Raw genomic sequence first — 72089 nt, 5'->3', positions numbered from 1 at the left:
TTCTAAGGAAAGTTTTAAAGCTGAATAAAAATCAACCAAATAGATGATCAATCTTTATAAGAACATGATTGCAGAAAAGTCTGTAAGGATATGCAACAGAAGAACTAAGATTTTGGATCTCATTTTAAACTTATGTTATCTTTTGACCTTACTCCCACGACATGTGTCAAAATCAAGAAGGTAGCTACTGTCAGGACAGTTAAACCCATACTATAAAAACACAGCTGGAATCAGGCTCAGTGTCTTGATGTCTCACACATTCAGTGCACTCCTATTTAAAAACAAACAAAAAAATCCTACTGTGGATGGAAAGCTTTGCCAAGGGTTCCAGAGGAATACCATGAGAGTAACACTAGAAAAGGGATATCAAAATCCAGTTGTGTCTTTAAGAGGAGCTGTGAACAATATTGGTAGAATACCTGGTAAATAAAAACAGTGAGCCATCTGAGCAACTGCCCCTTGTATGCACTACACCAAGAAATACAATGCAAATAAATAGCTACTATACAGCCCTCAATACAGCATGGAGCCTTTGAAATGAAGCCTTATTCTCCAGTAAAATCAGTCTAACAACACTGAAAGCCCTGCAGCCAAGTCTGTTTGTACTAGTTCAAGAACAGCTGAGTGTCAACCTTGATTTTATTAATAAATCAATCCTAAACACTAGTGAAATTTCTGTTGAAGACTCTCTCAACTTGGCTCTCAAACATTTACCTTAAGGATTTTTCTCTTTTCTAAATCCCTCTGCACTTTATCCTGGCAGTCCTCCCTGCCTCCTTGCTTCAAACCTGTTTTAGTGAAGAGTGCCTTGGGTCACCCCACCTGCCTAGAAAAGGTGATCATAAATCATATCCTATGACTACATCACACAGAAATGTGAAGACCAGAAGAGATGAATGAATACTTGCCCTGTGCTGTCACTATAAGGTATCTAGTGCAAAGACAGGTGCCCAAATCAGATTCTGACAAGATGGTTTGGCTTGTATGCCAAACACTTTCTCCAAGGAGGTTGTAATTATATTTTTCACTATGTCTCTCGTCTTGAAGCTTTTTCTAAAGTCTCTTTGTTTGCCATTCTTTGGAAACCTGAAGGGGAAGCCTCCAGCTGAAGTCAACTTCAGTAAGACATGCTGTGGGATTCTGTTACTGACAGGATCATGTGGAAACAGCTGAGCAACAAAATTAATTAGAATACGAGGACCATAATGTAAAAAACTATGCAAGATGAGCTAACGTACCAAAACCTACATTTAAGGATGACAAATTTTGGAAGAATTAGTACAAAGTTAGAGCAGTAGCTTTTAAGATGGCAAAAGCTCAACTGGACAGATTTATTTCACTGTTTTAACACGGTTTTTGTAGATAGGATAACCTTTCCCTGTGAAGAGCTTGTTTATGATGGGTGCCAAGCTGAAACTTGGATAGCGCAGTACTGGTTTTGTTTGGACATCTGCTGCTACTGCTCCTATTTACATGTTTTGGTGAACATTTGACTTGCTTGCAATAAACATGATTGTTCCTGAAGGTCTGGAGCATATGCGCCATGTCTGGGGAACTAAGTGGTGAAGAACTTGGAGCTTGTTGGGTGTACTTTCAAGCAAACAAGGAAATCAGCTATTTCAATTCTGGATATTGCCAAAAACATTATTTTAGTGAAATAATATGTAGTCTTTTCAGGCCTGAGACACAAAAGAATAATCAGTGTATATAAACTATTTTAATTTGCTTGTTTCCTTTATGTGGTTGTAACAGGACAGATGGAAGACTTGCACTGATGAGCCAAGATAAAGCCATTGATATGCTCCTGAAGGGACTTGTTATTCTGTCATGTGGAAAAGAAAATATGTTACTGAAGCATGTTTTCTTGCCATGTGTTGTGAAATCATTAGTAAATTCTAGTCGTTAATACTGACTAGATCAAGACAATGTGGTATTTAAATAATCTTTAAATACCACACTAGAGAAATCTTATTCTGGCATTTAAATAACAGCATAATTTTTTTAAAAATCTCTCCTCTGAGCTGCACCTTGGCTTGGGACAGTATTGGCAGACATGTGAGGACCATGAGTGGTAGAGGAAAGATGTGCCACCCTGTGAATGGGAATGTAATGTCTGTGGAACCCTAGCCACTGAAGAGTTGCCACCTCCTGCCACAGAGAATGAGCAGAGTACATCCAGCATCCCAGTCCAACAACAGGTACCAGCAGGTACCAGTATCAGCTCCTCTGTGCCGCAGCTGACACCTACCAGGACCCAGGGAAGCATCAGTGCTGACAGAAAGGAGCACTGCCTCCCTTAGGACCATCCCCCCAACCCAAGCTGCCATGCCTGACACACACAATGAGCAGACAAACCTGCTGCCTAGCTACTCTTGTCTTGGGCTAAACTGTGAGCAAACATGTGAGGAGTTATCCCATCTGCCAGGGGATATCGACAAAAACTGGCAAAGTTAATAACAACCTTTATTATTTCAAGGGGAGGGAGCCTCTGTGGCTCCCTCTCTGCCCCAGTCAGTGAAGGAAGAGAAGCTCCTTTCCAAAATGGGGGCAGTTCCTTCTCTTGAACTTCATGTACAATTTCAAGAAACTTTCAAGGAATGCCCCTCCCATGAGGAGAAAACCACCTTTGACAATCTTTAAAAGAAGAAAAGAAAAACAACCTGTGTACTTGGTGAAAAACTCAGAGGATACAAACTCTGTCCATAATGTCCTGCAACTGCCTTACAGTACCTGTCACATGCTGAGGTAAACTGAGTCACCTGCTCATGACTCACTTAGTCATTGGGGGGGGGTGGGTTAACTAATTCCTGATATGCAGAGATTATTTTTGACTAGTACATAAAATACAAAATACTTTGGTGTCATATTAAAAATATATGCATCATCAACTAGAAAAGTTTGTCATTAAGAATGCAGTTACTTTTTCTAACCTATTCCTCAGTAAAGGTTAAATAGCCAAAAAAACCCCACAGATACAGAAGTCTTCAAGAAGCAGTGCTAGATTCTGCCAAGTAAAGTGGTGTCAGTAGCTGGAATTTCAGAGCATAAATATTACAAGTGGGAATAAAACTGAGAACTCAGGGCTCAGAGATTCAATAAAGCATTGTATCTGCAGGCAAAAGTAAGAAGTGGAAAACTCTGTTCATAACAGTGAGAGGACCTGGAAAGCAGGAGGGAAGATAATTTAAAACTAATAACATCATGATGAATAGCCTGATCAGAAAATGCAAAGCAGATAAAGACTGGCTCTCCAAGACTGGCTTGGAGATATGCCAAAAAAGTAATATTTGAACAACTTCCAAAATGCTTCTATGGTCTCAAAAGGCATGATATGAGGAGAAACAAACAAACCAAAATTAAATCTGTAAACATGGAAAAATACTCCAGGAACTAGAAGGAATTATTTGGCAATCTTTGAGGATAAGAAAGAAATGCAAAGCAAGCACAACCGAAAGCAAAGCACAACTGAAAGGTGGTAAGAGGTTTCCCTCATCACAAAATCACAGAACCATTAAGGTTGGAAAAAAACTTCAAGATCACTGAGTTCAACCTTAGATCACCATCTTGTCTACTGGACCACAGCTTTAAGTGCCATATCCAGTTGTTTCTTGAACACCTTCAGGGACAGTAGTAGTGTTCCACCACCTCTCTGGACAGTGTTCCAATGCTTGATCAGTCCTCCAGTGAAAAAACTCCTCTTTATATCCAACCTGAACCTCCCCCAGCACAGCTTGGGGCTAAGTCCTCTTGTCCTGTCTCTGGCTGCCTGGGAGAAGAGGCTAACTTCCATATGGCTACAATCTCTTTTCAGGGAGTCGTAGAGACTGATACGGTCACCCCTGAGCCTTCTTTTCTCCAGGCTAAGCAACCCCAGCCCCCTCAGTTGCTTCTTATATGATTTATTCTCCAGAGCCTTCACCAGTTCCGTTGCCCTCTCTGGAGACGCTCAGCACCTCAATGTCTTTTTTTTTGTGAGGGGCCCAGAACTTGACACAGCACTTGAGGTGTGGTCTCACCAGTACAGGGGGACAATCACTGCGCTGGTCCTGCTGGCCGCACTATTGCTGACACAGGCCAGGTTGCCATTGGCCTTCTTGGCCACCTGGGCACACCCTGGCTCATGTTCAGCAGCTGTCAACCAGTTGTTCCTTTTCCACCTTTCAGCTTTCCAGCTGCTCTTCCCCCAGCCTGTAGTGCTGCCTTGGGTTGTTGTGATCCAAGGGACCCGGCACTTGCCCTTCATGAGCCTCATGCAATTTGCCTCAGCCCATTGATCCAGATATTGGAAGGTAATATATGTCTGCACTTGTGTTAAAGAGAGACTGAAACACTTCCTCCCTTGGTAAATGACTTTGTAAGACAGACAACACAAACATCCAACCTTTTGCTGCCTCTTAGTGACTCTACTGGAAGGAGAGAAAAAGCAATAAAATTTGACACCAGACAATAGCTTGCCACATACCTTTCAGAGGACAGAAAACCTGGAAAGACATGGGAAAGTATCTTTTTGTACGAGCAATCCCTACTAAGAGAGCATGGACAAGATGTTGCCACGCAGGGCCATAGATATAGGTGGGAAGCTGCTGGGGAATAGTGATTTGAAACAGTTTTTACTTCTCCAATAGTCACATATAAAATGGGGGCACTGCAGCAAGTTGAGAGCAAATACTGCTGGCAACAGCTCTGCCAGAAGAGAGGAGTGGATGGTGTCAAGTCAAATACAGCCATATTCTCCCATTCCTGGGGAAGGGGACTGGGGGAACATCAGAACAACGGAGGAGATGAAGCTGCCTGTTGCCACCCTACACAAGTGCTCACACAGTTTCACCTCAGAGGAGTCTGTGCCCACTCTCTCACAGTGCTGGATTCCCATCACTGCTGCCTCACAGCGCTGCAGACAGGAGCTGCTCTCCAGGAGGCAGAATAACAGCTGCTTAAATTGACAGCACTTTGCTGAACTTGTAGCACAGCAGGCAGGAGTGCAAGGGGAGATGGCATTTCAGTCAGGATTTACTGGTTGCTGGGACACAGCTTGGCAGGGAGCACACACACACCTTGATGGGGAAGTGGCAGGGGTGGGAAGGACACGTGTGCAGGCACCAGGCTCTCCTTTCCCAGGGCTCTGCAGCAAAATCATTGTGGGTGCTACAGGGGGGCACGGCTGGCAAATATCAAACACAGATCTGAAATGCTCTGAAACTAGGATTTAAGGTTATTTGATCATTTTTTTTCCAGTAAAAACTTTTGCTTTTGTGTGAGTATAAAAATACTCCTAAGGGAAATTGCAACCCAGAGGCACCAATTTTGATCTGAATTGCTCAGTGTTGAAGTGTGCCCAGATTTTGTGTTCATCATAAAATTCTTCAATTTCTTTTTTTTCCTACATGAGTTCTGTACTGCAAATTTTATCCCATGAAGAAAGGCAAATAGGACACAGAATAGAATACCAGGAGTAGTTAATGGTTTTGCATGCCTCAAATTTTCAGGTACCAAAGTCTGAAATACCCTAAAAGGTAAATTAATGATTTTAAGAAACAGTTTTTACTGTGTCCTTTCTAGAAATCGGATTTCTTCACAAATTTTGAAAGTAAGAATCAAAAAATCATTCAAAATTCTTTGAATTCTTGTTTTCAATGTCATCTCTGTAAAGAATAGCCTCAGTTAGCAAGTCTTTGAAACTGCAGCTTCAGTCAAAGCAAACCCTAGAGCAAAAGTTAAATTTTTGTTCACACTTCTGGATATTCAGTTGCACTGATATCACAAAACGTCTGTCCTGCAGACAAAAGGACTAGATCCAGGGCTGTAACCCTGGTTACACACAGGCTCCCACAGACATGTGAATGACTTTTCTGTGACTGAACTGATGACAAACTCCATCTACAGAACTGGAACAGAGGACACCTGAGCCAAACCCACAGATTTTAGGGACCAACAGTTGCCAAAATGATGAAGTTTTTGTCTGAAGACTGCATGCAGCTTTGAGTAACCACTGTCACTGCTTTGAAAACAAAGTTTAGACCTGCAGCAGTGGAATAGCAGACTTAAAGCAATTACAAGCGGTTGCTGATCTGGAGTAATTCTAAAAAAAACATTCAAGCAGGGATGTAATTCAAGCTGCCTTTGTGCAAAATTTTATTTCAAGGGAACACAATGCTTTTGCTTTATAGCATCCTGCAGTCATACACCCTTTCAAGCCAAGGAGCATTAGCTTTGTTTTCAGGAGACTCCAGAGGGAAAAAAAATGCAGGAAAAAAGGCTTTTAAACCTTCAATTTCACATTTTCCAGCCTCCTTTATGCACTGCATTTCACTTTGACACAGCACCACTGATGACAAGGGACTGGCTCTCACTCTTGCTGCATGCCCAGTTCTCTGCACACTGTGATGTCTGTGATGACAGTAAATACTCTGGGCTATCCCTACCTTCCTCCAGCAGCCCAAAGTTCTGAGATCAAGAGGGAATCTGTTTCCCAAAAGGCAGTGAGAAATGCTTTTCAGTAAGGATGCTTTCCCTGAAGCAGATCCATCTCTGACAGCATCATAAGGCATTTCAAACACAAGGGGTACCAAAGTTGCTGTCAAGAGTAACCCAAAAGTGGTTTTGCCTGAACCAAAATAAGAATGAGAAAAGGGGCAGGATCCAGACTCTAGGCATGGTCAACACACCCCGTCCAAATCCCAAGTGATCTGGGCTCAACAGCCCTGGATGGCCAGAGTCAAACTGGCAGCTTATCAGTCAATTTAGGAGCTTGGGGCAGTTAAATTTGACTTTAGCAGTTCATACATGGGCATGTTCCCATGACCAGAGGGCCAGGCTTTCAACAAGTGTTAATGTTACTGAAAGGAGCACAGAGGGTTTTTTTGTGAGTTCTCAGCAATCCCCCACCCCAAAAAAAACTCCTGTGAGGCTTTTTATCCCTGATCATGGAAACACTTTGAAAATGCAGCCAACATATCAAAATTTTCAAATCACGTGTGAAAATAACAGCCCCTTTTCTCTAAAGGCCTGGGAATCTAGGCTAGGTATATGCAAGATAAGAGATTCAATTGCAATACAGGATTAAATAAATATGTGAAGTTAAATGTTCCAAGACAAAACTACAGTGAATGAAAATAGAATCATATCAGCAAATTGCCCTAATCTGACAAATTCAACAAGTCATCTAGGCTTCAGTTAATGCTATTGCCTCTCCAAAATTAGCATGATGAAATTTCACAGCTCCAGAAGCCCCAAGTTAGTTTAACCACTGTTGTTACTGAGCTCCAGGAGCCTTGCCACAAAGTGATGACCTTTTGTTTGCTCATCACTACTGACGTGATTGATGTCATCACAGAATTGGTCTCATTTCCTGTCCTCGACACGAGATGTTTGGCTCTGCACCATACCCTCTGACACCTGGCATGGAAAACCACCAGCTACAAGCAGTGCTTCACGATAATTTTGGCTGACATAATTGCCAGGTAGTTAGAGTGACATCTCCTGCCTAGGAACTGGAGTGTCTGTGAAGATCAAGCCCTGCTGTTAGGCTGGGCATGACAGTGAAGCCTCTGCTTCGTGCACAATTCCCCTCGGAGGTGGATGTCTGAATGTGAGAGCTGACAGACAGCAGAAGATGCAGGCACTGAGCCAGCAAGAGCTGATGCTCTTTTAAAGTTGGGTTTGGCACCTAATGAAGGGATTGTGAAAGAGCCACTTGAAGGAAGTAATCTGGGATGGAGAAATCCCGAGCTGTTTATGTTTAAAGAATCAAAGAGAGAGACGGAAGTCTTAAAAAGGCACATGTGGAAAAATAAGGAGATCTTCTGGAAATGTAAGTCTGCTGGACTGAAAAGCTTGGAGCCTTTGGAATGCTAGAGACTTGGTATTTCCATATATCCAAGGGAAAAAGTGCTCTTTGAAGTTTCCACATGAAGCCAGGGAAGAAGCCTGCGGGAAAGCATTCCCAGAAGGAAGGAGGACAGATCATTTGGCCTGCTAAAAGCAAGGATGGGATAGGATGGGATTTAGAGGCTGAAAACATTAAGGGATATCTACAATCCATCCAAAATCTAAGTTGAGATGGTTTTGCCCTTTTCCAGACAGTCATGTTAAAGAGGCAAAGGCAGTGCAGTGACCTCCATCACTGGGATTTGTGCAGCAGTCTTGGAAGAAGAGCAAACACTGTTTGGATTTTTTTAAGAAAGAGATGAACAGAACTTTGAGAGCATCCTTGAGATATAACAGTCTGGTCTCACCAGCAAGTGTTCAGAAGAAAGTAGAGAAGAAAAGAGTCACTAAAGATAAAAAAGGGGATAACATTTAGGACATATTTAGCAATTCCAGTTATGTTGGACTAGATTTTTGTCTTTCTTTGATAGAAAAGACTTATTATCTAGATGAAGGAAAATGTGGTAAATTGCATTCATTGGAACTTTGTTAAACCACTATGAAGCATTCTGACATAAACTGAGAATTAATACAGGAAATTTCAAGTGATTAAAGTGACTGCAACCAGCTGGGCTGAAGAAAGGTTTCATCAGGCCAGAGGAAGATTATAAGCAGAATTCATTACTGATCAATCTTTTCAATTTTTTTTTCTATTCATATTCATTAGTGTTTTTGTTGCTTACATTTTGCAATCAGCACATTTCTTACCAAGATTTCAAAGTGAGAACTCACAGTTAGTAAAGATGACAATTTGAAAATTGTCTAAGAAAAACTAGAGAACCCTGGAGGGAGAAACAAGGGAAATTTAATTATAAAAGGTAGTAGACTGTGCACTTAAATGCCATAGTGAATCAGATACTTCTCAGTCGGATGCCAAGGAGAGTAGGGAAGAAGGAGCTGGTTTACAATTGCCATCTAAGGTTTGGTTTGTTCTATTCTAGCCATTAGACAGGATGGAGTGGACACACAGCTGCCCTCTTTAAAGAGGGGTTGGAAGCACAGAGCTCAGTGGAACAAAACATGAGAATAAACTGGCCAGGAATAAATGTAACTTGGGGACTAGAGCACTCTGGTGTTAAAGCAGCATCCAAAATTAATAAAATAAACCAAATTATTTGGACTACAATATTTTCAAGATAACAGCCTTTATATGATCTATAAATATTCTATAAATCAGCAGCTGTGGGGGCTGCAACCATGCACAGCTCATTGGAGAAGAGCACTGTAGTCATGTGCAACCCTCTGATTTCCCCTCTGAGTTGTTGGAATTTTCCTCTGGAATTACTGTATCTTTGCACACGTAATCCAAACTGCCTGAAAAACACTGCTACTCTAAAGAGGATCTGGATTCATTGATAGTGGGAATTATTCAGTGTGGTAGTTTGCCTGTGGCTGTAGGGACCTGTTCTACATGATAACTCAGCCTGCAAGTGGTTGTCCCCACATCTCTAGGTCAGGAAATATAAGGAAAGACATAGGAATGGCTGTACAGTGTGGGACCAAAGGTGACCCAGCTCCTCCCAGAGGGTTTTTGCTGTAACAAGTGCCCAAAGCAGAGTGCAGAAATAGGGCAAATCCATGGAAGTGCTTCACTGCACGCTCTCCTGGGAAGAAAGGACTGAGGCGGTCTATACAGGTGATAAGACATGGAAGATTATCACTTTATAGAAGATGATAATATCCTGCCCTCACTGGAGTCACTGCCTTGTCTATCAACTAAGCTGAAAAAATGCCATTGAGCACAGTCTGTGTATTTGGAAAGAGCAAATACATTTGTGACTTACAGTCACAGGATGCTGCACTGTGACTTCCCACATAATTTATTTCTGCTGTCCCCAAGGCTTTTTCTCAGAGATGTTGTTAGTAGAAATTAGGGAAACTCCTACCTTAAAACTGTTCTACTGCGTGGTATATAGTCACTTGAATTTCTCTATATAATATCTGTAAGAAATATATGAATAAGTGAAAAACTACTGACGTCTTTGATAGTATACTATTAGCTTTGCCTGACCCCTGATTTTGTTAAAAATGCAAAGATATTTTAGATTTTAGACAGTCATAAAATACATAATTATATTGGGTTTGAGTATCAAGGCTTTGGTAGAGGGAGGCTTCTGAATGATTTCTGTGAGAAGCCACTGGAAGTTTCTCCATGTCCAACAGAGCCAGTGCCAGATGTCTGCAAGATGGACATGCCACTGCCCTTATCTCAACCCACAAGACTTTTGTTATGTTTTCTCCTCCCTGTCCAGTTGAGGAGGGGAGCAACAAAGCAGATTTGATGTGCACCTGGCATCCAGCCAGAGTCAACCCACCACAAAAACAAATTCACGTAGTTCTGCATTAAGATCCCATGCAGATATGAAGTAATGACCCCTAAGCACCCTGAGCATATTTTTTTTTTCCCTCTGTAAGACTGCAGTGGAGCAAACTACTGCAGACCATTCTGAAAACACATAATTCCATTTCCATAACGATAAATGTTGCACCATGCAAATCTGAAGCATATATCCAATGCTATTATTCTACCAAGTGTGTCGGTGTTGCTCTGTAATAAAGGGGATTATTTGAACTGCTGGCTTCCCAGGCCAACACACCCCCAGTTCCTGTCTGGTTCTCTTGTTATCTTTGCTCCATTCCCTGAAGAAATTTAGATGGCAATTTCTCTAATTCACAGCAATGTACTGGCAAGCTCGGTAGCAGCTCCTGTCAGTAGCAGGGATAGAAATCATATTGATTTAGACACAGATTTTAGATTTATAACACAGCTTTCCAGTGTGCAACCAGCAGGAATGCAGCATGTAAGAGAAAAATCAAAGCTGATAGCCCCCAGGAATGATGGCTGCTCCAGCAACTGGCTCTTTGCCAACCATCAAGACAAAGGAGAGGGGAGATCTTCAGTAAAATAAAGCATAAGGGAAACTGCAAAAATGTATTAGAGCAAGCCAGGCCCATATTCATCATGTACACAGTAAACAGGCTCAATAACAGGAATTTCTATGAATTTCAAGTAGGTGCAAAGGTTCATCAGTGAATGACTGGAGAAACAGAGTTCATCCATCAAAGCCCCAATTACTCCCAGTTATCCGGGAGGGGGTATGGTTTAAATATAGACTAATGCTGGCTTCACGTCAGCTTTATGCCTTCTGTGTCAGAGGGTTTGTTTTTCTGGCAAACTTGACAGCTCTGTAACAGCAAAAAATATGCTCTCAAAAAAGTTTGGATGGGGGGACATGTCAGTGAGGCTCTTCTCTGAGGAAGAGGTCAGCACATCAGGAAGACCTGGGGAGGCTCAGAGGAAGATGGAAACAAGCACATGTCCATAAAATAATAAAAAAAAAAAAAAAAAAATGGAAAAGTGGATAAATACATCTGAAAAGGAATATTCCTATATTCCTAGAGATGTTTTCAAAATTGGGGGAGAGAGGAATTTTTAAATCTCTCTGTCCTGTCCCTTCTTGCATTGGCACACAGGGAGACATCTCTGCCCATGGTCTTGAGGGATCCCTGTACTCTGGAGGGGAATAAGTACAAGAAAACAGCTTGGAAGACAATGACCCCACAGCTTGGTACACAGACAGTTGTAAGATGGGATCGTACTGAGTCTTCTGTAATCACTTCAGTGTCACATTTATCCTTGTCTTGCTCCTCAGAAAGAGAGTGCCGAGATGTCCAGGAGATACTCAGTCCAGGTAGACATAGAGAACTGGAAGAAGATGGAGATCTGCACTTTGAGAGCTCCATCTTCTTCCAGACTGGTGGTGGCATCTTTTCTAAAATAACAACACTTATTGTGACTCATGATTTTCAGGGCTGGTGCGTCCTAATTAGAGATACCTGTTCATTTTGTACATTCATTACACTGAATTACATCTTAGATGGAAAGTTACCATTTTATTCTCAAAAACAAAACAACAACAACAACAACAACAAATTTAAAAAAACAATTAGTCTCCCACATGTTTGAAACTCCTCAACATTCTCTTTCTGGAAATTTAAAAAGTTGTTGAAAAACAGTCTAAATCACTAAGAGCAACAAGAGATATTTCATCTGGCAGCCCTGCTAGACAAAGGTAAATAATGAATATGAACTCCTGACTATGAAACCAGATGCTGGGGAGGGGGGCACCAGAGTACTGCCCCTACAGAACGAAAATGGAGGCAGAATACATTTCCCTTCAGTGAGACTGGAAGGACGAATCAATGGGAGTATTCATATTCCTTATTAACTAATCCCACTAATAAACATAGTAAACTAAAAAACCCTGAAAATATGCTCCCACATAAAAGGGCTTCTGCTTCTAGTAACTCACCTGGAAAAAACCTGATTTCTAGAGTTGTTTTGCCAGCCCAAAATAAGGCATACAATTTGAAGTCATTGCTGAATTTATAAGGCTTCTAAAGATTCTCCTGACACAGATTTGCACCAGCTCAGGTACTTTTGGCTCATCGCAATGCCATGCTATGCTTATCTCACAGAGTTCCATCAGCCCTCAGCAGGTTGTGCAGCAGATGAGGACCCAACTGTCTGAGTCATGTGAATTACTTAAAACTATGACTAAAAAAGCCAGCTTGAAGTTAACTCCAATTTGGAGGCTTTGTCAGTTTGTGAACCCAGTGAATTTCCCCAACCCTGTAAAATAAATGGAGAGCAGTATATGTGATACTATACTTAATATTTCTATTACCTTCACTGTTCAAGGGCAATTCTATGGCATTAATGTTTTGAAGATAACAAATTGTCAAATGTACAAAGCTGACTAACCTTAACAAATTTCACAAGTTGGAAACTAACTCCTAATGGATTCACTGCCAGCATCCTACAATTGTAGATACCACATGAACACTCAGACCAATCTGCAATAAATTTGTAGAGTAAAACTGGGACCATTATGAGACTAAGACACTGAGCAACAGCTCATGTCAGGGGTGTTTGCATGCCCAGGCAAAGCCTTGGGAAAGCAACAAATTGGAAAATGTGTGGTGAACCCATATGCTGCCATTTCCAGTGGTCTCCTTACTGTAACACCTACATCTACCCCAGTGCAAAGATCAGATCCTCTCTGCTGGCTCTAGAGGGACTCCAGTCCTTGACAGATGCCTTCCTCAAACTCCTTGTGGATAAAATAATATATAAACAACAAAATCTAGTCTCGCTTTGAAAAAAATATGTATGTTGAGAGTGTAAATACCCCCAGTGTGTGATATTGCAATCTGACAAAATAAAATAACCTACCAGTATAAATAAGTTGATTATTATAAGAAGGGAATAAAATCACTTTTTTTTCCTCAGTATTTTGGTGTTTGTTCTCAGGTTGTTGATATATTTTGTAAACTGCAGAGATTAAATAGATCCCTGGGGTTCCCAGGTGTGAAAGATCAGCACTACTGAAAGTAGCTGAGGGAGGGAATGTTCACGAACTATATCCTGTCATCATTAAATCATTTTGCTGAATACATCAAAATGCTAAACACAAATATTTACACATACATAAATTCGTCTATCTATTCACGTTGCTAGCACAAATACACAAAACACATGCAGAAATGTAACAGGTCCCTCCAAGGATTTTCCCCCCAAAAAAAAAATCAAAAAGGAAATTCACGATGAGAAAAACCTAACTGATAACCTGACGTTACTGAGCTGTCACACCAGCAGCTTGAGTTTGTAAACAAGCAAAGCCAGTGGTTCAGACAGCATGAATCACCTCTGCTCATCTCAGGGGGGCATTAGCATCATTCCCAGTAACGAGCCTCTAACGCAACAACACCGGGAATTATTTCACTGCTGACCAAAGTGGGAGTGAAAAGAAACCTGTGTGACGCACTTGGAGCGATACCTTTTTTTGGCACCATGCTGATGGAGGAGTGCCAGCTCCCAGGCGGTCTCTGGAACATAAGGGAGCCATGTTCACAGCTCAGGGGAGTTGTGCCAGGGAAGAGCCTGGCTCACCTATCCCCAAACAGAATTTCTTTTCTCCATAGGGAGGGATTCAGAACTATAGGTAATTACCATGACCACCTGGTTCAAACTCAGCAACCCCTACAATCCTCATATTGTAGTCTGTCTACACAGTCTTTACTGCTGCCAGCTATCTTGACCAGTACTGGTAACCTTGCTGGAATTTTGGTTACCATTCCTAGCAGCATGGGCTTTTCTCCCCTCAAATAAAGGCAAGGGTTAGAGAATCAGGCCTTCAGCATGGCAGGATAAAGCCTCCATCTGTTTAAATTAAGGTATGGCATTAATTTATCTCCACACAGGGCCCAAGATGGGCAGGAAACAGCACAGAGCAGTCACAGAGATTTTGTTTTCTTGCAGAACTCATCGTGTCCCCTCTCATAAAACCTACATGAAAAAAGGGCACCAAACTCCAAACACACAGTGGAGATTTTCGGCAATTATTGATTTTGTTATTCAAGTAGAAAGAGTAGTTCCCATGGCAACGAGCCCATCACTCCCTACCTATGGCATCACTTGCTCTCATAACACAAGATCTTTATTTAAAGAAATATGTATGTTCCCAGAGCTGCCCCTTGGAGACTGATTTCCTTTCATTTCACCCTGGCATAAGCAATGAACCTGTGTCTGGCTGCTTGAAACCGCACTGCAAGCTTTTCCCACATTCCAGTTTCCACAGGAAGGGCAATGGTGGCAGCTTGGGGATGGCCACCTGCCTGCCCCAAGGTGTGACCACCCAGCAGTGCTGGGGCTGATTCTGCTCTAAAGCACTTCCAGGGGAGCTCCCAAGGGAGCACCCCCTTGTCCTGCTGATTGGGTGTTGAGTGAAACCCTGCTCCTTTTGCACCAGCACTACACAAGGACAGAGGTGCCCTCCTAGTTTTTTATTAGTTGTGTCACAGTGAATCTGGCATTGGTGGGAATTACATTTACAGTATTTCTTCAACAAAATAGAACAAGTAAATAAGTTAATTAATTAAATTAAATAATTAAAAGTGATATCACATCACCACTGAAAATTATGGAGGTTCTGATTAGGAAAAGTCAAGCACTTTTGATGTTTTCATAATTTTAAAAATGGACCAGCAGGATAGGCTGGCTCCTTGGGAGGTGCAAATCAGCACAGCTACCTGCAGTTTTAATAGCAGTCATGTTGCACAGGCTGATGAGCAGGCTCCACATCACAGAAAAAGAAACACTGCTCAGAAAGAGAGGAGACAGCAGGTCTTCTTGGGGTGGTTGGCAGGGCAGCACTTGGGGAAATCAGGTCACACCACAACCCCTGGCTCACAGCAGGGCTTTATGTTCCTCATGTGGCCCTGTCCATGCTGGGAAATGGGAAGAAAAGGTCCCACATGCACCTGTGAACAGCACTGTGGCTGGGCAGCAGCCCCATGCAGCCACCAGGGAAAGCATTTGGGCTCAAACAAGAAATATGAGAAGCAGAAGTGGCATTGGTTCACCTGGAAAGTTAAAAACAAAGTCTAGTCCAGATGCAAGATCTGCTTTCTAAAAATTAGCCAGTGAAAGGGAGGAAGTGGAGATTGGTGTGACAGAGCTGAGAAAACCTGTAGCTGGGATGAAAAGGCAGCTGACTTTGCTTCTGATTACACATGGGAGGAAAATAAACATACAGACCCAGAAATCAATCACTTTTGAGCAGGGTCTTTCAGGTGAAGTTCAGTCTCCTGGCAAAATTTTATGAAACATAAGCTATTTCCAAACTCTTTTCTCACACAGCTCCAGGTGCATAACCATAACCTTGTGCACCCTGTTGGGGGCTACCAGCACCTGTGTGAGCAGGATGCTGGCCCTGGCTGCACTTCCAGGTTGTGGTACCTAAGGGATTTGCAGCAAGATGCCTTGGTGGCTTTGCAGATCAAAAAAAACCAAAAAACCATGGTGTGCACAAGCCCAGCCACTCATCTGAGCTACAGACAGTGGGGTGGCACTGCAAGAGGTGCCAGGAACCTGGACAGGGAGACCTCAAACCAAGCACAGAGGAAGGAGGTGGAGATACCTGTTTTGGAAGATAATAGAGGAAATCATGGAGAGAATTACAGTGAAGGAGATCAGACAAGTCTTGGCTTGGAAGAAGCAAAAGTGTTAGAGCTGAAAAAACAGTGGCTATACTGAGAAGAAGAATAAATATTAAAAGCAACAGCTAAAGGAAACAGATCAATTGGAATAGCTGGAAGTGAAAAGATACAAGATCATCAGACATGTTATAGTGCAGAGCCTCTAGAGATGCAACAAAGATTGATGAGACATTAATGGATTTCAAAAAAAATTTTAAAAATGTCCCCAAGAGATGCTGGATATGAGAAAAGATGATGTGCGGAATCTTTTTTGTTTTCCTATGCTAGTGTCCGTGTCTGTAAAATTCCACTCAATACAAGGGAACCTCTATTTCACAGATACAATTGCTTCAAGAGCATTAGCAAGCCTGAAGTAAAACAAGGGGTGATAGAGGATAGAATTTGTGCTTTATCAGCCCAATAATTCAGCAAAGACAAAACTGTATTTCCACTACTAATTTGCATTTTAGTCAGTTAGTATAGCTGAACATATAGTCCTAAGACATGATAGAATAATTAAAAATAAGACAGGAAAGAAAGCCACTGATGTCTTGTATCACACACTGCTTATCTAATGCCACTGATTACTAGCAAAACTGCTTGTTTACCCTCAAGGCACAGAAGCTTGAGGTTCTTGCCATTTTACTTCCTTTCCTCTTTCCAATTTTCCACTGATTTTCATGGTGTTGAAGGCACTGTATCACATCTAAGGATCAGCCTATAGAGAGGCATTAAAGAGGGATGAGAGAATTATTCCTTTTTATACAGCAGGATGCTTTTATAGGAATTATCAAATCTTTTTCAGTATTCATTTTTGCACCTGCACAGAATGGCTAATAAGGAATCTGAAAGAAATTCTCTGGGAGTGGGCATAAAGGTATTCCATACAGAGCCCCAGTGCAGCACAGCCAGCTGTTGCCTACTGTAATGGAAAGGGAGCTGTGCAAGACAGATATCCATCTACAAGAGAATTGCTGTCAATTTGATGCAGCCAGTGTAGGAATAACAGAAGGCTTCTCCCTGCAAATATGATTGCTGCACTATCCAAGCAGAAAAAAAACGTGGTATGAGGATTTTTTTTTTTACTTCACTGCTGAACAAGCCTGGGATACAATAGGAAAAATGACCTTGACATCTCTTACAAAGACACATAAACAACAATAAGCCTCTTCTTGATGTCCATTGCATTAGTCATGCCTTTATAATGCAGAATTGAGAAAGACTCCTTTATGTATAAAAAGGAGTAAATACATCTGTTTCACGATCACATCCATTAGGATAGAAAGAATGGGATTGAAAAGTAGTTCCTGATATTTCATCTTAGGAGAATGGATGGCTCTTTGTCTGTCAACATAGAATTATTCCATGAATTAGCCATGACGGTTCAATTATGTTCAAATATGTAAAGCACAGCCTTCTAAGTAGACTAATTTGCCAGCTTGCTTCATGGTCCTCTGCTTCAATTTACCACTTAGTCCTAGATTAAAGGACAATTTGCCTTAGGGAGGTGGCATGGAGGACGTGACAGCAGTGTTTGTCTTTCCTCCTGCGAGAGCAGGGTGCTTCTTTTGTGTGTCATGGGATCAGAAATCTTGACTGCTTTTTCCATAGGACAAGCTCAAAAAAACCATGATTTTCTCTTGTACCATGAGAGAATGAGAGAGAAAGAAAGATCAGAGAGGATGTGAACATGGCAGGGGTTAAAATTTGCAAGTTTTGATCTTCTCCAGAGCTGCTCTGAGTTTAATCCATTGTTGAACAGCAGCCCCAAGCATCAGTGTCCTGTGGGGATGTTACAATTCACATGGTGGGCAGTTTGGAAACCCAGAGGTACCAACTTAAACCAGTTCATGATTAGCACCACTGGGGTTATGTTCAAAGTTAAACCCAAGGCTAAATGCACAGGTGCTTGCAAGGACCAGGGAACTGTGCAGCCATAAAGTGCCCAGGCTGTTTCACTGCCCCAAAATCCAGCTCAGGCTGCCATGGGCACAGAACCTTCCCTGCCCTGCACTTCCTACAGGGGAGGACTCCCAGGCTCCTTGCCACCACAAAGCACCCAACATGAAGGGGCCAGCAAAGCTGTGAAGAAGGTGGGAAATAATGCACTTATGAAGACAGCAAAGACATGTCTGGGACAGGAGAAAAGGAACACCCCAAGCTGAAATAAGCTGTGAACATTTCTATGCATACAGGAGGCTGTGAAACAAGATGCTTCTGCATACATATAACAGGATACTGCTTCTGCATACATTTGAAAGATTTTTTATTAATTGGCAAAAGCTCATAAAATAATAATTTTTTTAACTAGCAATTTGTACCTTAAATCTTTCAATGAATGCATTCAATCTAGAAACTGTATCCAGACCTTTATCTGCACCTGGTTTGGTAAGAATCCTCTTGGACTTACAAAGAAACACACACATACATTTAGAGATGAACCCAAACTATCAGGTAAAATTGAAAATTATATATTCATGACAACAAGATTCATCCCAAGTAAAGACTAAGAAGAAGGAGAAAGTTTTTTTCTACAATGATTGCTAGAATAAGGTGGCTTGAAATGTGCTGGATCTTAGCTGTGCAAAGTCTTTAGCTTTCCAGGAAACAAATACTTGAATCCAGCCAAAAATTTAGGCATCCACTAATAAATAAAATGAAATTACTTGACCCATGTGAAAGGGAAAGCCAAATTCAAGGCTCATAATTATTTGCCCAGCATTTAACTGGACTGATACCTGTCTCGCTGGTGGTCAGGATTAGGACCTGGAATTCTTCAGGGATGGGAGGTCCTCAGGCTCTAGCCCCAGTGAGAAACCCCCTGAATAGGGCTACAATAGGATTTTTTATTTTTTAGCACCTCCCCATTCAGAGATATTAATTTACAGCATCACAATTGTGAAAACCTGTTCTCCCTTCATGATTTGGGAACTATCCAAACCCAGGATTTCTACCATTCCCACAGAACCTATTTCTAAAAGTCATCCTATGCTAGGTTTATGCAGGTTTGTATAGAAATATTAATTTTTTTTCAGTCCATACATAAGTCCATCTTTCTTTTTGAAGTTGGAAACCAGATACTAACTGATTAATAAATATTAACTGTTTCAAAGACAAGCAATGTGAAAACGAAACCAGGTGTCTGTACTAGTGAGTGCCCCAAGAAATGAACTTGTAACCACTGATCAGAAAATGAGACACCTTCTGATACTTTCCCTAAGGCAGAGGTCAGACTACAAGGAGCATCACAGAGATTCCAAGACTGAAGAGCGGTTTCTGACACAAACTGCAAAAGCAGGAGGATGATGGGGATGGACACACCTCTCTGGGCTCTTTGGTTCTTGTGCTGGGTGTGGGGATACTTGATGCTGCACTTCAGGACTAAGAAAGAGATTGCCACAAAGGTGGTGCAGGAATACAGCCCAAGACAAATCAACAGATGCTCTCTCCTTTTTCTGAATCCCTTGGAGCAGGCAGCTTTGGATTTAACTGCGGAAAATGCAGTTAACCATAATCTGTTGCCAGATGTTTAAGAATTGAGTGGGATTCTCAGGAAAGGGCAGCACACAGCTTGGTGAGTGATGTGCCAGTCAGCAGAGAAGCAGCCTCCTCCTGGGATACACAAATTGAAGGTGGTGGGGCAGAAAGGTGGAGGCTTCTGCTAACTTCAGTCAAGAGTGCCGATTAAAAAAAAAAAATTAAAACCCCACATTAAGTAAAAGCTTCCTTTACATTGCAAAACACAGGGAGACAGCACAGAGGCCCAGTAAGAGGGACAAAAAAATTTCTCTGTGACTGGAAGTCAGGAGACCAGCCAAAAATGTGGATTGTGCTTGCAGAGCTTCTTTAAATCCACGAGTCTTGCCATATTTTAAATCCATGGGGATTTTCCCTTCCCAGGGAGCTAATTAAACTACACAGCTTGTTTTGTTAGCTAACAAGAAGCTAATCTCCTTTATGGGACTATGAAAAACTCCAAGAAAGCCAAGCCATCACAAGCAAGTGCTGCACACAGGGCACTGATGTTGCCAGTGCTGTGTAATGTCAAACACACCAGAACTTCTCAAATGCTTTTCCAGGGTTTCAGAGGCTTTTTGTACCACTCATTTCCAGTTTCCATCCATTTCCATCCAGCTGACCAGTTGCAGGCGCAGCCAATATTGCTCCACACACGAGGGATGTTGCCACTCCAGGAGTGTTTATACAATAACCAAGAGAATAATTATGGATCTCATCTGCATAAACGCTGCAGAACCAGAGGAGATGGGTCTGTCACCACCTAAGTTTGGGAGGATAAAAAACTCAGAAGGACTTCTGTGCTGCCTCCTTCCCTCTGGGAAAATGATCCAGTCCTGTGCCAGCAGCATCACGGGCTCAGCCCTCGAACTGGGCAAGGTCCCTGCTGACCATCACTCTCCAACATCAGGAGATAACACTTAATTCACACTATTGTTTTCCTTGGAAATTTTGTTCCTCTGCATGGTCAACATTGCATTTCAAAATCTGCAGGGCTTGCTCTGCTGTGCATGACCTTGGATATTTAATCACAAGCAGCCCATATCTTAGCCCTGAGCTCAGCACCCACACAAAGACTGAAAGAAGTCTTGACTTAGGTTAGTTTTATTTTTCAGAAATTTTGGCTCTCATTTTGACCATTCTCTCTAATTAGAGATCAGAGGGTCTGGCGATTACCAGTGATAGTAATTTTTCAAACATTGGGGAAGGGAAAGAAAGAAAACCAGGATACAGCAGGAGTCTTTCCAATAATTCTCTCTTTTCTTTCTCTAACCCTCAAGTTCCACATAAAGAGATGTGCCTACATTAAATGCACTGAACTACAATCAGAGGTTTGCTTTTTCTCAATTGAGAATAAGGAAGTGCCTCACAGGCCATGCTAGACAGCATGTATTTTGAAATGCTGGATACTGTAATTATTTCTATTCCATTTTAAGAATAACACATCAATAGTCAAGCAGCAAATACTCCCTCCACAGTAAACTGACAGAAAACCCAGATAGCTTGTTTAAAATTCAACACATCAGCCGGAAAAAGTGCAGCCAGAGAGAAAAGCCTGTGTGCATCTCTGCTAACTGTCTTGAAAGAAGACAGAAGTCAGACACAGGCCACATCAGAGGTGACAGCAATGACCCAAGAGTGAATTCTGCCCAGCCAGCTTGCAGAATCCCATGTCCTCACTGCCATGGCCCAGCCAGCCTTCACCTTGTCCTGTACCACGGTGCAGTCAAGGCAGCAAACAAACACATCATCAGCTTTCCTTTCTTCTGGGGAATGAAGGGACTTCCCTGCTTCATATTGTGCTGGGAAGATAATTTATTGATATTTGAAAGAGTACAAATACTGCAGTAGTATTACAGTGCTTAACAAGAGAACTAACGCCTCCACTTTTCCAGTCTGTATCCAAAGCTGATTCTTTTTGTGTTATCCCATATTTAAATTCCATCTGGGAAGCTTGACCGTAGCTTTCCCTAATGCTAACAAAGTGGCCTAGCTGAACTATGGACTTGAACATTTGACAGTGATTTATTAGTGACATCTCCTAAAAACACTGACTGCACTCAAACCAACACTAACTCTGCTTTCGCCAGCATTTCTAAACTGGACTTGTCTGGGGAAATGCACAGCTAACAAAAGGAGGCAGTGGGTGTCTTTGGATACAGATCTGGCCAGGTTTCTAACACTGAATAGGAATGGTAATGATCTTCTGCTCTTCAGTACAGAAAGAAGATTTATACTTTCTGAACCTCTAGGCATCACTGAGGTCCTCATCCTTATATATGAATCACAATCTTATTTCCACATGAATGAAATAGAGATATATATACACACAGACACACATATATATGTATATATTCACAGGGCAGGAATCTGCAAGAATTCAGAAGAATAACCTTCTGTTTTGCAGTTCTGTGATTCTTGAGAAGAATTTGCAAAGCATTTCATGTCACAGCAAGTTGGTTGAGGATATACCAGAACTCATGATAAGAGGCTGCGAAAGAAATAAATCCAGATAAAAAGGCAATGTGTCCCACCACTGTGAAACCCAAAATTTAAAATGCCCAGAGGTTTCTGGCCTGCCCACAGGATATCCTTGCATCCCTACTACTGTACACATCCCTGTTAGGGTTCATGCTTCACCCTGCCGATTTCTGAGTGCTTTTTGCTCACTGTGAAGTTCACTGCAGCACTCCTTGTGATGGTTTACTTTCCTGTGACTGCTTTCACTCTAGCATAACATTTTAATTGAGAGCAAATTAACAAAGCAATACTCCATAATATCCTTATTTCCTCCAAGTAGTACTGAGAAGCCAGCAGGTGCCCCAGCATCATTCTTGCCTGTACTCCAGTACAGTGATAGGATGCATGGGCTTTTGTAACCTGGGGATTGTAAACTGTAATTGATTATTAATGGATTGCTTGTGATCAAAAAGTGCCATTTACTGCCAGGGGTGGTTCTTCAATTCATCTTCTATGACCTAGCATATCCTGGTCTTTTTCTGCTTCAGTCTTATATACATTACAATTCTGGCTTGTGTTAGTCAATATAAGAATATACACATATGCCATTTGCCTTCTGTTAGAATGTGATGGCTTACAGATTCCAAAAGTGATGTCCTATTTCCTCAAAACAATCTTCTCTTCATCCTGCCATGCATCTTTAAAAATTCAACATTTAGAAACAGATCCTTTTCAAAATTTCCCTTTGAAATCATCCACAAGAGCTTGTCCAAATCATCCACAAGAGCTTGTTCTGATTTCACACAGGATCTCTATTGTGCTTTCAACCTCTGCTACCAGTTTGCACGCTTGCAATTTTTGTTTGTGGAATCACTCTGCTAAAACAATGCACAAACAATGCTTGCGTGCCTCAAAACAGAGAGAAGTATTTAAAAAAAAAAAAAAAAGAATCCAGCAAGTCAAGCTTGTAAGAAACTCCAGGGAGTGAAGAAGAGAAGCCTGAATTCCATCCTGACAGCTGCTGCTGGTGATAAACACAGCAAGGAAGTTTGCTGTGTGAAGAAAAGGTTGGATTTTATCTGTAGGGACCCAGGAGGGCTCTTCTGACAGACACACCGAGATGCTTTTTAAGGTGCGAATATACTCAAGCAACTTTGGAGGGGCCTGAAGATTTGAAAACAAATATCTTCCTTTTATCTGGCAAATACCACAGTTTATCTTCCTTTTATCTTGTCTGAAAACTTACTCATCTGTTAATGATATCCTAATTTTCCTTTAAAAATGCCTTGGCTGTTTGACTTTTATAGATTGATCACCACACAAATCTACTGCTGCAATCATTCTCTCTCCTCTGCATTTATAGTCTTGCATCCATTAGATTTGCATATATATATATTCAAATCGGCACTTGAATCTCTGAGTTTCTTGACAGAGCAATCTAATTTTTATAATTTATATATTTTATTATAATAGCAACATTTCATTCTCAGTAAATTATGAAGTTGTTTTCAGTAAGTGTAGTAACACAACTCAACACTATTTCTCTGAGAAAGCAGCAAGAATCCTCCCTCTACCTCCCAGTGTAACAAAACCCACTTGAGACAGCACCAGTTTGTGAGATCTGGGGGAGGAAGGGGTCAAAAGTGAAAACTCACTGCCATCAACGATAAGTATTTCTCAGATCCACACATCATAGTCAGTATCATAATTATAGCAGAATAAATTGGCTCAAATAAGCACATAGAATTAGTTTTTTTTGTTTCATCTAGGTCTGTCTTGGTTGAAAAAGCAGTACCTTGCCCTCCTGGGTCACTGTTTGAGCTGTGGAAATCATCAAATACCTCATGTACCCAAGGACAATGAGGAATCTATTGGCTGTTACTCATCTGCCCGTGCACTCAACCCACCCAGGATACAGTCAGGAGTGACAACATGCCTGAGGCACTGGCATTTTTTGTTCACTCTACCATAACATCTCGTTTTGGTCAGCACTCTTCTCACAGAAGATGCTGCCCCTCAAAAAGGTGCTGGGAGTCAGTGGAGCTCCTGGCCCCGAGACGATGCTTCCACATTCCCTTCTCCAAATGCCTCTCTGGCCATGGTCAGATACTGATAATACAGGTGCTTCCAAATTAAATTTTTTGCTCTACCTAGTTTGCATTTTCACCCTGGCCTATTCAGCAGGGAAATGTCTTAATAATTGTTTTGGGAATTGCAATCTAATAAAACGGGAATTTGGTCCTACTCAGAAATCTCTAGCAGGACGAACACATGTTCATGAAACCAAAGGTGGGGTGCAAAACCTGCAAGTAAATGTGGGTAAAGGACAAATCTGGGAATTAGAAGACCAAAGCTGAAGACTTCCTTAACCTTCTGGAATTCCTAGTTTATCACCCTGCAGGCTCAGTTTCCCTGTGGCAAAAAAAGAATAAAGCTGGATTTCTCCTATGGCAAATTTTGCTGATATTTCTCTATAGAAATACAACATATATGAGCAACAGTATTCTGGTAACTTAAATCACCACATATTTTAAAATTCTTTTAGCATAACTTAACAGGATAAAAATTTGAGTCTTCGGCAAACCCCAGAAGGATTCTGAGTTTTGTGGGTCAAAATGAAGACCTTTCACATCTTTTTTATATTCATAAAGGCATGAGGTTTAGAGAAAACTCTTCAAATTCCTATAAAGCCAAAGAAAATAAACAGTCTGATGCTCTGGGGAAACAGGAATAAGTTTCAGGCTGGAAACAGCAGGTGTAATCAGCATTTCTCTCTGTCACACAGACAGAACCCTAGCATCCTTTTTGAAAAGAAAAGGAGGGATTAAGAACTGTAGCCCAAAGTAAAGGTTTATGTTATATAGTCCAGATTAGCAGCCCCTCCTTCATGCCCTACAGAACAGTTCCCATTAGCTCACAAGTGCATGATATCTTAAAGTAATATCATTCAGGCTGAAAGGACACCTCAGGATGTCTCAAGTTCAACCTCTTGCTCAAAACAGGGTCCAAGAGGAGTTCAGACTAGGTTTTTTAGGACTTTGTCCATTTGGTCTTGATAGATACAATTTGATTTCTCTCTTCAATGGCTAGAGCAAGTAAATACTGATTTTGACAAGAGTCCTGCAGTCATAGCAAGCAACTACAAACCAGAAGGCAGATTATTAAGACAGAAGCATGACTGTGTAGTGACACTGTAAATGAGCACTTGCTATCAAATTGCCTCAGGAGCAGGCCAATGTAGTTAAAGAAAAATAAAAAGCAAAATCCATTCTGCACTCCACACACAAGATTAATAGTTTAATCAACAGGGTTTTGTCTTGTTTAAATAACCTATCTTTCAAACCCTCTCATTTGGATCTTCATGGCAGTGTAGTTCACCTGATCTCAATCTCACTCAAGGGTAACTTAACAAATTCTGTAATAAAAGTCTCTGTTCAGAGAAACACTCAAAAAACTGACTATGTACTTTATAAAATTTAAAGCATCAGGCTAAATTTCTCCTTGTTACACTACCACATGAGCCAAGTTTAGCAGCAGTAGCTCAGCAGTAGTAGTTCAGGTTGATCTGCCCAGTGAACAACAAAACATTTCTTAGGAATTTGCCAGAAACTGTTTTCCCAGCCTAAAGTCAGCCTGTTTCATCTTCCAGAAGATCATGAATTGCCCCAAACGGTAACACAGACAAGATGATGGAAATGGTTGTTTGCACACACCTGCATTCAATATTTATTCTAAATCTTTGCAAAAAAATCCAGTTCCATTGTGAGACTGGAAACCTTATCCATACCAGCTCAATTTTAGTTGTAACACTTGATTTTTCCAACTCAAAACCTGAATCCTCCAGAAAGTGAAGGCAATGTATGTATTTGTAAGTTCAAGAGAATTTGAACAAGAAGCCATGGCCATACAGTAGGAGAGGCATACAGATATGTTTTACATTACACATTAATTACTATATACACTCTATTAACGATAAGCATGAAGTTTCAGCACATAAACACACATCAAAAACACATGATCACAAATATATAGGCACACATATGTATTATTAATAATAGTAAAAAATTACCTTCTTTTTACGTCTCTAAACAAAGGGAGCTTCATCACAAACCATCTAAAGGGAATAAATGCACCAGCAGATACACAGTGACTCTAAATAAACTCCAGATAAAAACAATAGCTTCTCATAAGCCAATTATATCTGACACATACTCCAGGCTAGGAAAGGACAGACCTTCATAACTATATTTTTCTGAGTTACTATTTAATACTACACAATCATTTTTAATAATAAGCATGGAAATAACTAACATTTAAAAAGCATCTAACTTGTTGGCAATTTTCTTCCTTTGCTACGTATTGGAAATTTAATTTGTTCATGAGACCAAACAACAAAGGTTTCCACTGAATTTAAGGAATATTTTTCTATGAATGAGAATCAAGATGTTTCTGAAGACATTCTGGCTTGTTACCTTAAGATTTGATACTTAAGTGCAATTAAGTAATTTGATACCAAAGTACATTTAAAAATGAGACATCATAAAAGCAAATTGGGATAATTTAGAGAGACAGAATTTTTCTTCAGCAAGGGCTTCAGGTACCTCTAAAACAGATCTTTCCAGCATCACTAGACTTACACCAGAAATCAAAAGGGTATCATTTCTGCCCTTGTGTGCCATCAGAGACTCAGACCAACCAAGTTCCTGAAGCCATGCCTAACACAAAGTATTCACACGGCAGGGCTGCACTCACAAGTTACTTGGCTGCTCACACACTTGCACAGCCTTACCTCCATCTCTAAATACTTTTCTGTTATTGTGCTGAATTACTGACCTCAGATCCCAGGCCCAGCCCTCCTGTGCAGACTGGCTGACTTGCTGATCTCAGCTCTGATGGATGCCTCATCAAACCACCCTGCTGGGAAATAATAAGTTTATTTTCTTCCAGCCCCTTCCCCACTAGTCTGGGGCTCTTCTTAAAGATATTTGTGATAAATGCAAATTTTGAAAACTCTTCAGGTTCATTGTCCAAAGAGATTTTTCTCATCTGCTTTTGTTAACAAAGTGGGAATTCCAACCCCATCTCTGTTTTGTTAAGTACAGGAAACATGAATTTATAAAAATAGAAAAAAAAATTTAAAAAACCAGATCCTTCAATAGAAAGGTATTTAATAATATTACTTCAAAGAAAAAACAAACAAACAAAGAAAAAAGATAGTATAGATAGAATATAAAATGTCTTTTATTAAGGATTTACACAATATGAAATTAATTTTACAAATGAACTGGCATGTCAGCCATTTGGGATAAATGGAAGTTTAAGCCCTCAAATCCCTCTCGTTTTCTTTACTTCTTTTCTGCTTTTTGGGGCTGTAGCTCCAATTCTGCCCAAGAGAGCAGAAGATAGTAATTTCAGATGCTAATACAGATGAGGCTGATATCCCTTTGGCTTGTTAAAAGAAGAAATACCAGTTTCTCACAAAAGAATAGACATTAAATGCACATTCTGTCAAGATTTTGCAACCTGTGTGCATATGTCACATGCAAGAAAAGGACAGTAAGACACTTCATCTAACCAGTCTCCTGTTTAAGTCAACTACTGACCATGTAATATCAAACAAGAACTAAAAATGCTTTTCTTCTCCAAACAAAATTACTTCCCCTTCATTACAAACATTCCTCAAGAACTGAGAGAAATCTTAAATTAATAAATTCTTCTTTGAAGAATTCTCAACAAATTTTTCCATCTCAATAAATTATTTTTAAAAAAAAAAAATTATCTAAGCCTCAGTTGTACTATTTCATACTAATTACAATAATTACATGTCAGGACAACCAAATGTGTCAACAGTTTCTTCTTCCACACACACAAAAAGTATGACTGTGACTACTTGATTTTATAAAAGGAGAGAAGAATGCTAAAGAGAATAAGCTTAGAGAGGATAAGCTTAGAGAGAATAAGCTCATACATTTATACATTTAATTAACTGATTATAAAAAAGCCCCCATTCGTTTATCCAGCGTGCTGCCTCTGCTGGGGGAGGTGGGAAAGCAGCGGGGAAGGAGGATTTGCGGTGCGGAGGGGCTGCCACCAGAGGGAGGTGCCCCTGCATCCCGCGGGATCGCTGCCCCAGGTGCGCAGGGAGCACCGCCGGGACCGCCGCTCCGCTGCTCCCGCTGCTCCCCAGCCCGTCCCGCGCAGGACGGACGCCATCCCCCTGAAATGCGCTCCCTTCCCTTGAGACCTCATCGCACCTCTGCCTGCCTTGCGCAGAAGCCCTCCAGAAACTCGTTTTGGTGGCACGTCACTGCTGAGCTAGCTGGGAATACACCGGGAGCACGGCACGGGCAGTCCGGCTTTCACAGGGGCAGAGGAGGGATACAGAACTTGTGGGCACTGTCTGTTCATCACAGCTCTTCATCGCACTGACACCGAGGAAAAGGAGGAAGCAGGTATATAGCATGATATAAATGTACTAAAAGAATCCCTTCGGATGCCAAATCCTCTTCCTCAAACAAATTTGTCCTTTTTTGTCTCAGCTAGCTCTCATGTTATGTGACTTCTGTCCTCCCCCATGATGCTGCGATTTATTATTTCTAAAAACTTATCTGGAAAACCTAATAAAAAAAGTAATCCAATATGTTTCATCAGTATGGCTTTATCTTTCCAACAATGGCACAAAAGCCTGTGGGTTTGGACTTTTTTATCCAGTATAAATCAATAATGTACAGGGCCTTGATATCATTTAAACAGAGATACTAGTTCTGACTCCCAGACACCCTGTTACCTCTTCTTTTCTGACACAAGCAGTAACCTTCATAGGGACCATCCGACCCCCAAAGAGCATTAGTGGGGACCCCTCAAAATCCTGTGCATCTCTGAGCCTATGATCCAGCAGAAGCCCTGGGGCTATTTGGCACAAACCCACGGCTGGTGGCAAATCCTCATGGAAGTCACTAAATCTTTAAGAGTTTGTAGCAGCAGAGGGTCTGCCTGATGCAAATGAAAGCAGAGCTTCTCTGAGAAGAAAGAGGTTAAAGCATGCAAGATCTTCCTGCCATGACTGGATTGTCAGGTAGCTTTCTCTCTAATTTCTAAATAAAAGAAAAAGAAACTAGTTGCTTTTCAGGCAAAGAGCTTCTAGAAAAAATGTGGGGTTTTTTTTCTCCCCCACGGAAATCCTCTCAGACTCAGAACAAAAGAAGGGGCAATCCAGCAGCAGCAACCCCTCTGTGTCTGGAGGAGCTGGACAGGAGTCAACAAAAAAGGCTCAAGTCCTCTTCTCCTGATCTTCTCACACTGTGACCTTCATTTATGCCCTTTCAGGGAGCACCTACAAAGCTGAGGGGACCTTGTTGAAATTTTCATCCAGAAGAGCAGGAGTAAAAGGTGGAAAAGAAGCCCAGCAAAAATGTTCCTCCAAAAATACCTCCTACCTCATAATCTGTGCAAAAACATGCTCTCTTCTGGTTTTGCACACATGTTCTCTAAACCACAAGTCTTCTCATATAAATCCTATATGACAAAATAATTTTCCATTTAAGTCCTGCATGAGAGTGTTGACTCATTTCATGCTTTAGATTAGTCCAGAAGATTGTTGTTTTAATACTTTTCTCTTCTTGTCCTTGGAAACTTCATGAGAACTTCATTTTTGGATTTCATTTACTCTGCATAAATGGAGTAATGCGTTGGCAAATATGTTGTGTTGCCTCCATTCCCTAAAAGGAGTATGGGACATGGGTAGGGGAGTCTATATCTGGTTAGAAATCAGAACAGTTTTTCCAATACCACTTAGTTAGCCAGGTTCAAAGGACCACGATGCATGCCATTTTTTGGAAGAACAAGAGCCTGTTCTCCTCAAAGCCTGTCCCCAAAACGAGGGAGGATCCACTGAGGAGGGATGCTATAGCAGCAACAGACATTGTCTGACCAGCACCCCTGCTAAACACCTTCATGTTGTGTTTGGAGAACACACCTCACCTGGATCCAGGATGACCCCAAGCATGTGCTGAGCCTGAGACCTGGAGTAGGTGAAGATGAGATGGCAGTCAGCTGGCAGATATTGGCTTGTGTTTTGCATTACTCTGGGCTCTTAATAACTGCAGTGTTTCCCACAAGGCTGCTGCAGATGGGAGGCTCTAATCTTATGCAGCTGGGTGATATGAGCACATATGGGGAAAAAAAAATCTTTTGGCTGGCTCCTACATGACAAGAGTCAGTGGAAGACTGTGGAGGACTGTGGAAGACTGAGGGGCTCTGTCCTATGATTGATCTGGCATTCCAAGATATCTCTCTGAGCTGGCGCACCTCCAGGACCTGCCAGTGCACATCCTCCCCCTGTTTTGGTCTAGTTCTTCCTGACAGGGCACCTGAATTAGCAGTTCTGTGGCAGTTCTTCAGCTAAAAGAGGCTAATGGCTAACAGACCTTGTTGTGTTCCTTCACAGCAAACTCCTGGCTGTGTCTTGAGGTTATTAAGCAACAACAGGAAAGTAATAAAAAAGCAATATTTATGTCTCTGAGGGCCTTTTGCCTCCCACCCTGGTTTGACATTACACAGATAAAACTTATTTTCATGGGCCAAGATAACAACTGTCTTGAGCATCCCCAACACCACAAGATTAATCTTGCACAACTTCTTCCAGTGGGACTTTGTCATCTTTACAAGTAACTAATGCCCACCCTGAACAGAGAGCATAGAGCATGTATTCAGCATAATTTTACTGCCTTCAGCCACAGTCCAGACCTACCATTCCCTATGGGAGCCAGAGGGTTATTTTCAAAGTCTGCAAAGAGCTGAGAAATTTCTTTCCCAGATTATTTTAAGGTAATGAGACTCTCTTTCCACATGTTTGCAGTCAACGCTGCAGGTGAGTCCTTCCTTTCTGAGCATTTCCATGCTGCTCTGTCACAGTGCACTCCAGATCCCGGTACCAAAATGCAGAACAAAACTACAGCATTGCAGAGATTACGTGAGAGCAAGGATAACCTCTGCATAGATAGATGCTCAGGTTAGCATGTAGCCCCAGGTGGATTTTCATGGCTTTGTAAGAAATTTGTTTTTGCAAAGTTAAACCCAGACATGGTCAAAAGTCAGGTTGGAGCTGAATCCAGTTTTATGAAGCATGCCTGAGAGACCCTGGAAAACATGATTATGGTTGGTTTGGGTTTTTAAATAGAATTTTGTTTTCTTTAACAGTTCGACAGAAGCAAGTAAGTGCTTGGAAGGGGTCTCTCACTTTTAAATGACTCTCTCAGATACGTTGTTAAATTTGGCTCTGGCAGTTGACAGGTTTTAGGTCCTCATCAAAATGTGCACACACAGATCAGGTATTATTGTTATTATTATTGCTCAAAAACCCTCTCAAGTAAAGATTACTTATAGATGAGATGAATATTGAATAAATGTAATCCATGGATTAATTAGCTAAAGCCCTATGTTAATCAGAAAGCAAGAAAGGGAGAAACACTAGCTCATTAAGCATTTACAAGTATGTTGTATGTGCTTCCAGGATTCAGTTACCCTCTCTCCATAACACAACTGTTTTTTATTTAACACTGGGATGTGTGTGAGACACCCAATGTCCTCCTATGCTAAAACTCAAAACTGCCAAATTATATAGTGTTAGTCATCACCAGTGTGAGGAAAAAAATACTAAATAACACAGTAAAAAACATTTGTGCTACAACTCCATAAATTGCATACACATGATATTTACGTAAGTAATAGCTGGATTCGTGGCTGTGCATTACTTATTCACACCTTGTGTGGAATAACTCGAGAGGTAAAAGACTCATCCATTAATCTCCTCCCCTCAATCTATAATCCCAAGAAATCCTAAGCCCTGCAAGACACTTGATCCTCTTAGGAAAATCAGGCTCCTGAGCTGAGGATGGTGGTGTGCTTGGTGCTGAAGCACTGCTGATGAACTCCCCATTGTGTGGCTATGCAAGTCCTGGTGGGCCCTGCAAGGGTCTGTCCCCTCTTTGATGGGCACACACAGACATGGAAAGTCCTCATGTGCCCCCTCTCCAGCAGCCCTTGAGGAGTCTTGCTGTTCCCCCAGGCTTGTCATGCTGAGGTCTCATTGTAAAATTTTTGTGTATATTTTTCCTTTAATGGAACGCCTTCTACCATCAAAGATGGATGTCAAAAGGATGTGAAGTGCACTTTTCTTACTTCACACACAGCATTTTCTAGAATATCCCACCATAAGGTTTTTTTCTCCATGAATAATTCCATGTTGCAATATCTTTTCTCCTTTAAACTTTCTTTTTTTTTTGTTTTTTTGACCAATGCTATTCAGTGTCCACAAACTACAAGCAGACTATCACACAGGCAAAACCAGCCCGGAGGTACGGCAAGATCTCCACCAGCCTAATTCTGGGGGGAAATTACAGATCTCTCTGCACTCACCAAAAAAACAAGGCAAAGAAGGCAAACAAGCCTGGCAAGACAACATAAGCATTTTGCACTTTTTCTTGGTCTCATCTTTCGTGACACCACTTTGTTGCACTGAATCCCCCTCACCTCCTCCCCAGTGTCTGCTGCCCAACCTTCCTATTCATCACAGCCTCTGGCACTGCCTGGCCTATCCCAAAAGTGACGGTGGCTCTGCAAGTCTCCCACATGTTCCTCCAAGGACATGTACCACAAGGAATCAAGATTCCAAGGTGTCTCATCATGCTTGTGTGGCTGCACATCAGTCTCAGGGGGACCATCACTTCCAGAGGAGTCAGACAGCGTCAGATGGAGTAGGTTATTTAATTCTCTTGAGATGCTAAAGCAAAGGGAGCAGCCTGTCATATGCAAAGGGTCTGTTGCACCACAGGCTGAATTGGAAAGGTAATGTAGGGATTTGTCCTTAGGGGTAAGTCCTTGGGCAGACATTTTAATAACATTCTTCATTAGGAAATAATTGCCAGGCATTGTGCAACTCCCTCCTCTCCATGGGAGGGAGTCCAACGGAGTAAGGAGTGTGAAAGGTAAGGGTCCCTACCTACACAAGAGTGAAATGCTGCCACCCAGCCTGTAACAACACAGTTTTGTCATGGCCAGTGCTACTACCTTTGGCAGTGTGGGTACAGGGCAGCAAAGCAACAGCCAAGCAGAGCTTATTGCAAATATGCTCATCCATACTGATGTGTTGCTCCATGGGAACAATGAGAAACAGCCCCCATTCCTGCTCTGTCCCATAAGCTGGCACCCCTCAGCTGTCACCCCCTCCATGAGGAGAGTGCAGGGCACTCTTTTCCCCCCGTGTGGCAAGGGGTGCCCAGGGTGGCTGCTGTGGATACCCCACACTGTGATGCCCCCACTGCTGTGAGCAGACTGTGAAATCAAAGAGCAGGTGTTTCATCTCAAGGCAACAGACAGAGGTATTACCTGGCCACACATTTGGGTAGTAAAATGAACTTGCAGTCCCCATCACTTTTCAAAATCACATTGGTACCTATGGGCATGCCAAGTGGCACAAGCTGCTTTGGAGCCTGAAGTCCCCATCACTTTTCAAAATCACATACTTGGTACCTATGGGCATGCCAAGTGGCAAGCTGCTTTGGAGCCTGCAGCTGTCCGAGCTCCAGTGCAGATCATGGGTGAATCACTGACTCTGTAGTGGAGTAGAAAACAGGATGCTCAACTCTGCCAATGAGATGCCCAGATGAACAGACCTTGAGCATGCAAAAAGCATCTGAGCATGCCTTGGTGGGAAAGAAAGGGTTCATTAAAGGACAAGGGACAATGGTTTTAAACTAAAAGAGGGTCAATTTAGATTCAGTACAAAGAAGTTTTTTGACAATGAGGGTGGTAAAACAGGGGCACATGTTGCCAAGAGAGGTGGTGGATGTTTTATCCCTGGAAAAATTCAAGGTCAGTTTGGACAGGTCTATGAGCAATCTGGTCTATGTGAAGATGTCCCTGCTCACTGCAGTGGAGTTGGAACAGATGGCCTTTAAAGGTCAGTTCTTGCCCAAACCATTCTGTGATTCCATGAGGCAGAAGCAGTGCTATCAGTGAGTACAGTACCAGGGGGTGGAGGCTGGGGTGTGATGAGCATCCACAGCCCTTTTGCCTCCTGCCACACAATTCTTCAGAAACTCAGTCTTCATTTAACTAGAGGGCCCCTAGATCCTCTGTTTGGGATGGAGATGCTTGGGACTGAGGCAACTGAAATATCTTGCAGAAGATCTGTTCCAGTACCTCCAGCAGCTGGGAATTTCTCCTTTTTTTTCCTGGAGCAGTATTAACTCAATGACCTAGCAATCACATTGGAAACAAACCATATCAACATATAGAGTTACAGGTGAAACTCATTCACTGGGAAGACCTTCACAAGGCACTCTCACTGCCTTCAGACCCAGTCAAGCCCACTGGTGTGGGGAACGCACAGTGAAAATGCCCTGTGCAATGAACTTGTAGGGTTAGAGCTGTTAATAATGTATGGGCATATACCATACATTATGTATTAAGCTCAGGAGAGCTGAGCTAAAGTCAAACATAGATCAAACAATTCATGGGATTGGACTTAAAGTACTTGAAAGGTGCCCCTAGACCCAAATTCAATGAGAAAAAGCAGTGGAGAGAGGTTCAGGCTGGCATCCCCTCAGTCACTACACCTGATCCAAAGCAGGAGTCATCAGCACATGCCAATGTGCTGATCAGCCTCAAGCTGGTCTCTGCAACACTCCTCTCTTTTGGGAAGGAAGGAAGGAATTACCATTCTCCCTGATAATCCTTGGAAAAAAATCATTATGCCAGGTCCCCGAGGGACACCTGCGCAAGCCAGGGGTCTGCAGTATGTTTCATAGATGATGTGAGGGTAAGCTTTCCTTTTGGGAGACCGAGAGAAACTCCCCACCAGGAATGCACCCTTGGGTGCTCTCTGTGGAAGCCACAGCTGAGGCAGACAGTGCAGGTTTTACTCTGAACACCACTCAGACAAAACTATTCTTGGCCCACTGAAAAACTGCAAGCTGCAGAATGCAATACAATACTTTGTGGTTCTAAAGGACCTTCCAAATGAGGGTCTCACATTAATTAATTAAGCCTCAGAGCACCTAGAAGGAAAATCTATCCTATTTTACCAGCAAGTGCAATGAGTATGCAAAGGTCACACAGAATAGAGGAGCAAAGGAAAGAGAGATCCTGGTATCCTGACTCCTGACTCTTTGCTGCATCTATTAGCTCATGAGTCCCCTCCAAGGGACACACATGGAGGACAAAAGGTGACCCACAGCTGTGTCCCAAGGGACACTAGCTGAGAGATTTAATAAGATGCAGGAGAATGACTAACGGGGTTACACAGATTGTCGCAGGTCAGTAAAGAATATGGCATTAAGAAAATTGATCCTTTGAAAACTTCCAGCCACATGCTTATGTCAGAACCAGACGTGACTTGTGTCTGTGTTTCATACGACACCACCAAGCACCCACCAAAGGGCTTTCCTTCATGTATAAATAATGAAATGCAATGTAATGCCAACAGGTGCTTTTTCACAGGGAGAAGGGAGAAGAAGGGAAAGTGTTTGGGTAGGCTGAGGCAGAGCCCAGGTTCTCCCTGCCTCTCCCACCCCTCCCTGTCCTCATGGCTCATGAGCAAGAGGTCACTGACGGCTGGACATGCCCATCTGTCTGCAATGCCAAGGAGACAAGCACACGGGCACTGGAAGAGGGAGTAACCTGTGTATGACTGGGGTGCGTGTGCAGCGTGGCAGCTACCGTGTCTGGGCAATAGACGGGAGGCTGCCATGGGGAAGAAAAAGAAAAGTGCTCTGCAGGTCATCCTGGAAGATGGTTGGTATCACTGTGAGATCATTTCAATTTGCATGCTGCCAAATACTTGACTAAACCTCTTGGGGCTTCCTGGGCACACCATTTTTCATGTCTCAAAGACCATACAATTTCAGTTTGTCTGGGCAGGGGACTTTTGTCAGTCTGTCTGCCAGACTAAAGTAAATATTAAGAGCATTGCTGTAGGGAAGGAATATAATGTATAATCAATAAGGAATATTCTGCCAAGCTCAGCTGGAACTTAAGGGTCAGCTGTGTCAAGCATCACACGTGAAAATTCCAGCAACAAATGCAATTACTCTTTGTTCTTTGTTTTGCAGCCGGAATAGAGTTTGATGGAGAAGTGGAAACTGACACAGAGAGTGAAGGTAATGTAGAGATTAACAAATGTGGTCCTGTTTGAAATACAAGAGGTGATACCTTCTCTTTTTCTCTCTGACTTATGACTTGCTCTACAACACGAACTCTTTCGTGAGCTACTTGCAAGCAAGCAGATTTTTCCCTTGAGGTTTGGCTTATAAGAGTGATATGTAAACACCATTCTTAAGCAGTCTGTCCTCTTTTATCCATGTTCCCAGAGTCAGAGGCTGTCAGAGCCCACATCCCTTGGGAGTCAGCCCCTGGTAAATCAGGCACTGCAGTAAAGCACCACCCTGTGCAGGGCTGGGGCTGCTTTGCCCTGTGCTGGGGTCCTGCTTGTCCTCCCTGTAAGGCTCACTCAGACCGTAATACACTGATCTTCATCAATCATGGCCGCAAGAAGATAACAATGAAAATGGATTGAAGGGAGACTTGTGACTGTGAGGGAAATCAGGAAAAGCCCATGGCAGGACTAAAAACACCTTTAACTCTGCATGTATAGTATATCTCAAGTGAGAGAGCTAAGAGGTAAGACCATAACAGCACTGGATAGGTGATACAAATGTAGCTGTCACTGCAAAAACAGTTCACAACTGTGTCTGTATTGCTCACAGAATATGAGAAAGCAAACAGAAAACTACTGGAACTTATATATTTTTTAAAATCATGTCCACCTTTTCTATATAGGCAAAAGAGGCAGTAAGATAAAGGTAACAAATTAATGCTTCATATTTAACCTAATACTTGAGAGGTTGCAAATAAAAAAAAAACTAAATTGTTGGCTGTCCAAAATGAACATTTTCCCAAAGAGAGCAGGTGGTCCTTTGATCTAGATGATTGACCAAAATTCAGTTTAGGTGGACCATTACATAGTAACTGAAACCTGCATAATGCCTCCTGAGAAATTAATTGGAAGCTCCTTCTCATTCCCAGTGTCAAATGTGACAACCACTGCCTACAAATTTTTTACCGCTAAAAACCAGAAACTATTTGCTTGTCATTAATTTCTAGCTTTTCACCAAACCAAAAATGCAAATATTAAAATTCTTTTTTTCGCTTCTATTTTTCTCACCTTTTAGGTTCCTCATTTTAGCCATTCCATCACAATTTCCTTCTTCTATTACAATATCTCAAACTTGTGACTTTCATCAGACAGAAATTTTGGAAAATAAGAAGCCAGAATACTCTGGAAAACTTACTATTAATTTTAATAGGCTTGGTAGTGAAAGAGATGGAGAGACTTGGGGGCTTTTAAAAATTTTTTCCCCCTTTCCATAAAATTCTGCAATTAAATCATGCTCCACTTCAATCCTTTAAGCTGGAAGCATTTCTGACTTCTGGACAGAGGAGGTTTTTAGCTTGCAATGCCAGTAAGAATGAAATGTGCCTCAGAGACTGTCTGGTCTTTTTCTTCTCTGAATAGAGACCATCCAATATAAAAGAAAACTGAGAGAAAGAAAACCGGATACTGCCTGTGCTGTGCCTTTTCCCTCTATAAATAGAAGAACTCCATTCCCAGCCTTGAAAAGTAAACATCTTTCAAGGACATCACATCAACAAGCAAACTACACATTGTGTAACAGACTGCAATTTCTGTTTCCTTTGTTCTGGTGTGTTTACAGGTCAGGGAGATATCTGTCTGTGCTGTCTGATGGATGGGCTTTTGCATTTGTAACTAATTTCCAATTTTCTTATGGTAACATGTAAGTCACTGATGTGCTAAATCGTGCTGCCTTAAATGGGAGCTGCACAAGCAAAGAGTTCCACCTGGTTCTTGGGCAGGGCATAACACAAAGCCCATCGAGATCAACAGGCACATACTCTTAGAATTTGCCAGTGTTTGCATCAGGTGTCCTCCCTGCCCATGCTCTTCTGATGAATCTTTATTCTGCCAGCATGGATTTCCTAATGTAATTGTTTGTTATCACTTGCAGAAGATAAAGTAAAGGACAAGAAAACTAACAAGCAGCCCCTCAGGGAAACTGGCAGAGCAAGCAGACTTCAAAGCAAAAAGCAAGAGAAAGACAAAGAAGAAAACGAAGACAAAGAAGAAGATGAGAGCAAAGAGGAAGACAATGGCAGCCAACAAAACAGAGCTTCTAGGAGAAAAAATTACCAAAGGAAAAACAGAGATGGAAAAAAGGCAAGAGAGGAAGGAAGCCAGAAAAAAGACAGAGGCAAAGTGGCTCCTAACAAAGATCAAAAGGAATCAGAAAACAAAGAAAAGAAAACAACCAAGAGCGGGAAGGAGGGGGAGAATAAACAGAAGAAAGGCAGGAAAAACAGGTAATTAAACAATCCCTGACTACGGTGCCTTGTTCAGACTGGCAGCGATATTGACATGCCAGTGGCATATGGATCAGAATGGCAAAACCAATAGACTGCAAATAAGTTCCCACTCTCCTTAAAGAGACACAGTGGAAAACAGTGTAAAACACCACAAAACCAAACTGTTTCCAAGTTAGTATCATTTCTCAACTAGGACCAGGTCTGTGCATGCAGTGGAGACTTAGTACCTACAGCCAGGGGTGGAAAAGCACACCTAAAGAAGATACCTTGAGAAATTTGGGCATGGAGACCTTGTTTTGGTTGGTCTATGGAAATATTCCAGTTAAGAGGTATCCCTTGTGTTTTCAAGTCTCTTCCTCTTCCAAATCTTGCTTGTCCCAAACTTCGACTTCTCCGCACATCTCCCATTTTGTTATGAAGGCATGAAAACCATTTTTCCAGAGCCAGCTGTAGCCCTGGTAGCTGTAGGCAATGTTCTATAGCTGACATGTGGCCCAAAGCACGACACTGAGTGAATTGTAGTGGGGCACAAATGGCTCCTCATTATCCTGGCTGGAAACAGCCCTGCTCTGAGTGTGATAGGCACTGGGATCACACTGAGCCAGGGGATGTTGAGGCACTGTGCCCACACCGGAGGGAATCCCCAGGGCCAGCAGCAGTCTGCCTACCCCAAGCAAGGCCTTCCCTCTACCCCTGTGAGTTTTTCTGTGTCCTTTATTTTGTGTGTCTTCCAGTACTTCTTCTGCTTCCTCCAACTCATCTGACGAGGAGTCACTGTCAGAGGAAGAGCTCGCGATGCTGAAGGAGCAGGTGGAGCAAAAGAAAAAACTGATTTCCACCATGAGGAACAAGCCCTGGAGGATGGTGAAGAAGCTCTCGGTGCTCAGGTACCCATCAACATGGGAAACCCCATTCCTGGGGTCTCTGCTGACTGTTATGAGATGTACTTTTTCTTTCCTTGTAATTACATATTTGCTGCTGCTGTAATACCAGAGTATCAGAAAAAGTGGGTGGCAGAACCTGGCCAGCCTGTCTGGGTAAAAATTATCAGAGTTAAAGTGTGCAATCTGATTTTCAGCCTCCGTAACCAAAGAACAGACAAAGTGCAAATCTGTTCAACTGATAGCCATGGCCAGGACATTCTACCCTTGTATTTAAAACCAAATGACTCGCTACAGTCAGGCTACTTGTTAAAGCAAACTCGGTACCCTGGCTTGCTTATTCATGCCTTTTGTCAGACAGAAATCAGAGCAGCTCAGTGCCCTGTTAGTGCACAGTCCTGAGACGGGGCTTCTTGGAAAAAATGCTGCATTATTTTCAGAGGTTTATGGAGCAAAGATAAATCTGCCACACAGCTCCTAATGAAGGTGGGAACAACTCAGCAGCAGAGACCCCTTAGTGCTGGGCAAAGGGGGACTGAGGAAGAGCAGACCAGGGAAATCAAAACCCAGGGGCTGACAAGGAGTGGCTCATAACAAACCATTCCCCTGTCAGGGCAATGATTCAGCTCCCAGCTCTACTGCTTAAGGAACCTCTGAAACCTCTTTCTACCAGGAGAGATTTCAAAATAGCATTGCAAAGCATGCATACATTTTCTTTTTAACTAAAAACCAAGCTATGTTAAACCATGGCACAGTCCCACAGGGAGTGGTGATGCCCCTGCTCTGTGTTTGCTGAAAGGTTGCTCAGAGCTGCAGTGACTGTGCTATGAAAGCTGACATCCACCATGCGTCTTTGCTTCTCTCTTTTATGCCCTGAAGGCCAAGACCTGTTCCATCTTCCAATAAAATCAGAAATTGTGAACTCTGCCAATTACTTCTGAAAATCTGGGTAAAGTCTATAACAGGGAATCTGTGTTAAAGCAACTTTTCCACCTCACAGCTGTGCTATGAGCCTGAGCTCATAACAAATAAATCCTTATGGCCCTAAAATTCCAAATTTCTGTAAGAAAAGAAAAAAAAAAAAGAGCAAAGCAGAGTTATTTCTGATGCATTTTTTCCCTGTGTTGTAGGACGCTGACTAAAATTCTACTTAGGATCATGTTAGACAATGTACTTCCATATTTTCATCTTATTTCTGAGCTATAGCAATCATCACTACCTACTAACGAACCTAAACAAAACTGTTGCACTGCTTGTGCAGGGGTCTCCAGAAAGGCTCTCAGCACTCTGTACATTCACTAGATATTTTGGCTGCATGAACTCAACCCTGGGAGAAGAAATTATTAGCCCCATTGCACAGATGAGGGGTGTAAAACACAAAGAGAGGGAAACAATATGTTCAAGACTTAGAAATCTCGCTTTAGGTTTGCAAATGAAGTCACAGGTGATTTTTCCAAGGTTACAGGCAGACCTAGACAACTATTTATACCAAGTGGAAGTCCATCTTTCCCACAGGCTTAGGATGGCATAAAATCTCCTGAAATTTAATCTCTTTTCATTGGCAATGCCAATATACAATATAATTTTATTCACAAGCTCAGCATACTCAGCATAACAGCATCTACCTAGACTATTTTCTCTGTATTTCCCTTAGATATCCTAGTGTAAAACTCGTTTCATTCTGCAGCTTGATTTTACTGCTGACTAGCATACACTCATTCCTCCGGCACTGAGATTATCCCCTTGGGCTGTTTGCACATCTCTGATATTTATCCTGGGAGGTGTTCATAAAAGGAAACTCCCCTTGGAGTTTGTTTCACTAGGCAATGTTATTTTCTCCTTGACCAACGCATCAGGAGAGAAAAATTATTACAGGCATGCAGGCTGAGAGAGCTCTGCAGTGAGAGAAATGGGCAAGCTTTTAGTTTGCACCTGGGGAGAAGTGTGGAGCAAGATTTGGGGCACTAACAATACTTAAAGCAAATATAAAACATTTCCATATGAATGTGAGTGCTTTGGGGACCTGACAGTCCTGTGTGGGTGTCTGAGCTCTGCATGGCACAGCAAGAGAGCAGGTGGGGGGAGACACCAAGTCCCCACCTTGATTCGAGCACGGTTGCTGATCCCACTGCTGCAGGCAGGGGTGAAAAGCTAAAGACCCCTCTGCTGTTTTAATAACCTGCTTGTTTATATTCCAATTAGGGAGGCACAAGATTTTGTAGAGAAGTTTGAAGGAGCACTGGGAAAAGGAAAGGGCAAAAAGTTGTATGCATATAAGATGATGATGGCGAAGGTAAGTGCTACAGTGATGTCAGCGAAAGGCTTGGATACTCAGTTATGTATTCAGCACATTTTTAGGTTTATTGACCTCTATTTGGTGAAAGAGGCACAGGGAAGTCAGAATAAAACTTACTGCCCACCTTCAAAAAAATACTAGCTGGCTTCAAATTTACGACTATTGGAGAAAGAACAGGGGGAAATTCACCCCAACCTGAACTTCATTATGACCTTTCTAGAAGCAAGGGAGGGTTTACAGGAGCAGGGAAAACCATGGCTTTCTGGCTGCAATTTCCAAAACCTTGATATGTGGGAAAAGAGATCCCTAAAGGGGAAAGAGGCCCTGCCAAACTCTTGCCCTACCCCTAGTCCTGTCAAATTTCATCTTCTCCAGTGATGAGGAAATAACAGGGAGAAGGATGGCTGTGCTTTGAGACTGAAGTTGGTAGCCAAGTTGCATGTTGTCATGGAGATTATATTGAGAAGTGCAAAACAGAGCCAGACCTGAGATTATGAAATCAATGGGAGTTTAGCTGCTGGCCTTGTGAGGAAAGATTCGAGCTCAGTGTTTTATCAATGTTGTTTTAAACAGAGTTTGTTCTGAACCAATTCTTTCAATCCAGAGGCAGGTCTGAATTTCCCACCTCTATATAATCTGATCAATCCATAGAACAACTGCAGCTTTCCAGAAGCCTGGAAAAGTTAAAACTCTCAAAACCCAAATCATAAATGTGAACATTTGGGAGTGTGGGTGATTTTTGGTTGAAGGGAGTTTGTGAAATAGTCCAAAAGATAAGATCCAGACAAGAGTTCCTACTTTGGACTTTACACCCACACCTAACCATGCTACCAAACTCTGATATTAGAAAGTCCTGCTTCAGAGCAGACCCCCTCTTCACACCTCTCTGCTCACTGCAATGTTGTCTTGTTTCAGAAATGGGTGAAATTTAAGAGAGACTTTGAAAATTTTAAAACTCAGTGCATACCCTGGGAGATGAAGATAAAGGAAGTGGAGAGTAAGTTGAAGTTGCTGTGTGGTGGCAGTGGGGACATTTTCTAAGATTGCCTTGTGTTCATACAAACAATGTTCCAACTTCCTGGTCCTCAGTCTCCACTCACCCTGGGCTTCAGTGCCAAACAAGGAGCACACAGCCCTGGCAGCTCCAGGTGTTGCTCTCTCCAGCAGCTGTGCGGACACTTGGGAGGCTCATGGGAAATCTCTCAAGGGGAGACCTGAGGGTAAAGAGTTGCTGAGGACAGTTTAACCCTCCTAAACTCCTAACCATGAAATGTCTTCTGCTTTAAGGTCATTTTGGCTCCTCTGTTGCTTCCTACTTCATATTTCTGCGGTGGATGTATGGAGTAAATCTTGTCCTTTTTGGGTTAATATTTGGACTGGTTATCATTCCAGAGGTAAGTGCTTAATTCTTCTTTCAGTAATATCTTGCCCTTTGCTTGACGCAAACATGACATTGACAGGACAAATGCCTTATAACAGGCATCACTTTAGATAAATGACATGCCTGAGGACGATTATTTACAAAGAGTTACTGACAAAGAAACGGAAGTCGGCTTGATATCAGGAGACATAAAATGCTATCACAGATCCTGCCCATCCAGCAGCTGAAACAGCGGCTCAACAATCTATCTAATTCAAGGCTAGTTTTACATTCTGACTAAAGTGAAGAACATGACATTGCAATCCTAGGCGTAAGATCTGGTCTGCACGAGCCACAGGAAATGGATTGTGCTCTGAAAGTAATTAAGTACCCTCAGTTTCGGGCCCTCTGGGGAGCATGGCCATGGCACAGCCCCTTGGGGAACAGACAACTTCCCAGCACTTTGCCAACTAACACTTGCTTGGGAAATAACCCTTTTTTGTACTTCCAATTCATATGATCCACAAGCAATTGTTTTATTTTTAGTTTTTCTATTTCTCACTCTTCTTGGAGAATGAAAAGGATCTCATAGCCAACTTTATATGATCGTTTATTGAAGAATTTTTTAATGTAGCCATTACAGCTCTGGCTAAATTACTCAGTGCAGTATTTAAAGGCTATGCAATCCACAGACAGTGGCATCTGTTCTGTTCAGTGCAGAATTTTATGGAGCAAAAATGCATTGCAGAATGTCTCCAGAGGACCGTGCTTTTGTTCTCCATAATGTGCTTGCTCACACTATGGAAAGGGAAAGCTCAGTTTCCCCCCAGGACGAGGAAATATAACCATTAGCACTGAACAATACAAATGTGTTTGGTTAGGAACTATGCGTATGGCAGGAGCTCTCCTCTCTGAAGTGTGCACACTGTTACTCACTGCCTACTGAGCTGTTACGATACGGGAGAGTAGCTGGGCAATAAACATTTAATCATAAATTATTTTGAGTGTAATTAGATAGCCCTAAAAAATAAGTGATAGATGATATGTTTTTCTAGGCTGTGAATGCTAATGAGATATTTTGGTATTGGCAGCAGTCAGCTTGTAAATATAATAATTCTCCGTAGCCCTTGGCAATCTCTGTCTGGACTTCTACTGCTCCTCCAGCTGCAAGACCTGCTTTGCATGGTGCCATCAGGACAGGCTGTGCCATAAAAACTATTCTTTGCATCTTTTTGTCATACTTTTTTTTTTTTCCAAACCTAATTGCCCTTTACCTCACCTTGAGAACATCTTTCAATTCAGGACTGAAAAATACAAATTATATTGCAAGCTTGACCCAGTGCTCTTGACTTCTCTCAGAGGAGTAGCTCTGCATAAATAGATGAAGTTAATCCCTTTACTGCATTAGACCCATGAAGTTCAAGCAAAGAACTCCTTGCTAAACTAAGGACATTTCAACTGCAGATGTTCATTGAGGACACAGTTTCTCCAAAAAATATTTCCTGTGCAATGGATATGTCCAGGTAAAGGGAAGTCCTCTGGTTATTTGCGTGAAATTAATACTAAGTATAAACAATAAATGTAATACTGTACATTAATAAATATACTTAGTACAAAATATTAGTAGAAATAATTAATACTAAATAATTATAAACTAAATTAATGCTAAGCAGTTTTTTAAAAATTGCTGCTCTAGCATTAAGAAATAAAATAAAAAATAATATCAAAATCAACAGAAAAGGAAAACCAACCAAAAGCAAACGAAGAGAGACTCATTAAGAAAAAAAAACCTGTTAAAAACTCTTTGGTGTTTTATAGTATACATGCATCATTGTTATTAATGTTCTCCAGGTTCTGATGGGAATGCCATATGGGAGTTTGCCAAGGAAAACTGTACCCCGGGCTGAGCAAGCAACAGCTATGGATTTTTCAGTTCTTTGGGATTTTGAGGTAAGTACACAAGTGTTAATCATAAAAGATAATTTGAATAACTCCTAAAATCCCTCAGAAGTTAGTGGTGCTACAAGGATGAATTTGTTCCAAGATAAACTAGGGGAGCACCTAATTATTCCAGAAGAAGTCTGGAAAGCCTTCAGTTGCAACAAAATCTTTGCGGATGCTGAGATTTCTGGCCAAAACAGCACGTCCACGTGCAGACACCTGCATATGGATTTGAACCACTTCCATATACAAATGTGCTGTCTGGTGTACATTATGTGTGTGCAGACTCAAAAGCCATTTTTCTTCCAACTGGGAAGGCAGCAAGCACGCAGGTGAGAGGCTGGAGCTGCTCCAAACCAGGCAGCCAGACAGAGACTTCAGGCTACAGACCCCCTTCACAAGCAGGGAGCACCTTGCCAGACCACTGAAAGGATTGGGAAGGGGATGGCTCCCCAAGTGCCTGCCCTCCCTCTTCCCCTGAAATATTTACGTGAGCTTGAAGCGCAAACCAAAGTTTAGGACTTGCACCCAAAGGAAAATCCCAAATTTCCAGCCATCTCTGGGTGCTTGCCTACAATACCAATTCATCTCCCATCCCTTCAGTTACTTTGAAGATTTAAGCCAAAGGGAATAAGTGTTTTTAGGTGACAGCCCAAGAAAAGGTATGCACAGGGGATGAAGACTTTCAGATGTAACCAGTGCCTTGGGATCTGACTTTCAAAGTAGTTACTTCTGTAAATATTTTTTAAAATTTTATCAGCACTAGCCCACATGCTACAAGCACGGGACCACATGCTACAGTCCTTCTGTAATAAACCCCTTTGCAATTTCCTTAGCTAAAAAAAAAAAAAAAAAAAGAAGAAGAAAAAAAAAAAGAAAAAAGAAAGAAACCAAACAACCAAATAAAAAAAAACAACCAAACAAAAAGAAAAGCTACTTTCTTGTAAACCAGATTATTTAAACTAAAAAAAAAATCTATTAATAAGGCTTCAAATACTAGTGTCAAGGAACCTGCCAAGGCCAGGCCTTAATTTATGCCTCATACTCTGCTGAGGATCCTTTCAACTCTTCCTCTCTCTGCACTTTCCCTCACTGCCAGAATCCAGAATTCAGAGGTGAATTATGGACATTTTTAATAGCAGTGTAAGGAATGAAAAACTCGTTTGAGCAGTGCTCTGTAAAAATACAAGAAGCAGCATTTAGACTCATTAAGCCAGAAGAATAAAAAGCAAAATAAAACCCCAAAACAAACAAACAAAAACATCTGAAGGAGTGTTGATTAAATGCAGCTGCAGATTTTCTCTGGGAGACCGTAAGTAATAGACCTATCAGTAAGGAAACTTGTCTCTGGATGAAGCTCTATGCTTCCAGGAAATGCTTACTCCCGTGACCTGCCAGTCTCCTGCCTCTGGCTTGGTACACACATCTACATTCCCCTGCTGCCACTGAGGTGTTGGTCCTCTGAGCCCCTCAGGTCCCCATCCAGCACCCATTCCCTTCCTGTCTGACATCAGGGAGCGAACATTCAAGCTCAAGAAGCATCCCCAGCCATGGGGCAACACAGTACACCAACCCCCTCTGCAGCCAGGAGATGTCAAATGAAGCCCTGTGCAGAGGCTTGCCCTTTGAAAATGAATAGAGGCTTATTCCAGCATGCTCCACAGGAGAGGTGCAGGGAGGGGAATATAAATCAGAGCAGGCATAAATGAAGAGTCAATACTGTTACCCTGAAAAATACCTTTCAGGAGAGAGGAAAATATATGCTTTGGCAGGAAGGAGGTCACATCACAGATTTCTAGAGGAGTAGAAAGGAATAAATCTCACTTGGACACCAGACACCGTGTCTCACAAATGGAGTTTAAAGAGCATACTGGATGATGTGAGCAGAGAAACTCATTTTTCAGTCCTTGGCATCTGATGAATCAAGAAGACAAAGGTTTGGAATTACAACTTGAGAAGCAAACTTCACTAGCACCTTCTAGGAACATTATGTCTTACAAGGCTTTCTTCCACCACACCTTCCCAGCAGACATTGTGTGAAACAGGCTACGAGCCCCAGCCACAGGCTTGCTGCACCGGTAGAAACACACACAGAATCATCCTGGACTTGTGGCACAGAGCTTTGTGCAGGGCAAAAATGCAGCTTCCACGGCACCTGGGGGTACCAAAGCTTTTTATGAGGTTAGGGATAAAAACTCAAGAGTTTTTGGGGGAGCATAATTTGATGGATCAAGTGAAGGTGGTCAAACGCTGGAAGAAAGGCCCAGAAAGGTTGTGGGAGCTCTGTCCGTGGAGATTTTCAAAGCTCAGCTGGACATAGCTCTGAGCCACAACACTTTCTTTTGCAATGGTCTCTGCTTTGAGCAGGGGGCTTGGCTAGACAGCCTCCAGCAGCCTCTTCACATGTAAACCCTGCAATGTCTCTAGACAAGATCCATTACTCAGGCTCTGATACGAGCTTCAAGTCCTGTCTTTCCTTTGATCAGAGGGGAGCTTGCCCAACTGTCATGGTCAGACTGATTAAGTACACTTACCTTAGGAGCTGAAAGACAAGGAGCAAAAAATAGAGAAGTACAATGTGCAGTGATACACATTAACTTGGATGAGATATGACAGAAAACCAGGGAGAGATTGCTAACGTGGATTAGGTGATCTGCGCACTCATTGAATGCCTAACAGATTGCACAGCAAAAAATAGATCTACTTGAGACAACATGGTTGATATTGTGTCTAAGCTCTGCTTTCCACAGGAAAGTAATGCTTTGATTTCCCTCTTTAGTTATATTTGCTCTGCAGGTGGCAACCAGTAAAAGGAACTAAATCTGCAAGGCACTGAGCATCAGCTGCCTCCTACCTGAAAGGAAAAGTTTCATATCATGGTAGGAAGGCCCTTTGCTACAGCTGTTATACAAGATCTGAGTGTTTGATTACTGGCTTAGAGAAGCAGGTGGGCTGCAGCCACAAAGAGCAATAAGGATGTTTTTCTGGGAGGGATGAAACAATGATGAATCAAAACCACATTTGAGTTTTAAGCCACGATCCTCTAACATGGTCTCCCTCATCTTACATCTCTTAGGAAGATAAACTCTTAAGAATATGGCTCTCAAAGGTGCCAGGGCAGCAAACAGACAAAAATGAGACCCTAAAAACTTAGAAAAGTTGATTTTGTGTGTTTTAAATCTTCAGTTTTCTCTAGAAACCCCTTTCCTGCAGAGAAGAAGCTGCACAGCTTACAAAGGATTTCTTTTGCTTTACCTGCAGGGCTACATCAAATACTCAGCGCTCTTTTATGGCTACTACAACAACCAGAGGACAATTGGCTGGTTGAAATACAGGTTGCCAATGGCATATTTCATGGTTGGGATCAGCGTATTTGGCTACAGCCTGATGGTTGTTATAAGATCGTAAGTGCAGCCGACATTGCACCTTCTGCAAAATCCACCCAGATGTGTCTCACAGCTGGGTTCAACTCCATGAGCACCCAGATTTGGTCCAGCCTTGGCTGGATGGCTGGGGGAATGTGGGGAAAGGGGGGCATGAGCCTGCTGTTTACATGCATTTGGCCTCCCCATCCCTCACCCTGGCTCTGGTGGGCAAAGGGCACCTGGGCACTTCCCCTGCATCATCTATGTGCTCATGTGCACTATTTGAACCCTTCCTACTGCAGCCATCTTCTTCCTTCTCCTCCCCTCCAGATCTCTTTAACCCTTCCTCCAACATTACTACAGGGCCACTGGACAGGTATGTTTTGTAAATGAAGGAAGATTTTACTTGCAGTAAATTTCAAAGGTTCCTTTTGCATGCTTTCATTGCAAAATAAACATTCCTGAAAGAAAACATGGGTCCCACAGACAGTGCAAGTGTTGCAGAAAAGAGCTAAGCGCTACCAGACTGTGTTTGCTGAGTCCCTAAATGAACCAGTGGAGTTTAAAAGTGGCCACAATTTCTGTGTCTCTTGTGCACTGTCCCCAGTCTCAGTGAGGCTCCCACAGCATCCTCAGGGCACTGAGGATGTAGCCAAAGCACTTGTCAGTGCTGCAATTGCTTATGCAAAGTTAAAAATAAAGAAATAAGCCCCTCTATCTCTGCCTGAAGGACATGCCATGAAAAGTTCCTCCTTTCTTTGGAAGAAAGGATAAGCCCACGGATTTGTATCACTTCCTGAAACAGGCCATATTGCTGCGCAGCAGAAAGAGCTACTTGAGCCTTTGGCTGGAGTGGGACATGGAGATTTGCTGTACAATTGCCATGAAATTGCAGCATCTGTTGTCTTGCCTTCCTTGAGGGACTAGTGCTAGGAACTCTAGGGGGACTTACAGAAGGATTTCAGGGATCAAATAATCGAGAGGAAACAGTAGAAGCCATATCTGCTCCTGTGCTGATTAACAAGAATAATCCTTTCTCTCTCCCTGCATGACTTCCTGCAAGCTCTTTGGCTCCAGCATTGTGCAGCAAGTGAAGTCTCACTAAACCTTTGTGCTGCAGTGTCTTGGACGGGACGCGGGGGTTTTGACTAAATTTAACTAACTAAAGGTAGCCACAACCATATACCACAGCCCAGGACCCAGAAGCATGTAAACAGACTTTCTTCAGGCACCAGCTGGACAAAGCAATCCTTAATCTCCTTGATCACCTATGCTAGTTTTTCTCTGTGTCACTATTTTTAATAGAAGGCATGCGTAGCCCTGCCAGTTGACCGTTCAGTCCTCCTTAGACCTAAAGTCCAGTGGCATATTTTAGTCATTCCCAAGCCCCAAGAATGGTTGCCCCACTCCATCTTACCCAAGCTTTGCAAAGCTGAAGGACACGTGGTGCTCTGTGGAACACTGTCTGACCTTGTGACTGCTCACATCCTTACGCAGGATGGCTCGCAATGCCAACGAAAGCACGGCAGATGGGGATGATGGCAACTTCATTTTCAGCTGGAAAATGTTCACCAGCTGGGACTACCTCATTGGCAACCCAGAGACAGCAGACAACAAGTTTGCATCCATCACCACCAGCTTCAAGGTAAACCTAACTGTGCTCTGCCTGTTCCTGGAGGCGCTGCCAGCACCTACCAATGGCAGAGATTTCAGGGGAAATCTGGATACCTACTCAGCATCTCTCCAAAGGAACAGGGCATGGTGCTGATCTATGGTAGCTCCAACTTCTGTGACCCACTTCCCCTAACTTCCCTTTTTTGGCCTTTAAAATAAGTTTTATTAATTTAGAGTGCAGTTCCCCTGGGATATCTCAGGCTCTTTGCCATTTGATATCTTTCAGTCAAACCAGGATGCCTCTATGGAGCTTAGCTTGAATTTAACCAAAACTACCAAGTTGGATATAGCCAGAATAGCAGAAGATTGCATTTCATAGGGTGAAAACCTTGTGATGTCGCCTTATGCTTGGTGGTGCAAGATAACCATCCCAATTTCTTAAGCACCCCTCCTGGTTTTTTTCAGGAGTCTATTGTAGATGAGCAAGAAAGCAACAAGGATGAGAACATCCACCTGAGGAGGTTCCTGCGGGTTTTGGCCAATGTCCTCATCATATGCTGCTTGTGTGGGAGTGGCTACCTCATTTATTTTGTGGTGAAACGCTCCCAGACATTTTCCAAAATGCAAAACGTTGGGTGGTATGAAAGAAATGAGGTAAGGAAACTTTGTTTCCAGTTTTCTGCTGGGATAATTTGCTTTGGACATCAGCAAATTACTTGCCAGGTTGAGGACAGCATCCAAAGCAGGGGATTCCCTATCAGGGCCCAGGAGTCCCCTTCAGTACCTTTGCACTTGCTGTAGCTGCAATGCACATTGATCTCACTGAAAGTTCCTAGGGCAAATTAACAACTCCTGCAGAGAAGAGAAAATACTCTTATAATAAATCACTAGAAAAGTCAATGTCTTTTCAGCGCTTCCAACACCAATGAATCAAGTTGCATCATAACACTTGCAAATTCTGTTGTACTAGAAAGCTCTCCGGGTGTTAGAAATGTCCATAATCAGACTTAACTCTAAAATCAAATCTTTGTCATCCACCTTGAATAATGAGAATAAAATTTTAGAACCTGCAAAAAAATGTCAATTGTCAAAGTTTTCCTTTGTCTGATTTTGGAGTGAGAAGTTCAAATCTTTAAGCTCTTCACATACAGCAAAAAATATTTCAACCTATGGAAAGGTTTAATTTCAATGTCTACTACATTATCATGTATTTATATATCAAAGCCAAATTAAATTCAAAGCCATGCATTTTTGAAATTCCTTCAGAAAATTTTGGAAAGACAGCACTTGCTTACTAAATGCTTTGATTTATCACTGTAGATTTTTCCCAAAGAAAAAAATCTTATTAAAAAAACTTTAATGTCTGACCCTTTCCTGGTGATAATGTGAGATTTGAATAAATATAGTGCTGGGTACTGTTACTTCTGGAAAGAAAAGCACAAAAAGGAGTCAGAGACTGCCTGCACCTGTACAGATGCAGACCTGAAGGACTATAAAAAAATTTAAAGCCTTTAAGTCATGCCTGAGCTAACCTTGACTGGCCAATGACCTCGTTGACTGCAGTACAACTTAGTATCTGGCATGATAAAGAGGAGCAAAGATACCACTGGGACACATTTTCTTGAGCTGCAAAACTGAGATCTTGACGTGCTTCCGTTTAAGTCTGTAAATGCCTTCTGCAAAAGCAAAGGTGCTGAACGTGGAAAATAAACATTAGCATTGGCTAATTATCTTTATGCACACAAGCCAAGTCTTGCGCTTCCACTGAAACTAAAATAAGAACCTTGGAGCTGATGCAAGCAATACTGCAAGGTACTTGAGGAACCTAAATATTCATGAGTCTGGACTGACAGGGAGCAAATTCTTTGGAGCTCATCCCTTTGAGATAAGAGCAAAAATGCTCCTGCAAGAGCAAGTCGTGCAACCCGGCCCTGAAGTCTGATGACGCTGTGCTGCTGCACGCTAAGCAAAGCCAGAAGCTGAGTTTGCTTTGACTCCCTCCCCTTCATAAATCCTTCAGAAATATCCAACCAGTTGCCGGGTGCTCCCACTCTGCTCAAAGTAAGATAGTCACTGTTGTTACTATTAGCAGTTATCTCATTTTCCTCATGTGGCAGGTTGAAATTGTGATGTCCTTGCTGGGCATGTTTTGCCCTCCTCTGTTTGAAACCATCGCTGCACTAGAAAATTACCATCCCCGCATTGGGCTGAAGTGGCAGCTGGGCCGGATCTTCGCGCTCTTCCTGGGGAACCTCTACACATTTCTGTTGGCCTTGATGGATGATGTCAACGAAAAAGTAAGAGCCGAGCCAAAAAGCCACGGTCAAATAGCATTTCCCAGAGCTGAGGGTGCACATACCCTGTCCCCACAGCCAGCAGGGACAATCACCCCTTTTGCAGCAGGTGCTTGCTCTGTCCCCAATCCTCCTGAGCAGTGCCCCAGGGAGACTCACCAAGCTGAGTCTCCGGCTTCTCTTTACAGCCCTGAAAGGAGCATAGTTGTTGTCTTCCTATAATCACCGCATGTTAGGGTAATTCTATTTTTTTTTCTCCATCTGACACTATTTGCAATTTCTATTACTGCAGACCCTGAGGATACATTTTATAATCCTCTTCCCCTGCCTCCCTTCTTTAACATTATCCTGGTAGCATGTTGTGGGCAGATAACTGCAGGAAAGGATAAACGTCTAACTTATCTACAGAAAAAATTACTCTGTTTTAAACTGAGAAGAATTAGAAGAACCAGGGCGGTTTGCTCAGCCCTGAAAAATTATGAATAATGCAAAGGAGGAGGACTGGGTGAAGGCATACAGGAGTTTGAAGGAGGTCTGACTCCTCCGTGTGCAGGGAGCATGCTGCTTGCTCCCCAAAAACTTGTGGAGCCTTGACACATTCTCAGCTGCTGCTCCCCTGCTCCGGGCAAAAGAGGAGTTTCTGTGCTATTGCCAGCACTGTAACTCCATTGTGGATAGATGTTTATACAAGGGGTGCTAACTGCTAAGGAGAAGGGAGGAACTCAAAGCCTCGGATTTCTTCAAACACCTCCACGTTTTCTCTTTTCTGATGGTTTTGTCTGGGGGGGGTGTGGGTGTGTCTGTCCATTGCAGCTGTCAGAAGAGGATGCGGTAAAAAACATCACTCACTGGACACTGCTTGGTCACCAAAACTCATCTGCAGGGAATGACAGCACTGTCACCCCACCTCCCCTTGACCCTGCAGACGTGCCCAGGGGACCCTGCTGGGAGACAACTGTCGGCATCGTAAGAAATCCATTGTGTAGCAAGTCTCTATGTCTGTTTGGGATGGTCCATTTACATTTTTCCTACTGATGCCTTTAACATTTCCAGGCTTGAAGTTTTCCTCACAAACAGCAGCTTTTTCCCCCACTCTCATGCAGTGTCACCAAGGCAATACATGCCCTTGGCCATGGTTCTCAAGCCATGGTGGTGAAATCCTCAGCTGGAAGCAGCCAGGGCATGCACAGCTCTGAGGCACTGGCTGTGAAGAGCACAAAAAGCCAGGCAGTCTGCAGCCATGCCTGCACCATGTTCTTGTTCAGATCATGACTGTGCCTTTGAAGCAAACCTCTCTTCTCCATTTATTGTTGCACTTGTTCCAGAGAAGCTTTGGTGCAGGTGTAAAATCCAACCAGAAGACATGCCTCAGGGAACTCATGACATGTCCCAATCCATAACGCAGCATGAAGCCATGGGATGAAAGCAGAATTAGGCAAAAGTAACCTCCTTCAAAGGCAGGCAGGGTGGCCTTCAAGTCCTCAGTTTCACCACACAAATCCATCCTGCTTTATTTGTCTTGCACCAAGAAGGTCTGCAGCTAGACTATGCACACCTTAAAAAGTAAAAGCAATGGTTTACTGGCTGACAGCAAACCAGATAGGGCTTGCCAGACTGCAAGGCTATACATACCTATGCACACTCAAGGCATCTTCAATAGCCAAGTGGTTCTCAGTCATGTGGGAAAAAAATCAGCCACTGTCACCCCTCAGAAGAAGTTGATCTTTGTTTTTCCCCCCTCAAACTTTAAAAACCTTTCTTGTAAGTATATTTCCTTTTGAATCCTTGGGCCATCAGCTATTTCGACCCTGTGAGTCTTCCTTCTGCCTGCAATTTTATCTTCCTTGTATTTTCATCTCCTTTCTCTACACTTAGACACAGCTCTTGTTTACAACTGAACAATTTTCTGAGGAATCCACATAAAAGTTTCGTGGCTGAGCCATACCAGAGCTATGTACAATCAAAATAACTGTACATTTTACACCAGCACTACTGCAGCATTAGCATTCTGCTCCCACTTTCTGTGCTGCCACAGCATGCAGTGTAGTCAATAATGCCAGCAGCAGCTATCAGGTCTAGCAGCTATAACAGAGCTCGTAGCTCCCAAGCACAGAGGTAAAGCTTAGGTACTGCACAGTTTGAAAACAGGCATGGAGTTTGCTCATGGCATGCTTTTCTGAAGATTACTGTCATATAAAGACAAATAGCTTAATAAAAAATACAGTCCTGAATGCGTTACTGAAATTATAGGAGTTAAATGGGTTTTTTCCTTCTTTTAAATTGCAGGAGTTTGTGAGGCTCACTGTGTCTGATATCCTGGTGACCTACATAACCATTCTGGTGGGAGATTTCATCCGAGCTTGCTTTGTCAGATTTGTGAATTACTGCTGGTGCTGGGACCTAGAGGCTGGATTTGTAAGTATCTTATAGCCCAGTCAGTGTCTTATAGCCAAGAAGATAAAAGTACTTTAAGGCCATTTGGTCAAACACTACAAATGAATTTGTTTTGAATGCTTCCAGTGGCTAGTCTTGCTGGATATTTGGTGCCCATATTCTGCATAATTTTTCTGGGTCAGTCAGCTCCATCCCAGTAAGAACTCTACAAAAATGCAGTTCTCCTCCCCATCTCACAACTTTAAAACATGAAACTGACTTAAAAAAGAAATAATCCAGTGTTCATTCAGTTGCTACAACCCCAAAACCTTGGGCCCTTCTATATCCCCTTTCAAAGCCCCAGACCTTCCTGTTCATTGGCCACCCTGCAGGCAGGAACCTGCTGTTCTCACAGCAGTGTCTCCTGATTGCTCCTGGAAGCTGCTGTTTCTTCTGCTGCAGTGGAACAAGGAGCATTTCCTTCCCCCCTCATGTGTGTGTAACACACAACAACACTGGACTCTGGTATTCATAAAGGCTGTATTACCAAAGCAGTCAGTACTGGAGCTGCACAAAACACAAAATAAAATAATGGAGGGATGGAGGGAAGTCCATTGATTCACATGAGAGGAAACAAAACCAGATGGATTCAGAGAGGAAAATACCTTGCAAGATTATGAGCAGATCAGGGCACCCACTGCCCAGCTGTCATAGTGGGAGGGTTCCCAGGAGTCATTTGGAGAAGAGCAAAAAGGAGGGCTTTGGTCAAGGAAGAGCAGGCAGGGCACAACAGGCATTTTGCTGCTTGTGGAGCTCTTTGTTTCTTCTGAGGGAGGTAGAGGATGTTTCCCAGGGTGGCATAGGAAGGTTCCCCCAGCAGCTAAGCAGCATGAAATTACTTCCATTGCTTGTGCAAAGATGGTTTGCTGACAGCCAACTAGCCCAACCTAGCCAGGGACACCAGCACAATTTTGTATGTGTTTTTCTAATCCAGATAATGTATAATCTTCTTCTTTAACCCAGCCTTCTCATCTAGGAATACTCAAGGCAGAGGACAGCAGATGCTGAAAGTTGTCTTTATTTTCATGCATAAAAAGAAGCCAATATTAACTTCTAGCTAAAGATTTAAAATTGAAATGGACCAGAATTAAAAAAAAAAAAAGAAAAAAAAAAAGAAAACAGTGTTTACAGGCATCCCTCCCCAAAGCTATGAGCAGTCAGCAAAGCAAGACTCTGACTAGACTCCCCTTGAGTTTTCATCATAAAGCACAAACATCTTCAACTTTATGAACTGCTGACAGTATTAAGTAAATGCAAATAGCATAAAAACCAGACATACTACATAGGATGTTCCAAAGATATAAGAGCATCACTTACCATTTCTTAGAATTTTGTTTTCTGCATTGCAGTTAAAAAAATATAGGTTTTTTTCAAGAAAACATAACATGAAAATCTTTACATAAAGTTTCATCTGCCAAAAATCACCTAAGTTTTGTGCACACAAAAGTAGATATATAGAGAAGAAATAGCTTCATCATAGGCAAATCTAACAAAATAATAATTTATAAAGCAACAAATACTGCCAGTAGATCAGATCAGCCCGTTCTGGACCTGCCACCATTAGCACCCACATCAGATGGGGTCCTAATGGTGGCATTACACATCAGATAGGTAAAATACTGCTTTATATGGAGCAATACATCAGCTAGCACAGAGTAAAATGTCACCTAATACCCATCAGGTCATATATTCCCTTGTATTTCTCTCCCTTTGCCCTGTGTTTCTGTTCTGCAGCAGCTTGGATCCAGGGACACAGACATAATCCAGCACAGCATTTGCCTTCCAGCTCATAATTATCACTGCTTCAAGAGTCAATATTTTACCAGGGTTGAACTGTAAGTCCACAGCTAGCCACCAGCTGGAGTTTAAACGTGGTCCTGTGCCATGCTCACAGCTGGTGTCATATTAGCAGGGAGAGAGAAAGACAGAGCAGCTCTAAGCACCTCCATATATCTTGCCAGTTTTCAGGAAGCCAAGAGAGAAGAGAAGCAGCAGTAGCTCCAGTTCTGCTTTCCCCACACTACTGCTGCTCGTTCAAGCAGTGTGCAGGCAGCAGGAGCCCTCCCAGGAAGCCCTGCTTGCCAGCTTTAAATAAGCATCTTGCACCCAGCAGAAAACAATAGCAGGTACCTGTAGCAACAGCACACTTTCCTTTCTTTCCCCATATAGCCGTCCTATGCAGAGTTTGACATTAGCGGCAACGTTTTGGGTTTGGTTTTCAACCAGGGAATGATTTGGTAAGATATTTCCTTTTTTTTTTTATTTTTCACATTATTTAGAAAACCTGTTAGTGGAGCTAGAAAGCGTCCAAGCCAACTAGATAAACCTTTGGATTCTGTTTTTCTAACTGATTGGCTTTCTGCGCTTAACTATAAAAGCATGTCTCTCTCCCCTGGTTACCTAACATTCACCTAACAATTTCCAATTCACCTAACATTTTCCAAGCCAGCTCCAAGAAATTTTTGTCACAAAGTGAAAAACTTTCTTTGCAAACCCTGAGCAGTCTGAGGCCTTGCTGGTCCTCAGTGAGGGGGACCACACCACAACCTGTGGGTGCCCGTGGCTTCCACTCTAGGAGCACAGGGGTATCAGCCCGCTCAGCCTTTGTTTGTGAACAGACTTGTCACCACACAAACACCTCTTTTCTGTTCTTGAAAAGAGTAAACCTTCCAGTCTGTCAAAAAAATAGCTCCTGTCCTTCTCTTTCCTTTTCAGGATGGGATCCTTTTACGCACCAGGGCTCGTGGGTATAAACGTGCTGCGCTTATTAACCTCCATGTATTTTCAGTGCTGGGCTGTTATGAGTAGCAATGTCCCTCATGCAAGAGTCTTCAAAGCATCCAAGTCTAACAATTTTTACATGGGATTGCTGCTGCTGATCCTCTTCCTCAGCCTCCTGCCTGTGGCTTACACCATTATGTCCCTGCCTCCCTCCTTTGACTGTGGACCTTTCAGGTACTACCAAAACACCAAAAAGGATATTTTTGTTCTCTACTACATGGGAACAAAATTTTTATTTTGTCTTGAAAGCAAAATTTTCATAATTTCATGAGGTTACAAGGACTGGACTATACCAGAGATGGTGAATTGTTTAAATCCTTAGCAATGTGAAGCAAAGGGTCATGTCCAGCTATGGGGTGTAAACAGTCAGCTGGGAGCACTGTACCTGCTCCTGTCTGCTTCTGTCCTCTGCTACATGATTCCCAGTGTTTTCCCAACATACACTGATGAAAGCATCAGAAAACAGCAGGGGTGGGACAGCAAGGTGTAGCCTCCAGAAAAAAAAATAAAAAACAAAACAAAACAAAACAAAAAAAAAAAAAAAAAACCAAAAACAAAAAAAAAAAAAAAAAAACCAAAACCAACCAAAAACAAAAAAAAAAAACCAAAAAAACAAAAAACACAAACAAACAAAAAAAAACCCAACAACAACAAAATAAACCAAAAACAAAAAACCAAAAAAACCCACCCAACTGGAGTACTATAAAGGCTCTTTGGAATACTGGGGAAAAAAAATGAGTCCAAAGGATGTATTTTATGTGTTGACTTTAGCTGGCAAATAGCAGGAAATGGATAGGGGTGAGCCTGTAAAATTGCTGCCTTTTTTTTTTTTCCTTCTTCTTTGGTGTTCGGGTTTTTTTAAAATGTTGTGGGGCTCTTTTTTTTTTAATTAGGACAGAATCAGCACTACACAAAGCATTCAGTGGACTGGATTAACATGCCAATAATGTCTAATTTGATTGAATAACGCCATTTCCTGGGCCTGATGAATCTGACTCAGCAAGGAGCCAGCTTGGAACAAATTGTTCTTGTAGATGTTTTAGGTTGTGTGCTTGCTGACGGAGAATGACATCAGAAAGCTAAAAAACTCAGGGGAAAGGCAAGAGACCAAAATACCCTCAGTTCTCTAACAAGGACAGGTGTCAACGAGTAATGTCAGAAGATCTGACAAGTAACTTGTTGCACGCACACTATCATTTGGAGATGACTAATCTGCAATGTGAAAGAGCTATTTCAATTCCCAATCAACCCTTCAAAAGCCACTCAGCCTGATTCAGACCCTTGGCAGCTCAACTGAAAGCTCAGCTCTCCTGAGCTCCTGGCAGTTGAGGAGGTTGGGATACTGTTTATCCAAGTTTTCTTTATTGACTCTCATCATCAAGACAGGGCCCAACACCCTCCTGATGGGAATCCTGCAAGCTCCCAAGAGGCACCAAGCCTAAATGGGAGGAATAGCCCTGATAGAGTTGAGTTCCCATACCCAAAGATGCTGGGGAGAGAAGAAGGTCAGTTACATAATCCAGCCCTTTACAGATTTGTTCTTCTTTCATACAGAATACTCTCATCTGCTTTATCAATCCCGTTTGAAATTACTCTTTCACTGAGTCTCCTATTAAGCAATAATCACAGCTTGCTATTTTTGTCATTACTTAGCTGCTCTTCAAGTTGGCTCATTATTTCAGAAAGCTGGAATTTGCATATGGAAAGTCATCTCCACCATGAAAAGGCCATACTTGACAAGATATTCATCAGAAATATATGGTTACTGCAGTCTGCAGGGTTTTATCTCTTTCAGAGGGGTAAATAGTCAGGACTCATAAAGGAGTCAAGCGTGGAAATAAACGTATTGACTCCAGGAGCAAGTTGGCCTAGCAAAGATTAATTGTATAGTCAATGAGGGGACAGAGTGAGGGAATGAATGAACCAATAGGTAATTTCAAATAAAGGCTTTTTAAACTCCTTTGTAGCCTTTAGCAAGCTGATGCTCATTGAAAGAGAGGTGAAACATGCTGCTTAGCACCATGAGACTATGGGCACTTTGTTCCTCCAGAAGATATCTACACTCCTTAACTGGCTGTTTGTCTTCCCAGTGGAAAGAAAAGGATGTATGACGTCATTCAAGAGACCATCGAGCTCGATTTTCCACTTTTTGTTGCCAAGATCTTCAGCTATGTGGCAAATCCAGGACTGATCATACCTGCAATTCTGCTCATGGTGTAAGTTGTCCTTGCAATATGTCATGCCTGGCTTGGGGGAGAAGGTTGGAAAAAAAAATTCTGGTATATTAGTCAGGTCTAAATACAGGTTCTGCTGAGATAGCATGGATTAGAGCAGACACATGCTCCCTACCCCCTTACCTTTGCCTAACCCAATTTCCCAAAACTTAATTACCTGACCCAATTAAACACAATTTTGTGGATGAGATACATTGCTGACAGAGGCCTTGTAGATATCTAAGCTGTCACAGCTTCCATATAAAAAATTTTCTGTAGCCAGCAGGAAATAAATGGACATTCTCAGCCTGGTGCCTTTTGGAGAAGCAATTTCTGTCACAGCTGGTGGTATTTAGAGCACAGCCAAGACAGGGCATTCAAAAATTTCATGTTCCAAAAATATGAAGAGTTGTGAGCTTTGTTTGGGTTTGGGGGGTTTTAAATTTTCATTTTCCAAATAATACATCTGGTATTTGTTTTAGTGCCGTTTGATCATTTCAGCTTTGAAATCAAACTTAAATCCCCAGCACCTTCAGCAGTAGTAGGATTAGTTCTCCTTTTATTTGAGAATATATTTTTTGCACCATTCTTGAGGATTTACAAAGCTATCAAAATGAGCAGGAGGGCTGTGGCCAAATTCTGTAGGCAGTTCTGAGCACTTCAGACTAATCAATGGGAGCTGGGGAGAGAGCTGGGGAGCCTATTACATACAGAGATTGCTGTTCTGACTCTTTCTGGGGCATCCACACACATTGGAGATGAGCCTCTGGGCTGGTCCAGCACAGCTGCCCTTGGGCACTGCGGTGTTTCATCCTGCATAGCTACACTGAAGGTAATGCCATTAAATTATATCAAATACAAGTTCCATACAAAGTTTCTTATACAAACAACCTGAGAAAAATCCTAATTAAACTGAAAATGGCATGTCACCCTTCTACCTCCCTCAAACTACTTGCTCATTTTAACATGAAAAGGATGATCAGGTACTGTAAGTTGCACAGGCTGACCTGTACAGTCCAGATCAGGTCTGTGCAGGAGACAAGAAGTCTCACACCACATCCCTAGCATAGCCAAGCATATTACTGAATTAGAAACTCTGTGGGCTTCACAACAGTGACAGATGCTATTGCAAACACAAAATGAAGACTGCAGAACACCCCAAATGGGCCACCTTAATGAAAGGGCTGCAGGCCTGGTTTCTGAGGCTTTGATGCAACCCTCAAAAAAGCTGATGGGAGAGATTAATACCTTTGAAAATAATGGGGTTTTTTTCCAGTGACAATCTCCTGCCCTTTCCTCCACTGACAGCTGGGAAAAGTAATAGCATAAATTCTGTTTATTTGTTGAAGAGACAGCTTTTATCACACCTTCCCAGTGCTGGTTATTCCCACACCCCAGCTTTACCATCAGTCCAACTCTCATTGAGGCACAGTTTTGTCCCTGCCCTGACTCCCCTCTGATAACTGAGAGATACCTTATGTCCATTTTACCTAAAACATCCTCACCTTCCACCCAGATAGACTGCCTGTATGTATTACATACTTGTGATTTCCAGCTGTTCAGCTCCCAAGAGGCTCACAGCCCTAAAGAACTGGCTTCCCCCATGGTGCCTGGAGCAGTCAGACCTACGGCCCCTTGGCAGTAGCTCTCACATGCCCTGAGATCATCGGGTTCCTTGCAGAGGCACTGCTTGTTATCTACATGCTCACTTTGTCTGTGATAATCCCAGACAAAACCATAGTGAACAAACAAGGTTGTTTCTAAAGGCTTTGGCCCTTTTCTCTCCTCCTTTTCAGTCAAGTTCCCAGTTTCCTGCCTTGTCTCTGAAAATCTTCAACTTCTGCTGTGGTGCTGACAGGCAGACGGGGTTAAGCTGGAGCTAGTCCGTGTGATGGACCCCATCCAGTTTTCCAAGAGACTGAAACCAGGGAAAAGCAAAAGCTTCATTTAGTCCTGATAAGCATGGAGCCAGAAGCTCTCAAAGCAGCAGGCAAGGCAACCTGCAATCCAGCCTTACTAAAAATAGCCTCTACAAAGAACAACAGGTGGATTGTAAATGGACGGTCTGTTGATTTTGATTGCAGTCTCTCAAAAAAAGTGTTTTCCACTTACTATGGACTGAATTAAGCAATTTTCTCTAGTCATGACAACCCCTTCTCTTTTATACAGGTGCAATCCAAAAGGCATCTTCTATTTATTTCAGTTCTTAGCTCCTGGTTCCAAACAATGATGTGGTCCAGTGAGTGACATGGGTGTCAAGCTTACTGTCCTGCTTTTAGCTGCCCAAGAACAAGGGAAATAGGAAATACAGAGAAAGAAGAATGGAAGATATTGTGCCCACAGGCACACAACCTACTCCCACTCAGGCTGAGAGTAGAATTTCAAGCTGTGGCCTGCAGAGCTTCCTGGCAGAAGATAGAAGCATTTTACTGTATCAAGAAGGGGGAAATATTAAAATTCCTCTGCAAGCCAGAAAAGGACAGTGACCCACACTCTCCCCAGAACTGGGGAAGCAATACATCAGAGAAGAGGGGTGCCAGGGTGTCATGGTTTAAACCCACATGGAAATTAGGCACTACCTAGCGACTTGCTCAACCTCTTCTCTCTCTCCAATCCTGGTGGAATGAGGAGGAGAATCAAAGAAAAACTTGTAGATTGAGATAAGAGCAATTCAATAATCAAAAGCAAAGTAAAATATAGTAACAATGGTAAAAGATAATAATAATAAAAAGGGAAAAATAAGTGACACACAATACAGTCACTCACCATTCATTGACTGATCCCAGACCCCTCTTCCCAAAACCTGATTGTTCTCTGTTAAAGGTAACCCCCCCTACTTATACACCAGGCATGACATTCTATGGTGTGGAATATCCCTTTGGTCAGTTCAGGTCACCTGTCCCTCCCAATTTCTTTTGTGTACCTCCTCACTGACAGAGCTGGAGACAAAAACAAAGGTCTTTGCTCAACTTAGCATAAACAAGAATTAGCAAAATGAAAATATCAGTGTGTTATCAACACCATTCTTATTCACAGCCCTGATTACAAAGTAGTATTTTCTAGACAATGAGCTTGAACATAGAAGAAATAAAACTATCACACCTTTACAGAAGAATGAAAAGAAAAAACAATTTCCAAGAGGATTTGCAGGACAGAGAGCCCAGATCACCAAGACTGAGTTTTGGGTTAATGTTAGGCAAAAGGAAGCAAATGTGTTTTGTCTAAACAGACCCCTGTAAAAAGCCTCAAGAAATCCTAAGCACCACTTTCTGATCTTCCACCTGGAAACCCACATGCCAGTACATGGTGCCTTGCTGGGCTTAGGGTTGGGCACTCAGTTTATGAAATCCTTGAGTCTAGTTTGAGGATGATGAACCTGGGCTGCAGCAACACACACAAGTTATGAGCTGTGAGGAAACCATTTTTCTTTCCCTATCTTGGTTTTCCTTCTATAAGAGAATTTTATACTTTATTTAAAAAAAAAACCCCAAACAACTATAGCAGTGAACTGAACAGCTCGTACTTTCCTGAAAATGGCTTGGAGCCACTGACCAGATGATGGTTATAACTTAGAAAAACAAAGACACTCCACAAAAGCAGGAGGGGACTTTGTTTTACTACCAAAATATTACTGGCTGGTGAGTGTCAGAGGTGGCAAGACAGACCCAGATGCCTGGGCATGTTTTAAAGCACAGCCTCCCTGTGTGCTAGAGGCTGGCAGCCAGCATGCCCTCTCCCATCCCCACTTGCCTCTCAGTTCCCTCCAGCTTGGCTCAGTATTCCCCTGGCTTTGGCATGCCCATTTTGGAGAAGAGAGGATCAAAACAAAAGCCCGTGGCTCTGTTCCAACCTGGCTTCTGCTTGCCCTCAAGGGCCCCATCCAGGGATAGAGGATGGTCCTGGAAAAGGCGGGAAGGGGACTGTTCCTTGAGCACTGCTTTTCAGGAGAGGTGTCAAGGCCCTATTCCACCACTATTTCCCTGGTTTCCCAGTTTTTCCTAAGGTCCCTGTGTTACCTGGTGGCAGTTCCATCTCAAGGCTGGTGCCTGGCTTCCCCAAGGTTGGTGCAAAGGAAGCAGAGAGAGCCCCTGGCCAGCCAAGGTGGAGGCATGAGGGCAGGCTGGTCATTTTTCTTCTGTTTGAGGAGAACTGAGCTTTAGATGGGCTCAGCCTGTCTTGGCTAACCATGCCACAGGCAGCCCATTTTTTTCCTAAACCTTGAGCTTCTAAAAGTTTGGAGACAGCTGGTGGGAAAATTAGGAATCAGAAGGTAGGCAAAAAATTGCATGTTCCTTCCTTGTGAAACATTCTTTCCCCTGATCCTATCACTACAGCAACATGTTTTCTTTTCTAGCCTCACCATCTATTACCTGAATGCTGTTTCTAAAGCATATCAGCGTGCCAACACAGAGCTGAAGAAGAAAATGCAAATGGTAGGTACTGATCTGGCAAAACCACCTTTGAAATATCATGCACTTAAATTTTGATACGTAGCATATGCTTTAAATCACTCTTCACTTTGGTGACACAAGAAGATGACCTATTTTATGCTTCTTCAGTCCACTCTGATGGCATCTAATGTCTAGCTGTGCAGAGTGATCACATCCCATAATAGCCTGCTATTTCTTATATCAGAACTACAGTCGGCTTCCCCATAAACTGTGGTTTACATCTACAAGAGTAAGTTACCTCAAAGTTCAGACAATGCTTTGGTGTCTGAGATTTCCCAGGAACAATGATAAACCCACAGAAACCACAGCCATTTCACTGGCACAGGACAGGATCCAAGCCAAGGAAGCGGTGCCACATAAAGCAAAACATCACATGAAGCAAAGACTGGTGCAACATTAAAAGTGAGGATGTGAGCACTGAGAAATGGGACTCCATAAATTACATTCAAACTCTCAAATACAGAATTAATCACTTGGCTTAAAGGAAGTGTCTTGGTGCAAAGGGCACCCTCAAGTACTGCAGGAGGTGAACCTGTGCTACAGCACACTCACATTTTGGGGCACTCTATTTCACGCTGCACAACCTGGCTGGGATCAGGTCTAAAGGGATCACAAAGCAGGACTCAGCCTTGTCCAAAAGTACAGATTCCTCTACTATCCAGAAGAAAGCCCTTTTGCAACCCTAAATGTATGCAAGTAAAGCCAAAGCCAGCCCTACAGCCCACCCCTGTACTGCTGTACCCTCTTCCTCTGGCATTTATCCCTGATGCCCTCTCTCACAAGAGGCTCACATTTAAAACTAACCAATACATCAGAGAGGGCAGATTGGTAGCTGTAGGAACACAGAGACAGCCTAATGAACACACACAGACATAAAGCATGTTATCAGCAAGTGCTTTGCCCTAACAGAAACAGAGCCACTGTTTTCCAGTCCTGCCTGGGATGTACTTTCTTTCCTGGAAACACCTGACCACTGGACCAGGATTCAGCACCTTGAACTTGGCAAAGAGGTTCATTCATACCAACAAACACTTAGCCAGGCAAACATGATACAAGGCCACCATTTCCCTGCAGATTATACCTGCAGTTTTTTACTAAACCCAATGCTTTTTTTATTGATGCAGCAACGAGAAGAGGAGAAAAACAAGAGAAACAACAAAGCCAGTAGCAACCCAATGCTGGAAGATCTGGAGGATTTACTTACACCAAGTACGAAGACTGAAAGCCCCTCCAAACAAGCAGAAGGTAAAAATTAATTCAACCTCCCCTTAACACTTCTGAAGGGGCTCATTTGGCTACCAAAGTGACTGGTAGGATTGAGCAACTGGAGGGACACACCTTAGTAAGGGATTGGATAAGTATAATTAGCACAGATTTTGTCCTATTGCAGAAGTCCACCTGCCAATGGACACTCAGGAAGGGCACATTTTTAGACTGGATGATATCTCACACAGGCTTGTCACAGTGGGAAATGTAACCCAGAATTATGATTCACATCTCAACTCTTAACCATGCTGGTCATGAAACCAGCAATTTATTCTGGGAACAGTGTTTAAACTCAGTGTTGTTTCAGGGCTGGTGAGTTGAGTCAGACTTTTTCTTCCCGAGTTGAGCTTTTCATTGGAAAATTCATTGTGAATTAGGCAGAAACTTTTCACAGGATTGGTTTAAGTCTTAGGGTAAATAAATACATGCTCTAAGATCTGCTGTTGGGTTCCATGGGCAGAAAGAACCAGGAGGAGGCATTATTACCAGGATTGAGTTATTTTCAAAGAAAATGGATCCTCCAGGCTCAATCTCAACCAGCCACTTCCTGACTGTCAGAGCCTCCAGCTATCACTTGTGAAAATCACCTGAAATATTTTGATTTTATCCTGGTACAGGTGCCACCATAGCCCCCTTAAATTTGTTGAGCTGAGACAAACTGGGAGGTTCAGAGCAACCTAGTACAGATCCCCTCCAAAGCAGACTCAAGGCATTCATTTAAATAGAAATAATGCTGGCAGTGTTTTGAGTGCTCTGAAAATAAAGACTAAAATCAGGAATTGCCCACCACCACCCCATGCCTAGATGTGTACCACTATGGCTGGTAGGATTATCATGTCTTATCAATGCATCCGTAAGAACCTGGAAAGAGGGGCTGGGCAGCAAAGACAGTACTGGCTGTTGAGTTGTGGGGGGAACATTCTTATTCCTGGGTTCTTTCACTCAGATGCTCAAAAACAAATCCCCAGACACTCTGGTTATTGCACAGAGAAGAAGCAGCAGCCACTAGGGAGAGGACGAAAGGCAACACTTGCTACAAAGAAAATAACATTCATAATCTTTGCTCTAGACAAGAAGATAGAGTCTCTGAATGGATCCAGCCCTGCCAGGAAACCAGGCAGAGGAGAAGTCCTGGCTGGCAGCCCCATGTCCAGTGGAAGGGGAGCAGCATTCATCCCTCCATCACAAGTGTTTGTGACACAGCCACGGACACTGGGCATTCGGGCACCCTACCCTGGCCAGCCCAGGCCATGGGGGCAGCCCCTGGGACCAGTCCCTGGAAGAGGGAGAGGGCAGCCATGGTACCCACAGGCTGCTCGATGACCTCAGCAAAGCTCTTCCTGTGCTGCATGAACTGTTGTAGTTTTGGTAGGAAATGATTCCTGCATGCTGGACATCCACTCGTGGTGCTCTGTATCCATCCAGCACTCTCTAATACAGATTTGTTTAGACACTTAGTAGTACTTCTGAGTTGTAACCCCCAAAGGCTGTGCTGATTTTGATCCCAAGGGAAATGCAAGGCAGTCAGAACAAAAATCAGCTGTGACATTGCTGAAATGCTTCACACAGGATGCAGCAGCCCTGTGGCCACTAACTTGCTGTGGAGCAAGTGCTTGCCAGCACTTCCAAAGGCTTCTTTAATTAATAAAAGTGGTGTGACTTTACCTGTCATTTAAACAGAGGTTTGTTGTGGGATTTTTCCTCTGCCTGAAGAATTTAGTATTCTTATAAAAAATTCAGTGTCCCTGCTCAGCCACAAGGCAGCTGCTACTAGGAGTAGAAGATTCCTACCAGAGGGAACTTTGTCAGCTGCATTTTGTCCCTTGTCATAGTTTTCCTATAGTCTACCTCCTCCAAACTTTCATCTTTCAATCTCACCACCACTTTCTCTAGGTTCCCACTCCACTCCTCTTTTCACAGTCTGTTGACAGCAGCTTGCACCATTATTTCAATCCCTGGACATGATTCCTAGTCTAGCAACACCACCCAGCACAACTGAGAGACTAACAGTGCCTTGGCCTAGTTTCTGATTTAGAAATTCCTGTTGCCATTTAAGAACAGTAGAGAAGTAGTTCCAGGAGATGCGAGCAAGAGATAAATAAAAGGAGACTTCATAATTCCTTCAAAAATTAAATAATTGCATTTTGCTTTCAAATACAGAAAAGTCAATGGATTGTTTCTAGAAACAGCTGTTCCTGGTGCAGAGCTCAAAGTCAGTTTGGCTGCTCCCAGGACACTGCTGTGGTCGGGGCTGGGCATTCTCCCATGGAGCCTCCACACGAGAAGCTGCTCATTGGATTTCTTTCCTGAGCTTGGAAGGACATTTCTCTGATCTGGGTCCCAAAGATAAGGTCTTGTCTTGCCTCTTTACCGTGAGGGTTGCTGATGCAACATGGCTGTGGTGAGCTCTCTGCAGAGATACCCATTCACTGAACTTGAAAAAAGTCAGACAAGAGAAGGCCTTTTCCAGGCTTGGAGGCATCCATATCGGTCAGAAAGTGCTGGGGGAAGGTGTTCCCAGCCTGCCAACCCAGAAGGATGTCACAGGAACAGCGCAGTGCCCTGATTTCGGCACAGCCTGTCTGCCCTGCAGACTCTGGTATCTTAGGGACTGGTTGCATACCAAGGAAGAGCATTCTCCTCCTCTTCACTCCTCAGCTCACACTGAAACACAGTTTGGAAAGGGGAGAATGTGGCTCCAGATCTCACTCACCTCTGCTAGCAAACTGAAAGAGGCTGCAAGCATGCGTGTGCATACATGCCTGCACACACATAAAGGCAACAAGAAGCATTATGAAGAAGCCATAAAGAACTCCAGACAGGTTTTGAAAACCAGAGAAGCAGAGGCAGACTTAGACCAGATTAGTAACTATTACAAGATTTGGATACTCTCTGAATCAGGCCCCTGAATCAGACCAGCAACAATATGGAGCATTCCAAAGCACCGTCATCTCTGGAGCACACAACTGCCCATTAGCTAATTACTCCTTCAAGGCTTGTTTATCTCTAATTATAATACAATAGGTTCACCCACTGATCAATGTCTGTTGCAGGCTCAGAGACTCCAGGATACAGGGGTGATATTATCAGCCACAGAATTCCTGCAGACTGGTGGCAACTCTCTTCGCTGAATCCAACCCACAGTGGGGTCCTCTGTCAGAGCACGAGAGCCCTGAAAGGTGTTAAAATGCCAACCCTCAGTCCTCATATTGACCGAAATGATTATTTATCTCTTGGAGTTTTGAATCCATTTACCAGTTATTCACACGCAACCGAAGATTAAACTCCACAAACTCACTGGAATATTCAGTAGTGTTTGGTTTCATTCCTATTATTCTGTTGCTAGAAACAGCAAAAATCCCTTGCCTGAGCATTGATTTCCAACCCCCTAACATTTGTTGAAAGACTGTATCCGTCCCAATCTTCCTCCAGGGCTCAGTCTAACTTCAAGGGGAAAGAAAAGAGGAAAAAAAAAAAAAAAACCAAACAAAAAAAAAAAACCTCCTAGTAACACCTCTCACAGCTCTCAGCTTGCATTCATAGATGACTGGAAGAGCCCTCTACATTGCAAATTTTTCACATCTTGTATTGCCACTAGCTCAAATGCTGCAGCCAAGAGGTTTCAGGGGGAAAAAAAAAAAAAAAAAAAACCAAAAAAACCAAGGAAATATCTAAGCTTAATTATTTAATTATTCAAATCAGAGATTTGTTTTTAAACAGGCAGCTCTCATGGGCACCAGTTTTTAGTTTGCATGGCCAGGCAGCGCATCTGCTCAGTGTTACTAATGAACAGGAACTTCAGCAAAATAGAAGAATTTTAAAGGGAAATTTTGCAAAACACATGGCTAAACATGAGCTGTGAAGGGCATAAGAATGTGTATTCCGCTCTTTTAGGGTTGAAAACGTAATTCAGACATTTCTATCATAATGTGCTCAGCTATACACAAGACAAGCTGCTTTCTGTACTCTCAATAAACAGAAAACAATAGACACCATTAAGCAGGTTTGCTCATAAACCCAGAAAAGAGTGCAAAGAATACACTGATTTTGTATTTGGCACCAAGGCGCCTTGGCTTCTCCAAAGCAGTAAAATCAGCTTTTTGTTGCAGAACAGTAAATTCTTTTCAAAAGGGAACCTTGAAACACCTGAACTTGTATTTTCAGGTAGCTTATATGACGCTTTCCAATGAGAGAAAGGGAAACAAGCACTGGATGCCACCACTACTGACAGCACTTTTTTTCCCCATAACCTCACGTATTCTAAACAACAGTCAAGATCATCTTGAGCTTTCATCCTCTTCTCCTGCAGCTAACCCTGCACTATGACAAAGCTATTTATCACACATTCTGAACATCCACAGAAACAGAATTGCCACCTTGCTTGAAAATGTGAGCTGCAAAGGTCTTGTGTGCCACCCACCTCTGCTCTTTTTTGGAATCTTTCTCTGCTCATGGACAGGGGAGAGGGTTTTCTCATACCAGCTAACAAACCAGAGCTCTGGGGATGGATTTGTAGTTTCTTTCAGGGTGCTGAGGAGGGTTTTCAGCTGCACATCCAAGCTAAAGAAACTTCTCACCTACAAACAGGCTCTAGACACCACAAGAGCCATTGTAGGGACACAGACCACCACAAGCTTCACTGGCACCAGCACCAGTTTCTCAGACCTACCCTAAAAAACTTCCTCTGACAAACCCAGGTAAGAAAAACAGCCAAAGACCATTTCCCAGAGAAAATTCCTGATGATGGAGACAGGGATTTTATCCATTTATCATGCCCCACAAGCTTGAGGAGCCCCAGGAGCTCCTGTCTGGCTGGGCAGGAGCTCAGCCAGTGCCAGTCTGGGAATGTCCACCTTCAGGGAACTGAGCAAAGGAGTCTGGTTAGGTCAGACATGAGGCATATTTGAAAAGGATCCTGCTTTAAAGGTCTGACCCAAAAAAACCCACTTAAATATCTGTTTCATCACAGGAATTAAGAGCTTAAATACTGTGTCGTGCTCATTTGTAGAGACCTAGCTCTTTTCTTGATATCTTTGGCTTATAAAAGAGACCAGAACCTTAAAACAAACAAACAAACCCCAAAAACACCCCAGGAAATACAAGCAAGAGACAGATAAAAAGCAACTTCAGAATTTCTTTAAAAATCAGATTGTTGAGTTTTGTCTTCAAATACAGAAAAGCCAAGAGGTTATTTCTAGAAATAGCTGCCCCACTCAAAGGAGGACATTCACAGACTGGCACTGGCAGAAGCCCAGTGAGGCAGGGCCCTGCCAGTGTCAGGAGCACCAGAGCAGCTTCTGTGCTCATGAAGAATTAATGGAATGTCCTGTGAGCCCTTGGCTTAATCCCAGCAGGCTGTGGGTACAGCAGGTCTCCCACCTTCCTGCACCCCAGCACATTCAGACCGCTCCCTGCACCCTCTACAACCACATATCAGTGCTTTTGCTGGCACCAAAGCAGGTCAGACAGGGACCTTTGAGCCTCACCCCACCACCTCTCTACATCATATCCCGTCAAAGTAAAAATGTCCTGGAAAAAAAAAATAAAAAAAAAAAAATTGAGTGCTTGCCAAAAGACTATAAATTAGCAATTCCCCTCCTTTTTGATTCATGTTGCATGCAATGTTATCAGCTCTCCAGCCTGACAGTCATGGGGATTTTTTTGCTCTCTGTCATGGTTTCCTTGCCATTTGCCTGAGCCCTGAGGTGAAGAATTAATGGAATGTCCTGTGGGCCCTTGGCTTGATCCCAAGCAGGCTGTGGGTACAGCAGGTCTCCCACCTTCCTGCACCCCAGCACATTCAGACCGCTCCCTGCACCCTCTACAACCACATATCAGTGCTTTTGCTGGCACCAAAGCAGGTCAGACAGGGACCTTTGAGCCTCACCCCACCACCTCTCTACATCATATCCCGTCAAAGTAAAAATGTCCTGGAAAAAAAAAATTTAAAAAAAAAAATTGAGTGCTTGCCAAGAGACTATAAATTAGCAATTCCCCTCCTTTTTGATTCATGTTGCATGCAATGTTATCAGCTCTCCAGCCTGACAGTCATGGGGATTTTTTTGCTCTCTGTCATGGTTTCCTTGCCATTTGCCTGAGCCCTGAGGCAGCAGTTTGTCCTTTGGCAGGTGGCAGCCCGGCTTCATCTGCAGCCAAGGCTTTATCACTCCCAAATGCTTAGATTCAGTTTTCCCCTGGGGAAAAAAGTGACTCTGAAACTCCAGGATTTTAGGTCCTGGCCCATTTCTCACACAACATAGTCATCAGTGCTGAATCAGACCTCAGCCTTGTGTTTTAAATGGACTGTACCAACACAATGCTGGGCTGTGTCAAGCTAATGCAGGGAGCCTTGGCTCTGCTGCAATCACAGAATTCAACTCCCTGGGGTCCCCTTCCATTCAGACATCTATAAACATCCAAACCCAGATATGAGCATTGTCTCTAAATCTTAAATTGGTACCACATGGTGCTACTCAGAGAATACCTGTGTTCTTCATGACCTCAGCAAATAAAGGCCACCAAGCTCCCAGGTATCAGGAGACAGTCTGTGTATGCATGTATCCACACAGGCACTGAGAGCAAGATAAGTGGATTTTTTAAACGTTTCAGAATTTATATTATTTTCTGCACCACTCCTCCATGATTGACAGCAGAACTAGAAAGCACTGAAGCACAGAGATTTCTCTCTGCAGCTGGTGCTCCAAGCACGCAGGTGGAGGGAGGAGAGCTGACAGGCACCCAGGGATGGATGGATGGATAGACAGATGCCATTTCCCAGCAAGCACATCAGCATCAAACCTCCATGGAAAGAC

The 72089-nt window shown here is 42.6% G+C and overlaps 1 protein-coding gene across 1 annotated transcript; it reads left to right on the top strand.

Moving 5' to 3' along the window:
• Nucleotides 1-33765: 33765 nt before the first annotated feature.
• TMC2 (transmembrane channel like 2) lies at nucleotides 33766-66600 on the top strand. The gene is made up of 20 exons (XM_041466505.1): nucleotides 33766-33901; nucleotides 36054-36101; nucleotides 38028-38379; nucleotides 39117-39269; nucleotides 41466-41556; nucleotides 42475-42556; nucleotides 42847-42953; nucleotides 44771-44869; nucleotides 48122-48264; nucleotides 49723-49870; nucleotides 50305-50493; nucleotides 51957-52136; nucleotides 52947-53099; nucleotides 54420-54548; nucleotides 56736-56803; nucleotides 57282-57521; nucleotides 59438-59563; nucleotides 63915-63993; nucleotides 65136-65256; nucleotides 66347-66600. Exons 1-20 carry the CDS (start codon nucleotides 33766-33768, stop codon nucleotides 66598-66600), a joined length of 2898 nt encoding a protein of 965 aa, XP_041322439.1.
• The last annotated feature ends 5489 nt before the right edge of the window (nucleotides 66601-72089 follow it).

The sequence above is a fragment of the Pyrgilauda ruficollis genome, unplaced genomic scaffold (assembly GCF_017590135.1).
Source record: "Pyrgilauda ruficollis isolate IOZ18807 unplaced genomic scaffold, ASM1759013v1 scaffold2, whole genome shotgun sequence".
In the NCBI taxonomy this organism is placed as follows: Eukaryota; Metazoa; Chordata; class Aves; order Passeriformes; family Passeridae; genus Pyrgilauda; species Pyrgilauda ruficollis.
The sequence above is the reverse complement of the archived record's forward strand: the minus strand, read 5'-3'. Positions and strand labels throughout refer to the sequence as shown.

Excerpts from the sequence above, each read along its gene's own strand:
- TMC2 (XM_041466505.1), top strand. The coding sequence starts at position 33,766 with ATGTTGCCAAGAGAGGTGGTGGATGTTTTATCCCTGGAAAAATTCAAG. Across the intron at positions 36,102-38,027 it reads AACTGACACAGAGAGTGAAG|AAGATAAAGTAAAGGACAAG; the intron begins GTAATGTAGAGA and ends TATCACTTGCAG. Across the intron at positions 63,994-65,135 it reads TGAAGAAGAAAATGCAAATG|CAACGAGAAGAGGAGAAAAA; the intron begins GTAGGTACTGAT and ends TTATTGATGCAG.